General features: G+C 43.4%; 1 protein-coding gene across 2 annotated transcripts; it reads right to left on the reverse strand.

Moving 5' to 3' along the window:
- Positions 1-357: 357 nt before the first annotated feature.
- Positions 358-48397, reverse strand: ACER3 (alkaline ceramidase 3). Of its 2 annotated transcripts, none has more exons than XM_072993463.2 (11): positions 48032-48397; positions 25818-25928; positions 22979-23031; positions 22012-22064; positions 21026-21107; positions 19550-19585; positions 13570-13628; positions 8040-8141; positions 7303-7407; positions 6282-6327; positions 358-3206 (listed from the first exon to the last, which is right to left on the reverse strand). In XM_072993463.2, exons 1-11 carry the CDS (start codon positions 48132-48134, stop codon positions 3153-3155), a joined length of 804 nt encoding a protein of 267 aa, XP_072849564.1. In that variant the 5' UTR covers positions 48135-48397; the 3' UTR covers positions 358-3152. The 2 variants fall into 2 exon arrangements, with proteins under 2 accessions (XP_072849564.1, XP_072849565.1); XM_072993464.2 differs by lacking the exon at positions 358-3206 and adding an exon at positions 5942-6141 and having other exon boundaries at positions 48032-48275.
- Between the last annotated feature and the right edge of the window lie 23692 nt (positions 48398-72089).

Consider the following 72089-nt stretch of genomic DNA (forward strand, 5'->3'; position numbering starts at 1 on the left):
CTTGTCACATTCCCGCGCAATTTCATCACATGGCGTGTTCAACATGGAAACATAATGTGCAACTACAACAACCACAACAAAGGTATTGCAGCACCTTTAAGACTGACATGTTTACTCCAGCGATGGAAAAAGTGCCCTGTTTCTGCGAAGCTCAAGGAGAAACAAATTTAAAAGGGCTGCAATACTTTTTGTTGCTGCTAAAAAATGGACTAACCCAGCGATCTCTCTGGAAAGTGGGCTGCCAATTAAAGCAACCCGTGGTTCCGGTAATTAAGTGGGGTGTGGAGTGGGGTGTAGGATTACATGTACAATTACACATAGTGTGTGAACAGCCCGTCCTTTGCATAGAGTCGACTGTTGAATTTCATTTATTTATTATTTATTTATTTGTTATATTTATATCCCGCCCATCTAGTCACCAATTTCCTGGCACGGCCGGGGAGGACTGGAAAGGCTTTCTAGCTGAAATCCCAAAGAGTTTGCTATCAGTTCCTGCAGTTCCTGCTCAACAGTATCCGGTACGAAACTACAGAGGCAGCTTTCTAAGTTCCCAGTGCTGCAAAACAAAGTTTCTGAGGGCCGCAAGAGGTGGATTTGGGGGTTGGAGAATCTGGGGCTCAACCTGAAACAGGATATTTGGTGACTGGTGATTGCAGGGGCCACTGTTTTATTTCGATTTGCCACCCAATGCAGGCAGACATGGGACAAGAAAATAAAGATTCCAGCATCAGTCTGTTTTGTTTTTTTCATCAGGAGAAAACTGCCGGGCAGAATCGAAGGTACGACATGACTTCTAACTTGACCACGTGAGCACTGTTCACGTACGGCATAAACTGCCGGGAAATAAGAGCTATACATTGTGTGACTCTTCCCCTCTGAAACAGTGACATGAACTGAGATATCAAGGACTGAAATAAATAAGAATTTCTGAGGGAAAATGGGAGGGAGGACATATTGGCATGATTTCAGTATTACACACAGGTTGTGTGTGTTTTCTGTCAAGTCAAAACCAAATCAGAGTCATCCTAATAGGGCTTTCAAGGTAAATGAGATATTTAAGGAGTAGTTTTACCAGCCCCCCTCCCACTGTAAATTCCCATGGATGAGTGGGGATTTGAACCCAGGTCCACTGAGGCCTTTGTCTGCCACTTTACCCAAAACACCACACTATCTTCAACCACGGGTCCTGGAGATCTACTTCCATGCTGTGTAGCATATCAGACAGCTCAACATAGATTAGGTAATATCATTTGAAACGGGCTCCACAGCTTTGCTTGAGGGAGCCGTCCAGAGGGGCCGAACTCCAACTAGAAAGGACGGACTCTGAAATCCAACAAAATCGGAGGCCCACAAGTTAAGGAAGGCTGCTTTGAGGGGTAGGGGAGCTGGGGTTACGAATGGAATTCACTCACTTCAGCATGAGGATTCCAAAGGACAGGGGCGGCTGGTTAGCTCTAGAAAACCACAGTGACGCAGCCTGGAGATGGAAGGCCTGTAGGAAAGCCCAAACAGCACATTTCCAGGTCACTTACAAGGAGAGTCATCTTGCATCCCAGAGAATTCACATCCGCCTTGGCCCCTCACCAGCATGCAGTGCAGCTATCGTCACAAACAAGTCTACAAAAGAGAGCCTCTACAGAGACAGACAGGATGAAGTCAAACTACCGGCTATCTTTGTTTGGTTTGACCTTCCAGAGAAAGGCATGGGAGTCCCTGGTAATAGCTTTCCCTTGCCTGCCTGCCAATGAGCTCAAGGCTTGCGATGCCTCTCTAGGCTCACCACAACCCTGCAAGATGATACGGGGCGCCCTGCTGGAGCAGATCAAAAGATTTACAGGTCCAGCACCCAGCTTCCCAAAGTCGCCGGAGAGATGCCTCCAGGGGAGTCCACAACAAGGACGGGGCGCAACAGCTCCCTCCCCGTTTTGCTCCCCAGAAATGGGTACTGGGAGGCAGGCTGCCTTTGAGAATGGAAGAGCATACACAGGTATCATGATGGGTAGCCACCGACAGCCTGGCTCTCTGTGAATCTGAGGTAGGTTAGACTGAGACACGGCAACTGCCCAAGGTCACCGTTGTGCATTGCACACACCTGACAGGACATGTGCGCCTTTTGCACTTAGGAGGCACACAAGAGATGCCGCATTTTGCAAACGGAGAACTGGTCCTCGATGACTTCCACATAATTATTCAGGCTGGAAGGAAAGGTTGCATCCAAGGGCAGAACCCCAAATCGCTCTCACTTAAGGACTGCATCTATTTTCGGGAAGAGATGCTTCAGAATTTTCCTACTAACCCAGACACCAGGCGGACCCAACACAGAGAGCAGCCCCAACAGCCTGTACATATTCAAGAATTCCATTTCTCGAGCAAATAATGGTTTTCTTCAGTGTCCAAGTAACTAATTGGGCATCTTATGCTAGCCAACCGATTTCCCATTCAAGGTGAGACCATCTTAGAGGCAACTGTACGTTTTTCTTTAAAACTGAGGGTACGATTCTTAACATAGGGAGAAGACCCATAATTAATTGTCTTACATTCTGAACAGAAAATGGGTTGTGTAACCAATTGTAAGGACAGCACTTCTACCACTAGTGCCCCTTAATCTGCACCAGTCCCTCGGGAAAACAATTTGAGAAAATGACAGAAGCCTGAGACACAGAAATGTACAAACAGACACACAGAATGCACTTTAGACCATCAAGTCCTCATAAATCAACCGGATGGTCCCTCCTTATTTGGCTCCGACATTTCTCACCGTTCCCTTGCAAACATTTAAGTTCTGATCCCAGCTGAAAAAGTTTGATCTGCCAAACCAAAACTGCAGTCACCCGCTTTCAAAAGGAAAGCATATCGGTTTTCTGTGGCTGGCACAATCGACCAGCCCCTCTCCAAGCTATACAAGGTATACATTAAAAAAAACTTGCACTCTCCTTTTGATGCCCCCAAAATGAGGAAAAATCCTCTAAATCATGGTTTCCGTGGAAACGTTGGCTCTTGGTTCTACATGATTTCTCCACGGTTGCAGGAATAGTGAGAGGGGACGGAAGCCCCTTTGCAGTGCCAAGTCCAACGCATCAGTCAAAATGGTTGCAGAATCTCCTTATGCATCCGGGGTGGGGCGCCTCTTCAGTTACAGCCAGAGGTCCGTGTCATTGCTTCTTGGTCGATTCTACTAAGAGAATGGGCCAAATCCCAAAGAGAAACTATTGAAAGGAAGGGAGAAAAGAAAGGTTTTCTTAGACCGTGGGGCCAGAATACAGAAACAGAGACCACTTTGAAGATCCTCCTCTAACTGCTGGCGACAAAATGATTTATTTCTCAATATTCTCCACAGAAGCGACGTCACGCTTGTACACTAGTTAAGACAGGGAGTCCCCAGCTGAATAGCAGAAAACCTGGCTTGCTCGTATGAATTTAAAAGCAACTTCATCTACTAGTGCTACTCTTGGTTGCTGCTAATAACGACAAAGTTGCTGCTAAACACGGAGGAGCTAGCTGGGAAAGAAAAGAAGACTGACATCAATAATAAAGGACTCACATTTATTGAGTGTTTATACTCTAGATCAGATTGCTATCCAGAGAATTACTGTTCTTGCATCTCTGCATTTTAAAAAGAGCTTTACAGATAAAGCGATAAATACAGAATGGCAAAAAAGATACACATGCCCTCCCCAGTTTCACACTGTGTAAACCACACTGCCTGGGATTTGTCGAAAGAAAGGAAATGTACAAGGAACCTGGCCTCCTCAGGTTTGGCTGCTGGGGGTTGTGATCTGGTGACTTAGGGCTCACGTGCCTGCAGAGAGGGCTCTGAGGGCCAGCTGTGGCCCACGGGCCGTAGGTTTGCCATTGCTGACCTATGTTGATGTTGTGAACACCAGGAACACAAATGATTGACATTCAGGAGGACGGTGATGCCAGAGGGAAGGCCGGCCTGGTTCAAAATCCAACCATCAAGCAGAGGAAGAGCAGTGGCCGGACACTTGCTTCCACACACACCCCAACAGAAAGAACATTTGACATCAATGGCCACTCACACTGAGGAGCCGAAGGGAGACAGACTCATTTAACAGCCAAGGGTCTAAAGGTTTCTAAGTTATTTATAATTTTTGTGATTAGTTGTAATCAATTTTGAAAACTATTCAATCAAATGTGGGGTGTAAATAGACAATTAAATCTAAAATGGAGCATGTCTTGGTTTGCTGTTTTAAAACCCTAGCCCATCAGGGAGTCTTTCTCTGCTCCCTCCGTACAAGGAAACCAAACGTGGACTCTGAACAAATGCTGCCTCATCTGACTTTCAGCAGCAGCTCAACAGAGTCACTTCCTACCTATTTTTCTTTTAAATCAGAGAAGCCAGTCATTAAAACTGGGACCTCCTCTATGCAAAACACGTGTTCGATCATTTAGGAATGATTTCTGGGCCTGCTTCACCAAGTTAGAGTGGGACTACAATTCCCAGAATTCTTGAGCCTTCAGGGCCCAGAGTAATGCAAAGTAAAATGTCCAAACTCAGGAACAGTCCTTGCTGGGAACAGTTCAAGGGATCTGCCTTGTTCTGCCTTCTACCTCCCAAGAGTAGCAAATCAGAAGTTTCTGGACAGGCCATCGACATGACTAACTCGCTGTCCGGCAACTGCATTCCAGCCACTGATATCAGGAGGAAAATGTTCTGCTTCTGAATCTGAACAGAGAAAAGCTGTACAGTGGTGCCTCGATTGACGATTACCTCGTTAGATGAGGAAATCGCTTAACAATGTTTTAAATGGGAAAAACTGCTTCACAATGATCGGTTCCCTGCTTCAGGAACCGATTTTTCGCTTTATGACTATCAGAAAACAGCTGATTGTCGGGATTCAAAATGGCCAACCGCTGTTTAAAATGGCTCCCCGCTGTGCTTAGGACGGATTCCTCGCATTACGGGCACCGGAAAATGGCCGCCCTATGGAGGATCTTTACTGGACGCTGAGGTATTTCGCCCATTGGAACACACTGAGCTGTTTTCAATGCGTTTCAATTGGCTTTTTCATTTCGCTTGACGAGGATTTCGGTTAACAGCGATTTGAACGGAACGGATTATCCTCGTCAAGCAAGGCACCATTGTATATCTTAACAGGTCTGTGTTATAACAACACTCGTGTTATTAGTGCTCAACGGATGTGCGGTTATTTGGACAAACTGCTGCAGCTGATTCACTCCAAGTGCGCTGCAAATTAATAATTATAAGATCTCTCTTGACTCTGTCATTCAAGACACACAGCATGTGGCCCCCCCATCCCCATTATGATTATGTCCACTAACCCAAGATTTCTAGGGAGTGTTTCAGGATGCCAATAAACTGGAGCAAGTTCAGAAGAGGGCACCAAGGATGAAACCAGGCCCTATGAGGAAACACTGAAAGAACTGGGTATGTTTAGCCTTGAGAAAAGACTGAGGGTAGATATGATAGCACTCTTCATATACAGTACTTGAAAGGCTGTCACACAGAGGAGGAGCAGGATGTGTTCTTGATCATCCCAAAGTGCAGAATAATGAGCTCAAGCTACAGATAATTCAGATTTAGGCTGAATATCAGGAAAAATGTCTCAACTGGTGGAGCAGTACAACAATGGAACCACCTACTTCGGGAAGTGCTAGAGGCATTCAAAGGAAAATTGAACAACCATATGTCAGATCTGTTTTAATTTGGATTCCTGTATTGAGCAGGAGGTTAGACTCAACAGCCCTTCCAATTCAATTCTGAATTTTCCAGTCCTACATCAGTAGATTCATGAATTAATCCCATTTAGAACTTGTAACAAACCTTGTGCTATACACATGCATCCCAATTGGGCAAAACTGACAGCTCTCTAACATTTTTTGAGAGTCCATTTTAAGATCTGGAATATCGTGCTGGTAAAAGGAAATGAACTTGCTACAAAAGAATTCAAGCACGCTGTACAGCTCAAAAAATTTATTGGGAAAATAGACATTGTATATTCTGTTCTGGAATAATAAATATAAATAGGAAATGATATTTTAAAAACTTTGAATAAAATATAGTAAAAAGATTTGAGGAGATGGTGCACCCTTATTTCTTCTTCTCAAGGGTTATATGGACATTGCAGATTTTACATATTTCGCACCTTTTGGTTTCTTCTATAACAGGAAAAAAATCAAAGAACAAAAAATAATAATAATCACTATTGCATGGTTTATTCTAGGAAGCCCTGGCCATAAGGTGGGCAACTGTCTCTGCCCTTTGAAGGGCATATTATCTAGAAAAGCTGATTGCTTACCTTGACCTTTGGTCTGTACTTCAGGAAAAGTGTCCTTGAATATAAGCTAGAAGGAGCAGGGATGAAAAACAAGGACACCAAAATCAAAATCATCATTTGCTTCAGTTCACTACGGTCCAGCAGTTGACCATGCACCCAACTATCCCCGCTAAAGCTCCCTGAAACATCAACTTGCCAAGACTAACAGAACAGGAGGGTGTCCAGAATGTTTCAGGCCACCATTTAGAGATAGCGGGGTCATGAAGCAGAAACAGCTTCTCGCCAGCTGCTAGGGGAGAGCCGGTTTTGGCTTACCTTTCTACAAGGTGTTGTTTATCGGCAACTCCCCTTTCAACATTTACCAAACATTTTTTTACTTCCTTCCTCTGCAAGTTATGTTTCTTTCCTGCCATTACCCCAGCCGGCTCACAGGGATATAAATGGCCCTCCCAATCTCCACTTTACTCTCACAGCAACCCTCGATGGTCAGCCAGGTTGAGAGAGAATGATCTGTTCAAGGACACACAATGATCCTGGCTCTCCCAAGACCCAATCCATTCGAACCAGAAGACCCACACTTTTGTGCTGTTTTTTTTTTAAATCTCGTAGACCACTTTCTACCCTTAGAGGCAGGCCAATTTTCTTTCTTTTCTTTCTTCTTCTAAAAATAAATAAAACTGACTGCTGGCTAGTTCTGGGCCTCCCAGCAATGAAGAGGTGGAGGGATGGGCATACAGCTTCTGCTCAGTCAGATCACACTCTAGACTGAGCCTGGAGGACGAGGGTGGGGGCAAGAAGCAGCACCCACTGTTCCCTCCTGCTACCTCCTCACACACTCAGATGCTGCTCCTAGAAGCGGGAAGAGGAACACAGTCCAGGTGGCAGCTTTGAATCATTAACAGGAATAGTTTTTTGGTGTTTTTTTTAACCAAGCAAACCCTCTCAGTCTTCTCAAAATAAAACAGTTTACAAGTTACAGCTGGCATAGGGTACGGGCAAGAATGTCCTCATGCAGAGACCACAGAAGAGAGGGCTACAATACCTGAACAAGATATGAAGGTAGGAGCCGAGGCCGGTGAAAATGTGCCACCAAGCGTGAAATTGTGTCACAACGCTCACAAGAGGCGGCAGCTTCTCACGTAATCCCCTGTAGAAGGAAGAAGTGACAAAGTCATCCACACCTACTTGCCTCTAAGACCGCCTTCACCAGCTAGGCATTTCCCTCTTGTGTTGACTACAATTCCCACAACCCCCAGCTATGATGCAAGATTATGGGTTCTGAAGTCCCAAAACATCTGGAGAGCATTAGGTTGGGAACAGCTGCTCTAAACCAGCCAGCTATATGCTCTTTCCATTTTCCTGGGCTTCTGTACCAACTTTCTAGAAACACTAGCAATATTTTCCTCTCCCAACAGCTTGCCAACTATGAATTTTTGAATCTGACCCTGAAGAGCTGAAGCGCCCCATCATCGATACCCAACATTCCACAATCTGCAGACATTGAGACCGGTCAGTATGCCCACGTGCATAGTTAAACGGCCCATTTAAGACCAATTATATGGGAAAAGAAGTACAGGAAGGGGAAGCACTGGGTGGCTGAAAAACCGTGGAGACAGGCTCGGATGCAACACAACGCTGTACCACTATTCAGAGGTGTTGTATCCAACCTTGGAGAGAGCAGCTCAAGGCTTATCCTTCTGACCAACATGGCCTGAAGTTAAGACTCTCAGAACTGCAGGGCAGGGAGGCTACAGAGTCAACTCCTTTCACTTCACTTACCTCAGTTTATCACAAAAAATGTTGTCTACATTCCAAAGGAAAAATCCCAGCAAAAAAACGGTCAGGGATGTATAACCCAGCCCCCTAAGCCATGGGTATACCCTACAGAGAGAGAGAGAGAGAGAGAGAGAGAGAGAGAGAGAGAGAGAGAGAGAGATGAATATCTTAAATATATCCTTCAGTTTTAGATTATAATACATCACTGCAGACAGTTTCAGAAAAATCTGCTGAAAAAACTTCTGTCTCTACGACCCAGTGGGGGTTGCGCTTACCACTGGAAAAATGCAAACATAAGGAAAAACCAAAACTGAAGTGAACTACTATCCATTTGATTTCAGTCTGGAGGTCCTGGATTCATTTAAAAAACAACAACAACACGGATGCTCCTAGAGATCTCCAGAAATCGAAAGGGGATTTGTTCTCAATTAGGGTCCCTGTTCCTAAACAAGCTTGGGGGCTGCTTGCACTGTGCAGACTTCCCTCCTCTGTTGTTTGTATTCATTACGCTCTTAATACCAGGGCAAAAGAAAGGACAATGAGCTGATGCCATGTCACACAGTGGTTGGACCATCTTCACGCAACCACGCACAACTCAGCTTCTTTGCCCTGCTGAAGATGATGTTGGCATGTTTACTTTGCAGATGGCAATTTGTATTGCACGTGGCTGAGTAAGTGCCAGCCGTACCAAGAGCCAAGAAATCCTACGGGTCTGCACTGCTCCATAAAAACTGTCAGGCAGAGTCCATGTCGAAAGCAAGAGGACTCTGGCCACAAAGGCTTTATATGATGATAAGAGAGATAGAGAGAGAAGGGTGTGTGTATATGCCATTTTAGACATGCAATGGGGCCATAAAATCAAGGAAGAGATTTTCATAAATTACAGGATACATATCCAAACCCAAATTGCATTTCTTGCAGAAAACTAATCACAGGTTAGTAAAAACCCAGTGAAATTTCCTTCCCTTCTCCCAGTTTCATCCTTCTAATATTAGGGAAGTTCCTCTCACACCACTGAGAGTCTTTGAGTGTTGTGCTGGATTCCTTTAAAAAAATTAACCCAAGAACTCTGTAAAAATCTATGGGACTAGAAATGCTTTGAAGTTGTAAAGAATTAAATATTTTTATTTGAAATTACAAAGCAATAGACTGGATCAAACCAAAACACCTGTCTGGTCTGACAATCAGTTCACACAGGGCGAGCGAGCTGTCTTTTGAGAAGGCCACTGGTGGGAAGATGACTGCAATGGGACCCTGGGCCCGATATTTTGGATGCTGTGAACATGAAACAGCTGGCATCTGTCTTTCCTGGGAGCTGAGATGCTGGTTCACAGCTCCCAGGAGGGATGTCCGCAGATGTACGTGACAGAATTTTTAAAAAATTCCAGATGTATTTTACAGTATGACAGGATGCTCCTTTCAGTTGCAAATAACTATACAGTGGTGCCTCGCATAACGAGCGCACTGTTTAACGACGAATCCGCATAGCGATCTATTTTTTTAGATCGCTAATGCGATCGCATTGCGATGTTTTAATGGGCAAAACATTGCATTGCGATGATCAGTAAGCGTTTCACTTACCGATCTTCGCATTGCAATGTTTTTTAAACAGCTGATCAGTAGTCCCAAAATGGCCGCCGGGTGCCCAAAATGGCCACCACAACCATTTTCACGCGGTTTCCTCGCTTACCAAGGGCGCGAAAATGGCGGCGCTATGGAGGATCTTCGCTGAACTGTGAGTTTGGGCCCCATAGAAACGCATTAAACAAAGTTTAACGCATTCCTATGGGTTTTCCCGTTCCGTTTAGCGATGTTTTCACATAGCGACGATTACTCCGGAACGGATTAACGTCGCTATGCGGGGCACCACTGTAGTTTGAAAATAGGGCAGCACCTACATTACCTTACATGGGAATAACCTGATTACAAATACTGAAAAGACAGCTTTTCTGAGTTGCCCGGATTTCCATAATACATAGGGTACAGGGGGGAAAAATTAAAAATATTTTGTACTAGCATAAGTGTATTTTATGATTTCCTTTGTTGTTTTGGGCTGCCCTCACACAGCCTATGTGAAAATGCTGGTTGACACCCTGTTGAATACGTTATGCCACGTAACGCTGATGCTGTCATCATCATCTGTGATTTTTTTGGACATTAAATGTTTCTGACTCCTCTTCTGAAGGTCTCAAGATTCCTGCATAAACCCCTTTAATCCCCAGGAAACTACTTGGGGCTCCAAGATGGAGGAGAAAGTCTTTACAGTAATTATCAGAATTGTTGCGAGCAAAATTTTAAATTTAAGACATGTTGATAAAGCCATGTCAGCGGGTTGACTTTACTTCGGGGTGGCGCTGGCGTGGGGTGAGGAATATTTAATTTCTGAACAACTGCCCTTGTTGATGATGTCACTACCCTAATAAGGCATAACTTAAGGCAGCAGGACTTCAGCCAATGTCTAATACAGGATCTTTGGGCACTTTCTGTAAGCCAGCAGAAGAGGTCCCAACCAAGATGCTTTTCTGAATTTATTTTCATTTTATGACTGCAGAGACCTTGTAATGGGTCTTACCACTGATATTTGAGAGAGGCTGCTACACTTCATAGCAATAATAAACTTTGCTATATATAAATTTGTTACTGAAAGAGAGCCTGAAATTAAAAAGAAGAGTTTGAAGAAAAAGACTAACATCTTGCTCTATCTCAAACAGAATAGAATCATATTTGACTGGAGGAACACAGAGATTGATCAGGATAAACAAAAGTTTGATGATGTTACCTAAAGCAAATGTGTTTGTATATTTTTGCTTCAGACAAGGGATAGTAACTTGGGTTGGATTTTTTTTGGTGTTCCTAATTTTGTCTTAACTGCAACTTGATTTCCTGAAACTTTGAATACTTTCTTTAAAAAACCTATTTTCTGATACACATTTATAATTTTTTTATCTTAGATTTTTTTCTCCAGGGAAATTATTTCTGAACTTTTCCTGGGACTTTTTGCTGAGAGCATCTAAGAATTCTGGACTTCGGAGTGATAAGATACGCATTTATTTGAAAACAGGGAATTCACAATGTCTACATTAGTTGGACTGAAGGTTGAGTTGGTATTCAACCAAGCTAATGTTTAATACTAAACCTTTGACATTTCATTTGTTATCTACTGTGCTTTACTTAATGCAGTTAACATATATTTCATCACCATTTCTGGCTGTCACACTCTATGCATCATTAGGTATGCTTTAGAATATATCTGTTACTATTATTTTTAATACAATATATTTCTGTCTTCACTATTTTTATGGACCTCTCCAGCTTGTGGTTGCGTCTGTTGAAATAAATTTTAAGTTAATTGCAGCACAGTCCTGGCTCAATGGATATTCTCCATTAACTCACTGGAGCGAACTAAAACAGTATGAATAAATAATCCCCTTTTCACACCTGGGCCTGCAGGGATACAAGCAAGCTAAAGTACAATCTTACCACATCTAAAATATCTACTGAAAGAAAAGGAGAAATTGATTCACCTTGTTAGTGACCTGTGTCTATTCCCCTGTATCTGGAAGGCTCCTTTGAAACTCATTTATACTACCATTCTCTATCCAGAGTGTTTAAAATTTAATCTGCTAGCTGGATTTGTTGCTGAATTTTAGTGATGCAATTTACTTTGGTCTATAGCAGACACTCTCGGGCAGTGGAATTGTTCTCTAAACTGGCTGACGTTGCTCACAAATGTTCTACATGAGAGACAGGGTTCTTCATCTTCCTCCAAGATTTTTTTCAACTACAATATCCATAATCCCTAACTACCAGCGAGGCTAGGTACAGTTTGGGGACACTGCAGAGAAAAATATGCAGGCAGCTGAAGTTCTCCCACGTCAAGCACATTCACTTGTAGCCAAGCTCAAGCCAAACTCAGGGTTCGACGTATATTAGAGCTAATGTGTACAGAACTGGTTTAGAAATCTGTCATGGTTTTTATCACCAATGCCCAAAAAATATGCCATCAAGGTAGCAATACGATGTGGTCACAGACTACAGAAACATGCAATGCTAGGTTCACTGGCTGACCAAATGGGACCAAGCTCTTAATATGGATGGACCCACAGCACAATGGAAAAAAGGATCCCAAGGTAAACTGCGCCCTGACAGGAACTAGCCACTGATATCAGTAAAATGTAGACATGGGCTACTTGTATTCGTATCCCTGGGGATACAAATACGAATTGGGAGGCACATTCCCCCTCCCCCAAACTGTCCGGTCCACTCACTGGTCACCATGCAGCATCATCAGCGTCGCACCAATTGTCAAAGGAGCCCAGTCGGGTCTTCCCAGCCTCCCTGCAGAGCTGACTACTCTGGTGAGATGGGCCGGAGAATCGCCCCACTCAGCTGATGAATAGCTGGCTGAGTAGGGAGGTGGGGAAGTGCCATCCGGGCTCCTTTCTGGATTGGCACTATTCATTCATTCATTCATTTTCATTCATTCATTCATTTATTGGATTTCTATCCCGCCCATCTAGACCAAAGGTCTACTCTGGGCAGTTTACAAATTTAAAAACAATAAAACCAAAGACATATATTATAGATCCAAGGTGGCGAAGTATAAGAAATTAAGATACGGCAGGGAGGAAAGCCTGCCCAAATAGCCAGGTTTTAAGTTTATTCCTGAAAACAGGAATAGAGAGGGAGCCAGGTGGATCTCAACGGGCAAGTTGTTCCAGAGGCGAGGGGCCACTGCCGAGAACGCCCTGTTCCTCATTCTTTCCTTCCGGACCCCGCTCGTCGTTAGGCCCCTCAGCCGCCTGGCCTGCCTGGAACGAGTAACTCTGGAAGAACTGGGTGGGAGAAGGCGCTCTGCCAGATGTCGAGGTCCTAAACCGTTTAGGGCTTTATATGTCATCGTAAGAACTTTGAAATCAACGCGTAAGCGAATGGGCAGCCCATGCAAGGCGGCCAGTGTGGAGGAAATATGGTGGTACCTTTTCACCCCTGGCCACCAGATTTTGTACCATCTAAAGTTTCTGTGTCAGTTTCAAAGGCAACCCCATACAGAGCACATTACAGTGGTCTAATCTTGAGACTACGAGTGCATGGACCAAAGTGGTGAGCGCCCCCACATCAAGACAGGGATGCAGCTAGGCAATCTGCCAAATTACAACAATGAAGGACCCAAGCACTACGCAGCGACCACTGAGTGGACCGGCCAGTTCTGGGGTGAGGGAATGGGCCCCAGTGGCACCTGTGGTGCTCCGATTCATATTCATATCCCCAGGGATATGAATACGAATAGCCCATGTCTAATAAAATGCTTTTTTTGTGAAGCACAATTGTGATTGCTGCTTAAACAAACAATGGTGCATGGCCACATAGCCACTGCTCTCTGAAGTCAACAGCACTGGAGGGAAAGACTGCAACAGTTTAATGACTGCCAGAAAAGCTGAGAAGCTACATCAGCCATTCCAGTTTCTCACAGGAAGCTCGTCCTTGATTAGATAAAGTATGGCCTCCATTTGAGACTTAACTCGTTACTTACCATAACACTATATATACAGAGCGCAGTACTAAAACAGCCACCAGTGTTCCATACATAACCTGGGGAGCAGAGGAAAAAAGAAAGAAGTGTTAACATGCTCTCTGGCACAAGAACAGCCAAGAGCCATACGGCACCTGAAGGATCAATACTTTTTATTTTGCACAAGTTTTCACAAACTATAGGCCACTTCTTTAGATCCCTGGTAGAACTTGCAAGGCACTGTGTTCTTCTCGAGCAGGATGAGTCCATGCTACATTTCCTTGTAGAAAAGGGGTTTCACACCAGGATAACATATACTGTACCTGGAAGTTTTAGGATTGGCTTAATATTGACTAAAACTTTGGTTTTGGACATGAATAAGTAATTAGAGGCAGGCTGAGGGAGAAGCCCACAGGCTTACAAAAGGAGAAAAAGGTAAATGAAAATACATTGAATGGTTCCTCTGTGGCTGACTCCGAAAACAGGCACACCTAAAACGTCCGAAGTCCCGTACATGCATTGGCTATAAGCAAAGAAGCCCTAATTGTCCACGTCTGCTCTAAAGCAAAAGTAGAACCCCTCTGGCTCTCTCCAAGATATCTGAACCACAACGCCCACCATCCCTTTCAAAAAATGTTGCCTACAGTTGTTCACAATGTAATAATCCTAAAAGTCTCAGAGTTTCTGTAGAACCTACAAAATGCACACTGTACTCATTTACTACCACTGTTTGATGCATTGAGTCCTTTTTAGGCAACATTAAGTTAATGAGTTCTTCTAGGACTCATATACATAATTGTCTAATATTTCATCTCCTGCCACACCACCAGATAAAACATTTTCTACAAGTCCTCTTTCCCTTTCAATGTTCTATTCACTGCAAAATAGTTACCTTTAGTTCATTGCACCTACTGAGTTATTATCTCCCGATACTCTGCATTTCTTCCCTTTTAGTTCCCCAATATTACAAAACCAAGAAGCAAAACAAAGTTGCTGCTTATATACTACCCCATAGCATTTTAAGCACTCTCTGGGTTGTTTACAATTTAATGATGCAGGCTACACACTGCACCTCCCTCCCAGCAAGCAAGGTACTCAACTTCACAACCTCGGAAGGATGGAAGGCTGAGTGAACCTCGAGCTGGCTACCTGGCAGTGAACCCAGGTCATGAGCAGAGTTTTGGCTGAAGTACTGTAGTTCAACTACTACATCACAAAGTGCCACAAGAATGTAGTATCAAAGCTGATAAACCCACTTTGGGACCTCCAACTTCACAACAATACATGGTGTTCTGTGTAACCAGAAGTTCTGATGCATCCATGTTAGCCCATGGCTGCAAGTTATCAAGAAGTACCATACCGGTTGGTTCTATTACAGTACCCTTCCTCAACTTTCTACTCTCAAGATGTACTGGATCACAACTCTCATGAACTCAAGGGGCTATGCTTGATTCGAACTATGCGCTGTGCAGCTCAACATACCAGGATGCTGACCACTTGGGGGAGGCTATCATCTCTATCAGTATCAGAAGCACATTATTCCATGACTAACCTTCTGGAGCTGCAAGTCTACAAGGAGTGAGGCCAAAGCAAAAGCATGCATCTCTCTTTACATGCATTAATGTACGTACATTAACACACCCATACCCACAAACAACGATCCTAGTGCCATCTCCCTGGTGGCAATTTTGACAAAGATTATGTCACTTCCTCCCATGCAACCAGGCAGGGAAGTGCCTTGCACAAGGAGGTTCTTTCATTAGGGCCAACTGCAGGTGAGGGATTTTTTTCCCTGAGAAGGCAAGAGTGCACCCTTCGATGTATTCGCAAAGGCTTTCACGGCCGGGATCTAATGGTTGTTGTGCGTTTTTCAGGCTCTTGGCCGTGTTCTGAAGGTTGTTCAGAGCACGGTCACAAGAGAGCCCGAAAAACCCACAACAACCAATGCATCCTTCCCTCCTCACCTGGAATAAGGGAGGGGTAGAAAAATGGGGAACGTCATGGAAAAATGAGATAGCCATGGAAGCCAATAGAAAGCAACCAACAGATCAAAGGTCTATCTGGAAGTTTCAGAGAAGTTTCCTTATCTACATGTGTTGTCAAAAGCCTGATCAGCAGAAAAGCCATACTGAATCTGTGAACTCCCAACAGGGATTCAAGGAAGACTTACATCTTCTAATCAGGATAAACGTGGTCTTCTACATATTTTTGAGCTGCAACACCCTCCTTCCTTCCGCTTTGACTATACCAGCTGGTCTGATGGGAGTGGTAGGTCAGAAGTATCTGGAAGGCCACAAGTATCTGGGAGGCCACAGCAGACCACTCTCTGTCACATTAAATCCATCTTTCATCCAGCTGGTACAGATCCCCCTCTCCAGTGTGCCAGACTAAAATTCCCATTGTTCCCAGATAACATGGCCATTATTGCATCAACCAGAGATTATGAGAGTTTCATTCCACCATAAAACTCAATGATGCAAGGCCAGGGGTTTTACAACTGCTTAATTAGGCAATTATCTCTACATGTCCTGCACCTTCTTATTTGGCTAGCAAATAGAGGCAAGAACACCAGCAGCTTGTCAATGTAAGCACGATACTGCTTGACATGAATCCAGTTTTAATTCTTCCAAAAGAAACAGGCTGCCATAGGAGGTGGCAGGCTCTCTTTCGCGGGAGTTATTTACTGCAGAGGTTGGATGGTCACCTCCCGGGGACACTGTAGACACATCTACTTCCGCAAAGCCTGTGCTGAGTAAGGTGTTGGACTGAATGAAACTCCATCATCCCTTCGAAGCCTAGGATTTCATGAAAATGTACAGTTGTGTTCAAAATTATTCAACCCCCAATGCTGTAAAGGGGTTTAGGGACTATAGTGTACATTTGGAATTGTATTCAGAATGAAATCCTACAAGGACGTTTTAAAGAACCAAATGCAACTAAAATAACAACAATTGTTTATGTAATACAGTAGTAAATGTTTCTTTTGTGGTTTCTTCATTGCCACAATTATTCAACCCCTTAAAGACTACCACTCTGAAGAAGAGAGGTTCATTCAGGTGTTTTCGAACAGGTATTGAAAACACCTGTGGATGTCACCGAGCACCAATCAAGCATAATAAGCACCAATTAGGCAGCTTTAAAATGACTGTGATACTCAGCTCCTTCTAGACATTTACTGGTGTGGTTACAAACATGGTGAAGTCAAGAGAATGGTCCAGGAAGACAAGAGAAGAGGTGATTTGTCTTCACAGGAAGGGTAATGGCTATAAGAAGATTGCAAAGAAGTTAAACATACCAAGAGACACCATAGGAAGCATCATTCGCAAATTCAAGGCAAAGGGCACTGTTGAAATGCTACCTGGTCGTGGAAGAAAGAAGATGCTGACTTCGACTGCTGTGCGCTACCTAAAGCGTAGAGTGGTGAAAAGTCCCCGTGTGACTGCTGAGGAACTGAAAAAAGATTTGTCAGATGTGGGTATAGAAGTTTCAGCTCAGACAATAAGGCGCACACTGCGTAATGAAGGTCTCCATGCCAGAACCCCCAGGCGCACCCCCTTGCTGTCTCCCAAGAATAAGAAGAGTCGACTGCAGTATGCCAAAAGTCATGTGGGCAAACCACAAAAGTTGTGGGATAGTGTTCTGTGGACTGATGAAATAAAATTAGAACTGTTTGGGCCCATGGATCAACGCTATGTTTGGAGGAGGAAGAACAAGGCATATGACGAAAAGAACACCTTGCCTACTGTGAAGCATGGCGGAGGGTCAATAATGCTTTGGGGCTGTTTTGCTTCTGCAGGTGCAGGGAAGCTTCAGCGTGTACAAGGTACCATGAATTCTCTTCAGTACCAGGAGATATTGGATGAAAATGTGATGCAGTCCGTCACACACCTGAGGCTTGGGAGATGTTGGACCTTTCAACAGGACAATGATCCCAAGCATACCTCCAAGTCCACTAGAGCATGGTTGCAGAGGAAAGGCTGGAACATTTTGGAGTGGCCATCGCAGTCACCAGACTTAAATCCGATTGAGAACCTCTGGTGGGACTTAAAGAAAGCAGTTGCAGTGCGCAAGCCTAAGAATTTGACTGAACTGGAGGCTTTTGCCCATGAAGAATGGGCGAAGATACCCGTAGATCGCTGCAAGACACTTGTGTCAAGCTATGCTTCACGTTTAAAAGCTGTTATAACTGTAAAAGGATGTTGTACTAAGTACTAAGATTGAATGTCACTTGGGGGTTGAATAAAAACTAATAATGATGTAAGCACAGAAAAGACATTTGTGGTTATTTCATTATAAACTTAAGGTTATATTTCTCTGACCTACAAGTGCCTCTTTCATGTAAGTGTAAGCAAGATGACTGAATGATCAAAATCAATGTCAAAATGGCCAAAACATTCAATTTCAGTGGGGGTTGAATAATTTTGAACACAACTGTACTTCATCTCCACTGCCCAGAAGATTCAGGATGAATTGCTGGGCTGATGGGTGAGAACTGGAGAGAAGAGGGACCCCATTTATTTATTTATTTATTTATTTATTTATTTATTTATTTATTTATTTATTTATTTATTTATTTATTTATTGCTGCAAGGAGGGATGGAAAAATATCCAGCCACTACACTGCTTCTGTGTTTAGAAACCTAAAAACAGGCACCTAAGAAATCTACTTATTTTCTCACAGCACAAGCAACTGTCTGTCACATTTACTACCATCTGGTTTTCACTACATCCATTGGAACTGATTCCCTTTGTAAAAGGGCTGAAGATTGCAACTTCATTCTGGCGCCGAAGAAATGGGTTGCTTGTTTTGCACCTGCATTCATCTCAAAGTCTAAAAATGTGGAACATTGCAACATTTACCATAAATATTAGCATGAGCACATTTTTGTTGCTGCTCCATGCATGCACACATGGAGGTGGGTAAACATTAACCACATTAACCATGAAAACTGCTGGAAGAAAATTTCTTCCAGTCCGTTCGTAAAGCTAGACTTGAGTAGCTTCAGCAGTATATCTACTTCATAGCTGTTGTTCTACTTTCTAGTAAGGTCTTAGGGTTGGGGGTGCTAGAAAAAAAGGGTGGCTGCCATCTGTGAGAAGTGGAGCAAATAGATGGATGGGAGAGTTCCGCTTTAAGTTTTAGCCATGCCAGGTTTCCTGAGTGCCAAATCATTAACTGCATTCAACAGAACTGCTTCAAAACAGGAATGACCAATGGGTGACCAGAGGTTGGACTCTTTTTACCCACTACATTTTACTCAGTGTACAATAAATTACTTGGCCAAATATTTGCAAAGAAAAGTAAAGTATTGCTAAAAAAAAATAATAATATAAGAATAATTTATGACTGAGATCCATGCAGTCAAGAGACAAACAGATTAAGACTCAGGAGTCCCAGAGTTAAGTCCTTGCTTGGCCATGGAAACTCGAGGTGAGGGGAGGAAGGGGTAAAACCACCCCTTAAACATCTCGTACATCTTGAAAACTTGATTAGGGTTGCTATTAGTTGAATGTGACTTAGAATCGTGGAGTTGGAAGGGGTCTAATAAGGCCATTGAGTCCAACCTGCCACTCAAGGCAGGAATCCAGATCAAAGCAGATCTGACAGAGGGTGGTCCAACTGCCTCTTGAATGTCTCCTGATTTTACCCTTTTCACCAAAACCAAGGCACTGTGGATGGGGGGAAACTGTCTGGGCGAGTTTAACCACTCGATGATACCGTGCTCCTCACAAGGGTCAAAGTACAGTTTAGACATTCTCCTAGACTTGCCAACAGCTGGTGACTTGATAGTACATGACATAATGTGTATAGAATAAATTAACATATATATCTGTGTGTAAAACTTTGTTTGGCACATGTGGTGGTCCACAATTGCAAAATCCACTTTAGCATGCCTGTAAGGAAGGATGGTATAATAAAATTGACTAGCATGATACTTCTTGGTAAGTTATATCACCCACCCAATAAAATGCAAGTAAAAAATTGTCTAACAATAGTTACCTGATGAAACACGGGCTGTTTCCAATTCAGGTATACCTAAAGGATAGAAGCAGAGAACAGTACATATAGAGCAGTGGAAAAAAAGAGGTTGCCCATTCTTAATGCTGAATAAGAATATGACTCCACCTTTATTCATAGAACTGATCATAAATGGCTCTCCAGAGCAATTCTCCCTAACCTCAGTTGGAGATAGCGGGGATTGAACCAGGACCTTCTACAAGGAAATATGGTGCTCTACCACTGAAGAATGACTCCTTTGCAGATCTTTCAGGTTTGTACCATAGGCAGACAGTATGGGAAATTTAGGTGGTTGGTTGTCACCTCCTGGCCCAGGTGACCTATGTCTGGCACAGGAAGGGATAGCTAGTGACCTGAAAATAGGCTTATGGTGTTGCTGCTGACTAGTTCGGTGGTTTAGGTCTCTGGCTGCAGAGCCAGAGGTTGGACTGCGCCTCCTTGACAAGGGCTGGACTCAATGACATGCAGGGTCCCTTCCACCTCTACAGTTCTAAGATGAGGATGATTGCTGCCTGCTCTCCTAACTAAAGGTAAAATCGTCTTTAAGTCTATGGAACTGGGGTATCTTTGTATCTACCCCAGAAAGTATCAGTAAAATGTTGCCGTATATTCTTAAAGAGAGCTGTGGCACGTTCACATAACCAGATGCGACACCTCTAGTGCTAAAACATTTATTACCAACAATAGCATGAAGTACTTTTGAAACAACTGGCACATTATAGGGAAAAAGTAGGTCAATGTATGCTTCCCAATTTCCTTCCATGATCCTTTCCACCAAAACAAGAGGCACTGTGGATGGGGAAACTGACTGGGCAAGTTTTATTTTTCAACCACTTGTGGACAAGAGTGGAAGCACACAGTCTAGACCGGCTGCTCCCAACTTTGGGTCCCCAGATGTTCTTGGACTACAACTCCCAGAAGCCTTTTCACCACTAGCTATGTTGGCAAGGATTTCTGAGAGTTGTAGCCCAAGAACATCTGAGGCGACCCAAGGTTGGGAACCTCCGGTCTAGACATTCTCCTGAACTTGCTAACTGGGAAAGCTCAGCTGGTGACAGTGATCAGGAATGCTTTTCACATATTTAGGCTGGTATGCCAAGTGCAGGCCTAATCTGGAGAGGAAGGATCTTGCATCAGTTACTCAGAAAGTGCAGCTGATGGGACATTAAGGCATGCACTATTAATATGAGCAGTAGCACCTCTTCTGTTCTTCTTCCATGCCATTTTTTATGTTTCAGGAGGCCAGGAGGAACATTTTCTGCTATCTGTGGTTGCAGCCCTCTTTAACTCATCAGGAACTGTATGCCTGGGGAGCAACTGTGTATGTACTGTAAACTGACGGGAAAGGGAAGCAGTGGGTGGAGGAAAAAGCACTCTTCAAAAGGCTGGTTGTATGTAGACGGGAATCTGCCCCACTTCTCTAAACAAAACAAAACAAAACAGCACAACACTCCTTACTATGGTGACGCCGATGCTGTAGGCTATAAGTAGAAACAGGAGAGGGTAATTGATGGTTTTCTTGTACTTGAAGCATTCGTACCTGGAACAAACACAAACGAGAGGAGGCAGAGGAGCTATAAAGGTAAACTCAAAAGCTTTGATCAGCCTTTTCAGGCTTGTAAAGAGGGCTGGAGGGTGAGTGGGACGGGTGCTCCTTGGACCTGCAGCTGGTCAATGGAACACAGAGCTGGCCGGGGCCCAACAAAATCACAGGGCTTGGCAAGGAGCTCACTGAATCATAATGTTGGCAGGAGTTTGCTCCTTTTGAAAAAGAAGGCAGGGATTCTCAGCAAGATGAATTCTCAGCCAATGCCACAGGCTCTGGTCTGGCAAAATTACACGGCACACACCGTTCTGATGAAAGCCAGGCAAACACAACCTGCTCTTCTACATATACCGTATTTTTCGCACCATAAGACACACTTTTTCCCCACAAAACAGGGGAGTGGAAAGTCTGTGCGTCTTATGGAGCAAAGAAAACAGATTATATTTTCCTGTTTTCTTCTCCTAAAAAATTGGTGCATCTTATAGAAAGGTGCGTCTTATGGAGCGAAAAATACAGGTAAGTGGGGTTTCTGAATCTCTGTCTCATATTCTTCTATACAGTAACTTTTGCGTAATGTAAGAATCACCCCCTTTTGAATAATATCTGGGGGCTTCCATGAGAAGTGGCTCACCAGAGACTGCTTATGGGACTGCAAACTCCTATGTTACTATACATATTGCTGACTCCTTCTTTGCTGCAATGCAAATGCAGGCTCAGTTAGGAGGAGTTCCCGTCACGATGATCCTGCACAATTTACATTCTTCAGCATAAATTCTATGTGCTAATGTGTCTAAATAGTTCGTTGTACGCTTTCAGTGGGTTAGATGTGCAATAAAAACATTTAAATTTGAGTAAAGTGGTTTTAGATGCTAAGGAGACACCAACGACAAATACTTACAGGCAGTAGACAAACATACAACAGCTGTAGATCATAGGCAGCTCATCCAACAGCTTCAAAAAAAAAAAAAAAGGAAAACAACCTTTACAGTTTCTGATATAGAAGAAGTGGTAAGCAAGTTGACACAGGGGTTCCATTTTTGGTGGAAATGGTGGGTCAAAAATCACAGACAGGTGGATGAGAAGTGACTGGTGAGGTCAAAGACAGTCTGGGACAGGACTACCTCCCAGCAGGACACATCCTGTCAAGCTATTCTTAGGTCTCACAAGAGGTAAAACACCACCAAAATGGATGGCAATCATTACTTAACCATTAGTTAGATAGAAGTACTGATAGCAGCTATCTACTGCACTGGTTCTTAACCTTGGGTTACTCAGGAGTTTTGGACTGCAACTCCCAGAAGCCTTCACCACCAACTGTGCTGGCTGGGGCTTCTGTGAGTTGCAGTTCAAAAACATCCGAGTAACAAAGGTTAAGAACCACTGATCTACTGTATCCATTTAACAGAATAAAATAACAGATTTCAGCCTACCTAGGATAACTGGATGATACAAGCCTGACTACCACCTTATTGCCCTTCAGTGTGCAATTATAAGGGTCTGCTGCAAATGTTGTAACAGTAAAAATGCAATACAGTAGGACCCCTTTATCCACGGGATCAGTATCTGCTGATTCACTCATCCAGAGTCTGAAAATATTTAAAGTCTTAAAAGAAAAATCCCCCCACAATATTTTTAATTATGAAGTTACTAGAACTTGCCACTAGATGTAACTAGAGACCATTGGATGTATGTCATTTGCTATTAAAATGGCATTATGTGTTTTTCAGCATCCATGGTGAGGGCTTAGAACCAATCCCGTCCCCACCCCCCATGGATAGAAATTACATGAACACCTAACCAAGAAGCATTTCAGAACAAAACATATAGGAACACCCATAAAAATTGTGTCCATTCATGCTACTAACCTGCATTTCATACTTTAGGGTCATGTGAAAGCACCACGAGCCCAAACCCACAGCTGGAATCCAAGAAAGCGAGTATTAGAGGAGGAAGATGTGTTATTGGACAAGAAGAAACTAAACCCTTTCCCCTGCCAACAAAACAGTCCCATGTTTCCCCAAAGCTCCTCCCTCGCAAAAAAAAAAAAACCACCCCTTGATGCTCATGTATCAGTTAGATACCTGTATCAGCATGGCACACACGCACATTATGTATTTCTGACTCATAAAGTCTCTTGTGCTCTCTAGATCATGTTGGGGGGGGTGATCTTCATTTTACATTTGGCCACTAAAGACCTCTCCTAGTAAGTTTACTTCAATTCTTCTAGGGAAGCAACCCTCCAAGGTCCAGAGATGGGCACACGCAACACCCAGACGTCTGGGGACTGCCCACCCCTGCCTTGTAAGTGAATATTCCAGTTCCCAGTGTCAAGCTTCAACATTTCTAGATAAAAAGGAGATCTGTGTAATGTGCTACTCGGGAATTCTTACTCTGCTTAAATCAATTTCACACGTTCTTACACATTAGGGCTGACAAGACAGGCAGCACTCCTCATAAACCTGATCAGAAGAGGGACAGCATGGCCTCCTCTCCCCTGACTAGTTAAGAGCCATATGACCTGTACTACAAAGCGACTGCATGGGTTTTGAATTATGTTCACCTTTGACAAGAAGGCCTATTCAATTATTCCCTCGAGGATTTTTTTCAGGAACTAAATACTTAGCTGGACTATCTTGCACAGAGCAATTTATATAGGGAGGGCAATGGTCTGATGATGATGATGTGTTGTCAAGTCAATTCTCACTGATGACAATTTTTAAGGTTTTCCAGGGACAGGATACTCAGAAGTGGCTCAGCATTCCCCTATTCTGGGGGTATCCTGGGACTGAGCAGCTTGCCCAAGGCCACACAGGTTGGCTCTACTCACAGGAGGGAACTGAACTCCCAACCTCTAGCTTCACAGGCAGAGACCAAAACTACTGAGCTGTACAGCCAGCTAATGGCCTGAAGGTGCACAGAAAGGCTTTGCTACTGAAGCCAAGCAGCTTCCTGGACCTTGGCTTCAGCAGCAATTTTTTTTTCAATCAAGCTGCTTTGGTTCAAGAAGCTGCTGGATTAAAAAGCTGCCTAAAAATCCAGGTTCTCCAGGTTATTTTGGGAAGCCACAAAGCACATAAGTACATATGGAGCAGAGATGAGCAAGACGACAGAGATGTGGTCAGTCTTCCAAAATTTCACTTGCTATGGCAAGGATGGCTGCAACCTCTGCCATGTACGATGAGAGCCTGTCTTTCTCAACTTGAAAAGACATGGGCAGGTCTCATGGGGATCCTTGCCAAACCACTGGCTCCAAAGTTTGGAGGGAGGCCAGGGATTGTTTGGCAGATACACAACGAGGACACAGTGGTGCCCGAGCTGCCATCTACCCCTTGAAAATATGCACATACTGTATATCAGATTGCTTTATCTCAGGGAGGGAACAGATTATCTGGGAACACACACAATTCTACAGCTTTGATCTAGAGAACAACTAATTCTTCTTTAAAGATATGAAACTCTTTTTCTAAAATTTCCCTGCAATAACTGAAAAGCAGCATGAAAAGTGGGCATGTTGAAATTTGTCATTTATTTCTTTGTTTATATTTTTGTCTTGATCCCAAGGTGGCATACACGAGTCCTCTCTTTTCCATTTTACCCTTACAACAACCTGCAGTTTTTAAAGGAGGGAACCGTGTTAGTCTGTTTCAGCATGTCTAATAAATAGACATGGAGGTATTCGTATTCATATACTCTCCCAAAGGTGGAGATAACAAGGGTCCATTGTCCACTCACCCTTTCGTTGCTGCTGTGGACTCCGTGCTCCCTTCTTATCGCTCCAGAGCTCACGGTCGGCTAGCCACCCCTGGCAGGAGGCGAGATAGCGAGCCTCCCTGCCAGGCCGAAGAGTGGCCCACAAACCGGGTGATCCGGAACGATTGAAAGGGAGTGCAGAGCCCGCAGCAGCAGCGGAAAGGTGAGTGGACAGTACAGCCCCAGGGAAGCCTGCTCTCATTATTTCCACCTATGCAGGAAAAAGATACTCTGAAACTGTTTGGTGATAATAGAGTTAAAATTTCTCTTGGTTTGAGTTACATTCCCCATCTCTAATAATAAACATAAAAATAAAAAATACTGTGGCACTTTAAAGATGAATAGATTTATCAGAGTGTGTGCCTTCATGAATTATAAAACCTACAAATCGTCATTGTAATCCACAAACATAGTGGAAAACTTTGCCAGTATTTAAGGAGCCACAATGCTTTTGTTTGCTTGTTTGATTTATTTTTATAAGCACGTACACATATTTTGAGCAATGGACGCTTTTATAGATCAATGATGGTTGACAGTTACAGTTTCTTTTCCAACAGGCACCCATAACAAGAACAGGAAGCTAAACAGGCCTAGCTAAACCTCAAAGTTTACCCAGTTTAGGACCTCTCCCCCACGTGAGACACGTTTAGGAGGGTCTTATGTCAAGCAGAACTCCTAGAATAGGGAATTATGGGATTTGTAGTTCAATAAATCCAAAGATCCCACCTGTAGTCACAGGAATTTTTTCTTTGGAACCTGTTGCACGTGTGTGTGCATACATTATCTTCCATGGGGCAAACACAACTCTTTCAGTCACTGAAAATCCCACTGAACTACAACAAATGCAACTTGACTTGTCTTTCTTATATGGCCTCAGTGTCTGGAAGGGCAAGCCCTGAATTTTAAAATCTTGATAATCAAAAGGTCAGGTGAGCTGCCAACAAAATCACTTACCTGCAACGCACAAATAAGCAATTATATACCGTTTTTCAAGGCCATCTTTGTAACTCTGAATGGCACCATAGATTGGAGGTAGAATGAAAATCAGGTTACTAACAGTGTTCCCTATAGAAAAGAAGAAGAAGAAGGGGATTAGCAATAATTCAACAAATTGTGTATGATTTAGAACTTGCTCATGAAACCAGAAAGCACTCCTGAAGGGAAAACAACTGAACTTAGTCCATGCTGCTAAGTTCTCTCTAAGAAAAAAAAAATTACGTGAATACTCTTCTGTTTCAATGAATTAGCACAGTAGTTGAAAGGAAAGGTTGTTCTAGGTTGTCCTTCCAAAAAAAAAAAAAAAAAGAGTAATTTCCACTTAAGTCAAAGGGCAAAAAATGTTGTTCTTACCCTTCCCTGACTAAAGGATGAGACTTGCGTAGGGACTTTTTAGAAAGATATGTGCTTGTCAGACAAGGACAACTAGCAATGACTAACCCCTCCACCCCCCAGCCTTCTGTATCCATGGGCACTGAAAGGGCTCTATGGTGCTATGGAACGTCAACGGAACCCAGTACTGCTACTTTTTGCTGTTGATGATTATTTAACTACGGTCCTGTTCTCCAGTCCTGTTTAAGATGTTCAAGCAGAAGGTAACCACCATCTTTTTTGAGGGAGTGACCCTGCCTGCCAAGGACGGGGTTCGCAGCTTGGCGATCCACCTGGACTCAGCACTCACCATGGAATCACAGGTGGCGTCGGTAGTCCACTCCGCCTTTTTTCACCTTAGGCGGATAGCCCAGCTGCGGCCCTACCATGATTTGGGGGCGCTCACCATCTTGGTACATGCGCTCGTAATCTCAAGATTAGACCACTGTAATGCACTCTACGTGGGGCTTCCTTTGAGGCTGCTGCAGAAACTACAGGTGGTGCAGAATGCGGCGGCCAGATTACTTAGTGGAGTGAGGAAATTCCAACATATCTCACCCAATCTGGCCGCATTGCATTGGCTGCCCATACGATTCCGCATCGACTTCAAAGTGCTGTCGCTTACGTACAAAGCCCTAAACGGTTTAGGGCCTCGATATCTGGCGGAATGCCTACTCCCACCAACTTCTACCCGTGTCACTCGCGCGAGTCAGGAGGTGAGGCTGAGGAGCCTAATGCCGAGGGAGGCCCGGAAGGAGAAGACAAGAAATCGGGCCTTCTCGGCGGTGGCTCCTCGCCTCTGGAACAATCTCCCTCCTGAGATTCGCAGGTCTCCCTCGCTGGGTATCTTTAAGAAACAATTGAAGACATGGATGTTTGGGCAGGCCTTTCCATCATATTCCTCTTGACCTCCTTCTTCCCTCTTTACTGTTTCTGTTTTGCACTCTATGTAATGTATTGTAGTGTTTTTACTAATTAGAATTGCTTATTTATATTGTTATTGTATTTTATTGTTGTCAGCCGCCTAGAGTGGTCCTCACCGACCAGCTAGGCGGGGTATAAATTAAATAAATAAATAAATAAATAAATAAATAAATAAATAAATAAATAAATAAATAAATAAATAAATAAATAAATAAATATCATGGGAGAAAGACTCCAAACCTAATACAAATTTTAGGTGACCAACTAGGCATCACCCTCCCCCCTCAATTATAACATTTTCAAAATTGTTTTTGAAGAAGTAGCCATGTTAGCTTGCCCAAGCATATCAGGCAAAAACAAACACACAAATCAAAATAAAAACAAACAAAAAGATCTATGAAAACTCACATTATAATATTGTAGTTACCTAGTCTTTAAGGTACTGTACCACAATATTTTTGCCTGTTGTGTTTGTTTTTTGTCTGATAAACATTTTTAGACACAATTAAACTCACAGAATCTAGCAACAGCCATCTCTTTACAGTTTATATAATGGAGGGAGAAGAAAAAGATACTCTGGAACTGTTTGGTGATAATAGAATAGAGTTAATTTTTTCTCTTGCTTTGAATACATCCCCCAAGAAAGCTCTGTCTAAGATAGAAGTAAAACATGATCTTCCAGATGTTATTGGCCAGGAACCCCCATCATCCCTAGCTGGCACAGACAGCAGTCCAACATCTGGAAGGCTGCACATTGTAGCCTACATCTGGTCCAAAAGGATGAAAACACGCTTTCTCCATATTCTGCCAGATAGCACCAAATTAATCATGTGTTCAAAGAAAAACCCCACTGGAAAATAGTGGTCATACACAGAAATCCATTTCACATCATTTTAGTTTACTAGGACATTCAACATAGATTTAAAAGTGACCATTCTAGAAAAAAACAAACTACAGAATCCAGAGAAAAATGGCTGAGATAAAATATATACACATGCTAGACAGACACATCAAAGGACTTAATATAGACCACGGCTTTTTAGGGTACTACCAAATAGAAACACTACAAATATTGTACTGTACTGCATTTACTAGGTATTTTCCTCCTTAGTAGATCCACCTTAGAAACTTCAAAGGTAAAACAGATTCTTTATTCTGCTCTTGTGGTCATCCAATGCCTAGGGGTAATTCACACACCTCTGCAACTATTGTAATTACAAAACATCCTATAAAGGAAAGTTCATTAGCAAGTGTAAAAAGCCAGTCTCCTCAGTATAATTAACATTCATGTTATTCTACCATTGTTATTTTATGACAGTTTCTCACACCTTTCGCAGCACAAATTTCAATGAAATACCTGCATATCAAAGATGCTTTCACCACAGTGTTAAGCATCCACTGACTTTCTTACCAACCAACCACAATTTCTGTACTTTGATCTCTATATTTTGATGCCATGTATAATCATTGGCCATTGGCCATGTCATATTTCTTTCTCTTACATCTGAGGAAGTGGACTTGTCCATGACAGTTCTCACATTTAAAAATATATAATAATTAGTCTTTAAGGTGCTACCACATATGTCTTTTTTAAATTTCTTTCTTTCTTTCTTTCTTTCTTTCTTTCTTTCTTTCTTTCTTTCTTTCTTTCATTCATTCATTCATTCATTCATTCATTCATTCATTTGCCTTCTATGCTGCCCATCTGACTGCTAAGGCCACTCTTACCTATAATAGGATCTAACATGTAACTTACTAACAGAAAAGAGAAGAAAAATCATCTAAATGACGTTATTGTGGACACTACAGGGAGACATCTCTAAGCACAGTGAAGTCCATAACTCTGACCACTGTTTATACTGGAGTAAACGACTGAATACATCATGGAGGGGAAAACAACTCTGTTTCAAGCTGTACATACAACTGCTCTGCTGGGACACTTTTATTTTCTCCCCGTGTTTCAATTTTTTACACTCAAGATAATAGTAGCACCATCACTTAAAACTACTTCTCCTCAAAGAAATCTGGAGATTTATTTATTTATTTGCAGTTGTAGGGGGTCAACCTTCGTGGACCACAATTCTTCATTGACTACAGTTCTCAGGATTCTCAGAGAAAGCTTAAATCCACAGAAACCTTACATATATTTGGCAAATTGCAAATGTTTCCCACTACTCTCACAGAGGGATAGAGAAGAGTCTCAAATGATTACTGAAATATCCTACACAGTTGATTTAGCCAGCTTTAACCTTTCCCCCCACTAAGTAGACGACTGCTGAGAAGAATTAATTTGCAATACTGTATTTACAATGATATATCTCAACATTTACAGACCTGCTGTCCACCTTTAAGTGAATCCTGAAACTAGGTTACACTTGATTTTCATTACACTTTCTCTCTTAACTATACTGCCAAACATGTGACAATCAGTGGGCCCTGAAATGTGGTACAAGCGTGTTTTCCATTTAGAAATGCTTGCACCTGTTGCAGTCAGTCTAACTATGGTGAAAATGAGTCACCACGTATACAAGCTATATTTGCTTCCTACATGGAAACTGATCATTGTGCAAAAAACTGTAACATCTGAAGTCGACTGCATTCACAAGATGCTGTTGCATTGTCAAGCCTTATGTGTGTTTCCACTGAGAAACCTAGCAATGACTTTTAGTGGGTCCCTCAATTGGGAGGAGGAACAGAAATGAATCAAATAAGATAAAATAACAGGTATTCATCCAATATTAATGTTTTGTGTTCTTAGAAATGCGATGTGTCCACTGCCTTCCCACTGCTGAATGGCCTGCATCCAAGGTTCTCTCTCAGGCGCATGCATGCCTGCGCGTGTGCAACTCAACCCCCTCCACACAGTCTTCCTCCTCCTCCATGAATTGACAGCAATTGTTTTCAGTCCCCTTTGATCCAGTCATGACGGAAACCCATGTGCAGGGAGAATTGTGTGTGCGAGGGTGAAACCACATGGGTGAGGGGTGGAGCACTGAAAATTAGAGGGACAGTTGCCTGCATCACAAGAAAAAGGCTCTTTTAACAGCCCACGATTGTAATTATTCACCTTTCTATAAAACTCTAAATGTTCACTGTGGCTTTTCAGGCCCCAGAATGCAACCACCACAAGCTGCTTGCTTATCATTAAAAAGCTATTCCCCCCTCAATAGGGGGCAAAGGGCATGCTACAGAGACACTGTTCCTGGCCAAAAAAGAGTCTTTTTCTGGAAAACAATGTTATCATCTATCTACTAACGAGGGCGCAGAATTAGGGCAATCAAACTCCACACAACTTAGCTGAAGTAGAATTAGCCCGTACAGAATTCCAGGAGCTCTTCCAGAAAACACAGTATTCCCTACCCACAATCAACTAAACCTTTTACCTCTGCTCTAGTCTAGCATACCTTCCTTTGGGTACTGATGGAGGTAAGTTTACCTGTTTTTAAACTTTGGTAAATGAAAAAAAACTTGTCTCCAAATCAATACATCTAACACGGAGAAGCAACTCTGGAATGTACAGGACAATGTTAAAAATTGAAGTCTTTCTCTTATTATTACCTAAACCCCCTTCCCTTTTTTAAAAATAATTCACAGTAGCTGGCTCTTACATCATCTTAACGTACTAAAGACAGAACAATTCACCTTAGCGTATTAAAGAGGGGACTACTCATTATAAGCATCCTCCTCTTCTTTTACACTTCCTCTTATTTCATCTGTTCTATCCCTCTTGCCCTCCCAGCCAATATTAGCAGCTCTTCTTGTACATAGATAGCTTTACTTTATTTTATAACTCATTTTATGTAAGTTATTTTATTTACATTTTGCGTTATGTATTGTATTTCGATGCCACCTTGCTCCCAATTACAGGACCCAAGCGAAGTCCATGGTTTAAGGACACAAGAGACCGCAACCAGTTACAATCTGTGGTCAAGGACCCATCTACCTAGCCCACCCTGAGTGAGGGTTCTGCTTTCCAGGGAGCAATCTTCCCTGCTCTGGAGATCTCTAGAATTCCTTCGCATTAAAGCAGGCCTGGGCCAGCTTAACTTTCCAAAATTACACAAGAACAGGTGTGCTCAGAGTAGTATGGTGGCACAACGTTAATCCTTGCTCCAGAGCACAATTGTGTCTGAACACCTTTCAAAGTCTTTCGAAACCATGCGCGCCTCTGCCCCATCAAGCAGCGCAGGAAGAAGGCAGAACGGAAAGAACTTACTGCTGGATAGCTCAGTGATTTAGCTCTCTGGCCCCCACTCCCATGTGTTACTAAGACATAAATGAAAGTTCACACTGGTACTTAAGGAGATTTTCTTCCCCTAAACCTCCTCCCACATGCTGTTGCCATATACAACAGGAATTTATAACCAGAATTGACCACTCCCATGCCAAGAAACTTGTAGGGTCATGCCAACATTCTCTTACAACAGTAAAATCAGGATTTCCACAGTCATTTGAATAATTGACTTATTACTTAAGCCATTCACAGGCCCGCCCAGTTCATAAAATAAATGCACTCACAACTCACAAGCAAGCTAAAGATTACAACTGTTACTGTGGAAATACGTTTAAGCTTTTGAACTACACATATGGTAGCTTATAAAATGAGAGGGAAAGAGACATGATGATAACCGGATGCACACCAACAAGCTGCCAATTTTGGCCGAAATCCAGTAATACGTTTCGCAACTAGAGTAGGCCCACTGAATCAATGGAACTTATGAAAGAGATGACCCAGCAAATCTCCACTGGTTCAACGGGCCTGCTCTAGTTACAGCTTACTACTAGATTGCAAACTTTGGCACTGAATCTGATGTCGCTGTATGAAGCCTGCCACCCTCGCCTCTGGCAGAACCATTTGCCCCCGGAGTCTCCCACCAGTAAATCCATCAGCTCCAGGTTGCTGCAACAGGGAGCTCTTTACTAGACCAGGTGCTTTCCACAGTGGTTCTCCATCACGGCCCTCCCAGACCCCAGGGGACTGAGTTGTCAACACTACTGCCCTGGATACAGCTAGTTCGGTCCTAACCTCAGTTCCTGCCACTGAAGCCAGGGACATCTTTCCAAGAAACAAGCCCAGTTCTGGACCATGTTTGGTGCCTTTCCAGGAGGGCTGGTAGAAGCTGCTCGGAAGTGCTGGTAGTCCTGATCTTCTGTGAGCAGACTCCTCCTCCTCCTCCTCTCGTGCTGGCATTTATGTCACCAGCTTCTTAGTTGAGTGTGGGGGGTGAGATCTGAATTCAAGGGGCTTAATTTTAAATCTCCCTGCCAAAACATGCACCTACCTCAGTCCAGCCCCCCAAGCAGGCTGGCATTAGCTTCAACAGGAGACACCACTGACCAACAGCAGATTAGACAGCAGGCCAAGAACCAAAAGTCATAGGAAAACTGAAGAAAACTGATAAAACAATCGTAAGGTCAAAAATGTAACTTAAATACCGTTCCAAACTTTTTGTTAAAAGGGAGTTGCGTGATGGTAAGGGAGAAGCAGGGAGGTTTTGAAACCACAAAGAGGCACATGACTGGTGGAAAGTAAGGGAGGAGCCCATGCCACCCTGCTGATAAAAAATGTCTAGCACCAAAAAGAATCAAAGAGGCAATGAGTAAACGAAAAGAGTCTTACTGAGTTGAGATGAAGGATCCAGCTACTCCTGAGTTCTGTTTCCCATCGATGGACTTCTTGATATACTAGGAAAGGGGTATTGCTCCCTATCATTCATTATTCAGAGATTCATCAAGTTATCATGATTAGCAACTGATCTATCTCCAAGAATCCTTTAAAGCAATTTAACTAACAGTTGTACAAGATAGAGCTAAAGTTACTGATATTTATGTATTACGTGACGAAATCCTTTCCAGTTGAATTGAGGATTGAGAAAACTGATACTGTAGTTGATCCAAACTTTTCCCACACCATGTATTTTCAGCAGAGAGATTAGAGACTGTTCAACAAGTTTTAATTCTATCTCCAGAAGCTTGAATTAGGACAAAGATTTTTTTTTTTTGTACTACACATGCCAGGATGTTTATTGTGATTGCCCATTATGCTTTGGGAATAGTCACACTTTGTCTCTCCATAATTTTTTTTTTTAAAAAAGAGCAGTAAGAAGCATGTTGGCACAAAATACAAAAAGTATTCACAGACACAAAAATACATAAGCTTTCAGAAGTATTTTGCCTTTATCAGTTAAGATGTTAAAGGTAAACAGCAGGACGGGGAGACGAGGACTGGAAAGCAACAAAGGGTTGTTTTAGGTCATGCAGCAGACAAAGAAAGGAATGGTTCTCAACAGTTGTTTAAACAGTTTTGATAGGTTTTACCCAGGATAGCCCACAGACCCACTGAAGACTGGACCAAAGATTAAACCTGAATTGGGATGACATCACATAATTATTAATTATGACAATCTGGCAATTTATCAAGGGATGGAGGGCTGTTACATGAACTGAAGGGAACTGAACTGGAGAGGTGGGAACAAGAACCTCTGTTGCAGACAGAAAGCTGTATTTCAGATGCCAGCTCTACTTACCTAAAGCATTCATCTAGTTTAAATGATACCCATCTGAAGTATGGGGTTCCCCTCCTTTTTTTTACAATGCTTTGCTGACATCAAGACTTGGCTCTCTTACTCTCCTGTTTAATCAAACAGCACTTGTCTCAATATAACCCTTGGGAGATCCCACTGCTTCCTTCCTTCCATTGCAAAAAAAGCCTGTTTATATTTATCCTCTGCCTTCTGTTCCTCCCCCTGCCGGCTCCCTTTATCAGTATGACTGTTATTTTGTTATATGGGAAACTTTTCAGTCTTCCTGTAGAGACTAACTAACTGGTTGCTTTTTAAGAAAAAATTGACAACTGTTTTATAGTATTTTAGTTTGTATTATATGACTTTCTTCAGTGCATGTTTTCATGCCAGTGATGGCCTAATTTGTCACTTAACCTTAAAACGTCTACCTCCACACTGACTTCTTCACATCCACTCAACAAAACTGCTGGAGAATGGTTGCATGTCCCACATTGTTTGCAACACAATTCAATGCAAATAATTAGTTTAGATTCTCTGCAATCTCGTGATTTCTTCAGTCATTTCCATGCTAGATAAGAGGAGAGGGCAACACAGCAGCAAGCAAACATCTCTTCTAGGGCGGAAAAAAATATCATTTTTTAAAAAAATAATCAAATTGATTTAAACAAATAATTAATTTTATCTAAATTGTCAAAATCCAATTTTTAAAACTGAAATCAATTTAATTTAATTGGGATTTAAATCAATTTAATTCAAATGCACCTTGCCTCACACTGACTACAGTATACTCCTCTCTCCTCCCCTCTGATGTTGTTATGTGCTATCAAGTTGCCTATGGGTACCCTATAAATGAGCGCTCTCCACAATGTCCTGCAACAGCCCTGCTCAACTCCTGCAGACTCAAGCCTGTGGCTTCCTTTAGGGAGCCAGCCCATCTCGTATCTGGTCTTCCTCTTTTCCTGCTGCTTGCAAACTTTCCCAGCATAATTGTCAATTACAGAGAATCCTGCCTTCTCATGATGTGCCCAAAGTAGGACAGCCTCAGGTTCAGCATTTTTGCTTCCAGAAGTACTTCAGGCTTGATTTGCTCTAGGACCAACTTGTTAATCTTTCTGGCAGTCCAGAGTAACCACAAAGATCTTCTCCAGCACCACATTTCAAACAAACCAATATTTTTCCTGTCAGCTTTCTTAAACTGTCCAGCTTTCACACCCATACACAGTGACTGGAAATACAGTACAAGAGTGTGGATGATCTTGGTCTTGGTCTCCAGGAATACATCCTTAAGCTTGATGATCGCTTCTAATTCCTTCATTGCTGCCTTTCCGATTTTCAGTCTAATTCTGATTTTTTGGATGTAGTCTCCATTTGGACTGATCAAGGTATAATCATGATTATAGAAGAATTAAGAACTAAGATCATGGCCACTGGTCCCATCACTTCCTGGGAAATAGAAGGGGAAGATATGGAGGCAGGGACAGATCACTGCAGATGGAGACAGCAGCCACGAAATTAAAAGATGTCTGCTTTTAGGGAGGAAAGCAGTGACAAACCTTGATAGCATCTTAAAAAGCAAAGACATCACCTTGCCAACAAAAGTCCACATAGTCAAAGCTATGATTTTCCCTGTAGTGATGTATGGAAGTGAGAGCTGGACCGTAAAGAAAGCTGACCGCCGAAGAACTGATGTTTTTTAATTGTGGTGCTGGAGGAGGCTCTTGAGAGTCCCCTGGACTGCAAGGAGAACTAACCTATCAATTCTAAAGGAAATCAACCCTGAGTGCTCACTGGAAGGACAGCTCCTGAAGCTGAGGCTGCAATGCTTTGGACCTCTCATGAGAAGAGAAGACTCCCTGGAAAAGACCCTGATGTTAGGAAAGTGTGAAGGCAAGAGGAGAAGGGGACGACAGAGGATGAGATGGTTGGACAGTGTCATCGAAGCAACCAACAAGACTTTGACCCAACTCCAAGAGGCAGTGGAAGATAGGGGGGCCTGGCGTGCTCTGGTTCATGGGGTCACGAAGAGTTGGACACGACTAAACGACGATAGAAGACACGACTAAACGACGATAGAAGAATGTCACCATACTTCACTGACAATGAAGAATTTTGTGTACCTTCATTCTGGACACCCCCACATAGCCACTGAAAACTGTGCCAATATTTTAGAGCAAATGTTGAATTTACTCAAGGCATCACCCTTCACCCATTTCTCTCAGTGAAAACTCTGTACTAGATTTCATTTAATCATTCCAATGGCCTCTCTCTGTGGAATCATTCCACAGCCTCTAAGGAAAACATAGGCTAGACAGTGGACATGCATAAATGAGGGTCATTAGGGGGAGATGTTCCGTCTTTTCCCATAAGACAAATGACGAATTTCCAAACAAATTGGAAGTCCAAGGGAAGGGGGACAGGATTGCAGCTGGAGATAGATAAACAAATAGTCAGGGAATACATTACCACCTTGAACGAGTTCAAAGCTCCAAGGCCGGATGAACTGCATCCGAGAATCCCCCCCCCCCAATTGGAATACATTGAACTGTAGGTTTGACAACCTACAGTTCAATGCATTCCAATGGGGGGGGGGAATTCACCAAAAATTAACGAAGACTCAGAACAAAGCCAAATTAAGTTTGCAAAGGTTTTACAAGGTGCACTAATGATCCCAAGCATTTAAAACAGTTTTTGAACATTTTAAGACACACTTAAAATAGTGAAAACGGACATCGCTAAGCAAAACAGGGAGACCTAAACTGTCATCGCTAAGCGAGGCAAAGACCTGGACAGCGCTATGCGAAATATCCCCATATGAAACATCGCTAAACGGAGCGCAAAATCGCTCCAAAAACATCATCGTTAAGCGAATACATCGTTAAACAAGGCAATCGCTAAGCGAGGCACCACTGTAGAACAATCTACGTTGATTCAAATACTGTAGTCATGTCAACTTCTTGCTGCACAGTGATGGAGGGCGGGGTTTCACTTCACTGGGGCTTATTTTTAGGGTGGGACTTATATTACAAGCATGCTGAAAAATCATAGTAGGGCTTATTTTCAGGTTAGGTCTTATTTTCGGGGAAACAGGGTAGTTAGTATGAACATCTCACAGGGAGTCTTACATGAAACCTGGAAAGTTTTAAATTAGGAGGTGTGCCAAGATAAACTCAAGTTGCCACAGCCTTCTGCCACATGAACTCTTCATGGGCTGACGAGCTTAAAACTGCATCATGCCAGAAGTATAACAACTACCGTATTTTTCGCACCATAAGACACACTTTTCCCCCACAAAACAGGGGGGTGGAAAGTCTGTGCGTCTTATGGAGCGAAGAAAACAGATTATATTTTCCTGTTTTCTTCTCCTAAAAAATTGGTGCGTCTTATGGAAAGGTGCGTTTTATGGAGCGAAAAATACAGTATATTAAATGTACACTTTTCACTCCAGCCTGCTGCATAAAGATACAAAAATAAAGTGATTTAGTCACAACACTAGCCACCACAGCCCATGCTAATATCAAAAATACAATCTAAATCTAACTTGTAAAAGTGTTCTAAGAAATGAACCCTTAAGTGTTCTACTGCCACAAATTCTGAAAACCTAGGAAATCAGCAGTGATTGGTTGCGGAAATGTTTTCCAGTAGTTCAGTTTTCTACTCACATTTTTCTATTTATAACAATTCATTTTAAATAACATGTACTAGTCACAACAAAAAGTCACATTCAAATATAATGTAATATGTATTATCAAAGGCTTTCACAGCCAGGATCCGATGGTTGTTGTAGGCTTTCCGGCTGTTTAGCCGTGTTCTGGAGGTTATTCTTCCTAACATTTCGCCAGTCTCTGTGGCCAGCATCTTCAGAGAACAGGAGCGTATTAGTTATAATATATGGGGAGAATCAGTTGCAGCATTTTTATAGCTATCCTTTGAACCACTATTCCCACACAGTACACCAGGACACAGAGTTCTAACTCCTGTCCTCTGAAGATACCGGCCACAGAGACTAGCGAAACGCTAGGAAGAAAAAATTCCAGAACACGGCCAAACAGTCCGAAAAACCTACAACAACCATATAATGTAAGAAGTCCTTAACTGGCTAAAGGCAGCACATTAATTTAAACAATGATGTGGAACAAGACGTTTTCTTGGGATGCAGCTTAAGCAACCGAATCTTAATAGAGTATGGCTGAAATCCCGTTGCTTTGTGACACTTGTTATGTGCCATCGAATTGGAACTGACTTACAGCGACCTTAAGAGGGCTTTCAAGGTAAGTGTGGTATTTAAGGAGTGGTTTTACTGGTTCTACTCTCCCAGTGAGCTTCCATGACTGAGCAGAGGGATTCAAATTCTGGTCTCCAGAGTTCTTGTTAATCACTCTAACCACTCCACCTCACCTAGTACTCCAAAGGCATACAATCCACACTTGTTACACTAAAGATATAAAATCCAGTTGTTCTTAGCTGGCAATTAAGAACACTTGCTGGCATTCTTAATATTGCACCAAGTCTACACACACACACTCCTGAAATTCTTGGTGGTGACTTATTAACCGGTTGCTAGGAAAAACTAAATTTTACACAATTTGTATAACAAAGCAACTACATTTCAGCCATTTTGGGGTATCCTCCCCTTTTCGGGTTTTGTTTACAAAATTTTATAATAATAAAAAGAGTAGACTATGTCAAGATGGGTGGCATATAAATGCAAGCAATAAATAAATAAATAAATAAATAAATAAATAAATAAATAAATAAATAAATAAATAAATAAATAAAATCAACAAGCACATAAGGGAACAACTTTTCACAAATGTTATTTACAGTAGCATCCCAGAGTATTGCTCAACCTGAGCATAGCTATTACAGTGGTGCCTCGCACAGCGAGGTTAATCCGTTCCGGATTAACCCTCGCTGTGTGAAACATCGCACTACGGAAAGTAAAAAGCCATTGGAATGCATTAAACATGGTTTAATGCGTTCCAATTTGGCCGAATACTCACCGTTGTGCGATGTTCCGGTATAGCCGGCAGCCATTTTCGCGCCCTCCCCTCGCTGAACGAGGGCGCGAAAACGCTGCGATCAGCTGTCCGGCGGGTCCAAAATGGCCGCCGGAACAGCCGAAATGGCGGGGCGCAGCGTTTTCGCGCCCTTGGTAAGCAAGGGGAGCGCGCGAAAACGCTGCCGGAAGCCCCGAAATGGTTGCGCGCAGCCATTTCGGGGCTTCCGCAGCGTTTTCACGCGCTCCCCTTGCTTACCAAGGGCGCGAAAACGCTGCACCCCGGCCCCTTTCGGCTGTTCCGGCGGCCATTTTGAAGCCGCGGAACAGCTGATCGGCGGGTCGCAAAGCGAAGGTCGGTAAGCGAACCGCTTACCGACCTTCGCTCTGTGAATTTTCCCCTATGTAGGTGCCGTTTTGCGATCGCATTTGCGATCGCAAAAACGGCATCGTTGCGCGGAAACAACTACAACATGTACGTATACCAGCAACGAAAAGAGTAACTGTATATTAGTTATGAAAAAGAATAACTACATAAAAGTAAACAGTATGTTATCACTGAAATTTATGCAATTAAGACTATCTGTCTATACAGGATGTTTAAACTGTAGAAAGAAGGCAATAAACCGCAGAAGCCTCTGTGCTGCAAAGTCAGAAGACCAGCCGTCATAAGATCAAATTCGCGCACCAGAGGGAGCTCCCGTCGCTTTGTCCGAGCTCCTGCCAACCTAGCAGTTCGAAAGCATGTAAAAATGCGAGTAGATAAGTAGGTACCACCACGGTGGGAAGGTAACAGCATTCCGTGTCTAGTTGCGCTGGCCACGTGATCACGGAAACAGTCTACAGACAAAACGCTGGCTCTACGGCTTGGAGACAGGGATGAGCACCCGGCCCTAGAGTCCGACAGGACTGGACTAAATGTCAAGGGGAACCTTTAACCTTTACTATATACATACAGACAAGGTTGTGGCACTAAGATAACAGGCTCTGTTTGTTTCACCAGAAGTGCCCTTATTGGGGTTTTTTTTTTTTAAAGAGGCATTGTAAATTTCAGCCATTGTTTGTGACAACGTTTAAAGAATACCAGAAAGTGATCATTGGCTGTTACCAAGTTTGACAAAAAGAGTTTTCCATGGGAAGGAATCCCTGTTATATGGTAACAGCAACCCAAAACTTAATGGAGGTATTGTTACTTTGTGGTGGTACACACCGGGTGGACTAAGGTAGGCGAATGCCACCCCTACCCTGACCCACTTCCTCTGGATGCTGCCTTTGAGTGGGCCGATGCTGGAGGGGGTGGGACACTGAACTGCAAGTTCGCACCCATCTCTAATTAGGTTGGATGGTTGTCTGCATCAGTGCCCCATTACAAAACATTCACTCCAGGTTCAGAATGGGACAACAGATATTACAGTATATGTTATTGGTGTTGTTGTTTAGTCATGTCCGACTCTTCGTGACCCCATGGACCAGAGCACGCCAGGCCCTCCTGTCTTCCACTGCCTCTTGGAGTTGGGTCAAGTTCATGTTGGTAGCTTTGATGACACTGTCCAACCATCTATCTCATCCTCTGTTGTCCCCTTCTACTCTTGCCCTCACATTTTCCCAACATCAGGGTCTTTTCCAGGGAGTCTTCTCCATAGTATAGTAGTATAGAGAGTATATACAACACAATAAAGACCTAAACTGTCCCACAATACTGTATATAGTATACAGTATAGCTGTGGGTCCGATGGCAATTTTAATTGTATTTTAATTATTTTATCTTTTACTGTATTGAATTTTAATTGTTGTAAGCCACCCAGAGACCTCTGGGTAGTGTGGGCAGCATATAAATTAAATAAATAAATATATTTTACAAAAACTTGTTCTTGATTTTTCATTTAAGGATACAAGTTACAAGGCTACATAGGTACAATGTCAAAAACTTCTCATGGGCCATTAATTTTTGCAGGCACAGATAATAACATTGGCATCTCATATTTCAGGTATAGCGCATCCAAAGCCTCAGATTCAATTCTGAAAACTATCAGTGAAAACAATTTTCAGGCTACCTGGCTCAAAAGGACGCTGGAAAGGGACCTCCCTTGAGATGGTGAACAGCTGCTGCCTATCAAAAGCGGCACTGGAATCTAGAATTAATTAAGAGAGCTTTATCTATTATTCACTGTTGAAAAGGACAGTCAAGCACTTGAGCCACCTGAAATTCCCAACATTTTATCGTTCCTGAACCTGTCAAGATTCCTGTAAGTACCAAGCGACACCACTGTAAAACACTCTGGGACAGACTTACATGGTTGAGGCGCAAATATGCAGTGCTTTCCTTCTGCCAGTGGAATGGCATCTCAGCACAGCATCACCAGAACAATAACACTCTGTCAAACAGGATAGGATCAGAAATTCCTAAGCTGTAAAAGGTCAGAAGCCACATACGTGCCAGCAGGAAGGAATTAGGCTACTTCAGTAGCACTGGATGAGGCTGTACCAAGCACGCACATTTCTACTGACTCTACTCTCAAAATCATACTAAATGCCAGTTTTGTATTATGTAGAATGAAACTGCAGCTGATGTCAAGATGCTTCAGCCTCCCCTGCTAAATTGCTGGACCTCCTCTCCTATAAATGAATACTGTATGCCTTTTCCAGTCCCTACATACTCCATTTCCTTCTCTTATGGACGTATAGATTGTTATTGTTAATGTTTAATGAATTCCAAATCAGGCTACCAATTCTCATGGTTGCTGGGTCACTCTATAGCACAGGAAAAACTGGAATTAGGGTTCAGAATCTTACCGCTCCGTTTTGTTTCATTGTGCAAGCAGCGGTACTTTTTCAGAGCTTGCTTCCAGTACATTTTTGTACAAGTTACACTCCACCATGCAGAAGAGGTCTCTGGCCATAATCTCATAATTTGAACTCAAAAGCTACCAGTGTAATTTCCAGGAGTCTGGGACCAGCCATCATAGCTAGTTGTTTGACAGTCTAGCAAAAAAGATCTGATTGCCCATAAGTAACTGTCTGCCATCAAGTCAATTCTGAATTGTGGCAACCCCTTTCAGAGTTTTTTAGGTACAGAGTCCTCAGAAGTTGTTTACTACCTTCTTCTGTGGGCATCCTGGGACTGTGTAGATTGCCATCTGAGACAGACAGCGGGGAACTGAGATCCCAACCTTTGGCTTCATAGCCAGATACCTAACTCATTGAGTTATTCAGCCAGTTGCTGATTACAGTGGTGCCTCGCTTAACGATTACCTCGTTAAACGACGAATCCGCTTTACCATGAGGTTTTTGCAATCGCAAAATGATGTTTAGATAGGGAAAATTCGCTTGATGATTATCGGTTCCCTGCTTCGGGAACCCATTTTTCACTAGACAATGATTCTAAAACAGCTGATCGGTGGCTCTAAAATGGCCACCCGTTGTGCAAAATGGCCCCCCGCTGTGCTTTAGGACGGATTCCTCGCTTTACAGGCACCGGAAAATGGCTGCCCTATGGAGGATCTTCGCAAAACGAGCAGGTATTTAACCCACTGGAACGCATTGAACAGTTTTCAATGCATTTCAATGGTTTTTTTAAATTCTCTTGACAACAATTTCGCTTAACAGCGATTTCAACGGAATGGATTATCGTCGTCAAGCGAGGAAACACTGTATCTATATGCACATGAAAAATAGAGGCATCATTTACACTGCTCATACTATCGCTTTCCAGAAAGACTGAACTGTAACAGGAACCTGTCAACCTTAAAGCCTAACTGAGTCTTGGTGATTAGAAAAAAGCTGTAGCTAGGTGGATCAAGCTTGAGAGTTCAATTCCCCATCATGCCTCCTGGAAGAAGAGCCAGCCTGCTGTAGGCCCTGACAAGGAGCACAACAAGGAGAACCCAGAGTGGTGGCAGAGTGCACTTGCTCCATGCAGCTTAAACAATTCAGCTTAAATCCACAGAAATTCTAGTTAAAAGGATCTGATAAGACTGCAGTTGCCAGCTTGAAGTCCCAGATGTTCTTGGACTAAACTCCCAGGAGTTTTCACCACTACTGGTAGTTGTGCTAGCTAGGACTTCTATTTAGCTGAAGTCCAAAAAAAATCTGTGGCCCCAAGGGAACCACTGTGTGGTAGGTGATGGGAGGGAAACTCTGACTGAAATCTTTAGGAGTTGCTCATTGTCTGAAAAAACAAAAATGGGTTAGAAGAACATAGTTTCATCACCTACAACACTGGTTCTTAACCTTGGGTTACTCAGGAGTTTTGGACTGCAACTCCCAGAAGCCTTCACCACCAACTGTGCTGGCTGGGGTTTCTGGGAGTTGCAGTTCAAAAACATCCGAGTAACAAAGGTTAAGAACCACTGTCGCGACTGCCACCTCCTCCTACGTCACCACAAGAGATGACAGGCCACGATCCCTCACACACACACACACAGTACTTCGCTGCCACCAACCACACATAAACCTGACACTTCAGACTATGTATGGATTTTAAAATAAAAATGATGTTTTATTGAATACATAAAATGTAAATCAATGAATGAAAGAATCACTTGTCAAACTATATTTCTCAGACCTTAATCCTGCACAGTTCTTGGTTACTTAACACACAGTCACCTAACCTATATCTAACCCTCTCACTCTCCCACTCATTCCCCTACAACAACCTCTTCCCTCCTTGTACACCCCCTTATATACACAAGCTCCACCCCTATAAGACCCACCTCCTGCCCTGCCATAGGCCAGGAAACTCCAGCCTTAGCCAAGACAGGCAGGTGACGTCATGGCACACGTCACAACCACTGACCTACAAGGCACTTGCACTTACATCGGTAAAGGTAAAGGTTCCCCTTGACAATTTTTGTCTAGTCGTGTTCGACTCTAGGGGGCGGTGCTCATCCCCGTTTCCAAGCCATAGAGCCAGCGTTTGTCCGAAGACAATCTTCCATGGTCACATGGCCAGTGCGACTTAGACACGGAACGCTGTTACCTTCCCACCAAGGTGGTCCCTATTTATCTACTTGCATTTCCACGCTTTTGAACCGCTACGTTGGCGGGAGCTGGGACAAAGCAACGGGAGCTCAATCCGTCGCGTGGATTAGATCTTACGACTGCTTGGTCTCCTGACCCTGCAGCACAGGCTTCTGCGGTTTAGCCCGCAGCGCCACCACGTCCCTTACATCGGTATATCCCTCAAAATAAGACCTAACCTTAAAATAAGCCCCAGTGAAGTGACACCTCGCCACCCGACCTTGTGCAGCAACCAGAAGAAGATGACATGACTGTATTTGAATAAACATAGATTGTTGTACATGAAACAAATAAATCATCCCCTGAAAATAAGCCCTAATGTGTTTTTTTGGAGCAAAAATTAATATAAGACCCTGTCTTATTTTCAGGGAAACACAGTATATGCATACTATATATAAACAGGTGTGACAGTAATTCATGTTTCTATACAGTGGTGCCTTGACTTACGGACGTCCCTACTTATGAAAATTTCAACTTGGGAAAAGCTCCGGATGCAAAATTTTGCTTGTGGCTGCAGCTTCCAAAAGCAGAGGAAAAGGGCAGGAAATACAAACTGTTGGTGGCAAAGAAGCTGCTTCTTTGTAGCTCTTTCGCCCCAACAGTTAGGAAAAGGGAGGCTCAGACACCTGGGCTTCCACAGCTGCTGCCACCGCCCCCGGGAGGCAAGTTGCCAGACCATCTCAGCTCGGCTCAGCTTCCCAGGCTTCCAGCGGCACCGCAACCGGCGCCACTGGAGGCTTCCTCGCCACCGTGACCACCGCCACCAGAGGTCTCCCGACCTTCCCCACCGCAGGCTTCCCGGGCTTACGTCGTTCTGGGTGGCTTTTGCAGGGTGGGATTGGGCTGGTGGGGTCATGTTTACATTTATTTTTAGATTATTTTTTTTGCAGGCCCAGGGGCTTGCAGTGTTATATTTTTATTTGGGAGGGATATTTTTTAATTCAGCCGGAACGGATTAATTGGTTTTCAATGCATTCCTATGGGAAATGGTGCTTCAACTTAACAAAAATTATGACTTACGGCCAACGTTCCAATATGGATTAATTTCGTAAGTTGAGGCACCACTGTAATTGCAAGACTGTTGCACACTGACAAGCACAAACAGATGGCACATGGTGGTATAAGAGTTGAAAACTTACAGTGGCTCAGCTTCTCAATGAAAATGGAAAATAATAACAGATGACAAAGAAAAGGCAGAAGTGCTCAATTACTACTTCAGCTCAGTCCTTTCCCAAAAGACAGTCTATGACCCTCCAGGGGAATGTTAAGAAAAAAGGGAGGGGAGAGGATCGCAGCTTGACACTGAGAAACAAATACTCAGAAAATACCTTACTACACTTCTCCCTTGAATTGCAAGGATTTGAACAGCAACATTTAGTTATCCATGCTTCCCCCCTCCCAATAAATAAATAAATGTTCTAGCACTCTCCCCAGCCATCACATGGAGCTGCCATGGCTGGAAAGGGGGCTGCTGTGCTGGCAACAATAGGGCCCTAGGTAAGCCCAAGACCTACCTTTCTCAGGCCCCTTCCCGGAGACAAATCGCAACACAGTATTTATTGAATATTTCTTTATTTATTGAAATATTGGGAAAGGGTATACAGTATAACCAAAACTGTGCTGCTCAAATCCATGTAATTCAAGGGAGTAGTACAGTAAAGTGCTATGGCATACAGTATTTCCAATAAAAGTCATTAACACTGAACAAGGTGGATGCTTGAAGCTGATAGCAAGTGATTCAGTTTGAGAAATTCATCCATTCATTCGTTCTATTGCATTTTATGCCACCTTTCTTTCAGTGAAGGCAGCAAGGCAGCTCACAAAATATTCAACAACTGAAAACACGACAGATTAGAAACAAGAAAAATATACAAGCTACACATTTCTGAAGCACATAGTATCACAGGTCTGCCTTTGAGTGAGTATTTAGGAAGTGGACTTGATGAATTTACCCTCACTGAAAAGCTCTCATTGCCAAATTTGGGATTTCCCAAGCTGCACTTTGTCCTAACCTTTTCAATAAACTTAAGTGACTAAGTTTAAATGCTGGAACAGCCAAAAGATGAACTTATTTGGTTATCAAGAATTCTCCCTGAGTTATATGCAGTCTCTTTTCTTCTGCTCCAGTTTTTCTTTAATCACAGTTCGTCCCGAGGGCTAAAGGGGAACATCCTGATTTCTGTTTTATACCTTCATGATTTGGAGGAAATGGCCACTGCTTATCCAATTTGGAAATCACAGCAAATAATAACTAGGACCAGGAAAAGAAGAAGATGATAAAGAAGAAAGAATAAAAAGAACAAAAACCAACAATCACACAGGACATGGAAATCCATGCACAGGAGGAGAAGAGCTGAAAAGTCCTTCAAAAAAACATAAATTTAGAAACCATTTGCATCAGGTCAATTACCTTCTTCAGGAAAAGCAAGGGATGTATCACACTAAGTTGGCACACATATGAAAAGTTTTTTTATATATTCATCTGCCTCCAATTTTCTTTTCCCAATGAAGGCCAGCGAGTTGCCCCTTGGCTTATACAGAGGAATTTCTTATACTTCCAAGTATAATTTCCTACTCCATACTCAAGAGGCAGGGCCTCCTCAAACACACAGTAGCCTTTGCTGCTGCAATATGTCCCCTGATACAGACAACTGGACTTCCGGATTGCTGCAATGCAAAGTATCACCCATGACCTTAAAACTGACTTGCCCATCACACAGTACCATCAACAAATAAGAGATAATAATAATAATAATAATAATTCCAGACTATGGAATGCCCTCCCGACTGAGATTCGTCTGGCGCCGACACTGATGACATTTCGGCGCCAGGTCAAAACCTTCCTGTTCCAGAAGGCTTTTAACTGAAATAATATTAGCTGTGGGTCCGATGGCAATTTTATATATATATTAATTGTATTTTAATTGTTACATATCTTTATTGTATTTTAAATGCTGTAAGCCGCCCAGAGACCTTTGGGTAGTGTGGGCGGCATATAAATTAAATAAATAAATAAATAAATAAATAAATAAATAAAATCTTGCATCAGTCTTGACCCATGACTGAATGCACAATAAAACTGTGCAAGCAATTTTGAGCCAGGAGTCTTGTGTCATAAGTAAAACGCCTGGCAGGATCAGAAGAGGGCCTCCAGATGCAACTTTCCTTGCAAGAATTTCATCTGGGCAATCCACAATAGATCAATGCCCCACTTCCTCTCCATCCTTGACCCATCCTAATCATGGGACTGTGACTAGCACAGGAAACTTTCTGTTGAGTTTTCGGATGTGGGTTGATCCATCTATTTTAGACTGCTGCACGTCACTGGGCAGACTGAGAGCTTTAACTGGAGTTTTAACACACTGTTTTAATTGCAGTTCAGCTGTTGTTGCTTTAAGCATGGAATTAAGCATGAGAAATAAACAAAGAAGATATGGCTTTAAAATACTCACTTTGGAAAATACAGTCTGTGGGATAGCACTTTATTCAATAGGCGGGAAAAGATGCTAGCAGAGAACACTTATTTAATTTATTTATTATTTTATGCATAATAGGCCTCCCTCCTCACATACCATGGTGGGGAGTGGAATCACCCCAAACTAACTCCCTGGAGCAGTAGATTTCAAAGCAGGAATGTCCCTCAAACATGCTCTCCAAGAACCTGCAGGATTTCACAGAAGCATCTCGATTTCTGACCCGCAGGTCTCTTTTACAATGTCCTGTTATATCTCACGGGGGTACAAGAGGGCATCATAAAAAAGAAACCTGGATCCCACTGGGGTCTTAAAGGTGGCACTGAAATTACTGTATAATTTTAACTGTGGTGAGCTGCCTTAGGTCTCCTATGGAGAGAAAGGCGGCATATAAATTAAATTTAGGGGGTGGGAAAAATGGGCACACACGTAAAGGATCGTTGTGAGGTCTCGCCACCCATTTTACTAGCAGGAGGAAAATATATCTCTTTTTAGAGAGCATTCTTTGCCATTCTCGCCCACCAGGAAAATATGGGGAAGAGTCCCACCCCCAAAATAACTGCAGATGATCTCCCTTCCCCGTTTCTTTAAGGGAATCTCATTCCGTGCCCGCATGGGGAAGGGGGTTCAAGGGACTCCACTTCTCACGACCTTAGTGACGACCCGTGTGGTCCGGGGTTAACCCCTGAATTAGCTGAAGGCACCCATCCTTTGACAAACCTCCACAACCCGGGGAGAGGTGGGCGGGGAGAAAGGGGGGAACTATTCCGGGTGTACTTGTGAACGCGCTGACACGCTTGTTTCATCTCACACACACTCACACACACACATTCCCCGTCCCTACCCCGCCGTGGCGTCACTCACAGAACTCGGCGATGTAATAAGAGACGACGTAATTTTCCTCGCACCAGTCGAGGGTGGACGTCGGCGGGCCCCAATAGCCCTCCCGGTCGCCGGCCGGGGCCATGGCGGGCGCTCTTTTTCCTTTCTCCTCCGGGGCGACCTCCGCTCTGGGACTCCCGGGAGCGAAGGCGGAAAGGAAGCCGGCCCCGGCCCCTGCTCTTCTTCTTCCTCCTCCCCCTCCTCCTCCCGCCGCCGCCGCCGCCGCCGCCGGATGGGCCCACAAGCGGAGCCGGCTCCGCCTTCCCGCCGGCTCGAGGCGGGGCGGCGGCGGAGTGAGGCCCGCCTGGCTAGGCCCGCCTGGCCTCAGGCCCGGCCCGTTACCATGGCGACCGGGCTGCGGCCTACGCGGGGAAAGCCGAGGCGGGAATCTCCCTCAGCCCGGGAGGAGGAAGGGGAGCGCCAAGGGCTTCAAAGAAAACGCCGCATCACCATCATCATCATCATCTCCTTTCGCACTAGCCATTTTCCTAGGCGCCCCTGACAGGAACCCGAAACCTTGCGCTTCCTGAGGAAAAGGAAAAGTTACTTTCCTTTACACAGGCAACAGCTCCCCCAGAATCCCACAACCAGCTGTAGTTCTGAAAAGTAACGTTTTGCCCCTCAGCGTTCCTGAGGGACAGTAGCCAGGAAAGTCCTGCACAAGTACCTGTCCCCCAAGTTTTTCACAGAAATGTAATAAAGAACGACATCACTATTCCCTGTCTTTGTTTTTTTTTTTTTTTAGTAATAACAGAATTTTGGCATAGACTATGTCTAGATGGGCGGCATATAAATGGAATAAACAAACAAACAAACAAACAAACAAATAAATAAATACATAAATAAGACAATCCCCCCATATTTCTCTGCCTAATGGTAAAGCCGGCCCAATTCACTATGGCGACAATAGACAAAGGGGCCGTACCACTTCGGACTTCAGGGGGGTGGGGGTTGATTTTAGCATTTGTTTCCCACTTTAGTTTTGCATTTGGATACTTCCAAGGTGGTTTACCAACTCGCACTACAAACAGTTTGTTTTTTTGCGCCATCAAGTTGCCTCCGGCTCACGGCAACCCCATGAATGGGCACGCTCCAAAAAAACCCCTAGCTTCAGCATCCCTGCTCAGCTCTTGTGAACAATCTGTGGCTTCCTCTAGGAAGTCAGTCCATCACATATTGGGTCTTCCTCTTTTCCTGACGCCTTCCATCTTTCCTAGAATTCTTGTCTTTTCCAGAGAGTCTTGCCTTTTCATGATGTGCCCAAAGTAGGCCAGCCTCCATTTTTATATTTTTGCCTCCAGAGACAAGTTTGTATTTCTGGCAGCCACAAAGCTTTCCTGCAGCACTACATTGCAAATGAGTCAATTTTTTTAAACTCTCAGCTTTCCTTAAACCATCCAACTTTCACATCCCTAGAGGGTGATTGGAAATACAGTACAGGACTGTAGCTGCTCTCAGCTTTGGTCTCCATTGACACAGCCTTACACTTGGTGATTTTTCTAATGCCTTCTTGACACAGCCTCCTTCTGATTTCTTGTTTGCAGTCTGCCTTTAAATTTATGACTGAACCAAGGTATACAGAAGCTATATTTCCAATAGTTACCCCTTATCGAGGACATCTCAGAAGCTTTTCAAGCTTTATATCAAGCTCTTCCTGACCCTAAGCCTCTCCACCCCCAAAGCAACCGAAAATACGGTAAAAGCAAAGCCCAGTGCACCGGTCCCATATCACATTGTTTTGCCTTGCTGAGAAAATTCTGTTATATTTATTCCTCTTGCAAGAACGCCTTCGGATGTATAGTACCTCAAAAGCTGGTGTTACCATGTTTCCCTCAAAATAAGATAGGAGCTTATACTGTATTAATTTTTGCTCCAAAAACACATTATGGCTTATTTTCAGGGCATGTTTTGCTTTTTTAATGTGCAACACTCTTGTTGTTTAGTCGTTATGTCTGACTCTTCGTGACCCCATGGACCAGAGCACGCCGGACCCTTCTGTCTTCCACTGCCTCCCGGAATTGGGTCAGATTCATGTTGGTTGCTTCGATGACCCTGTCCAGCCATCTCGTCCTCTGTCGTCCCCCTTCTCCTCTTGCCTTCACACTTTCCCAACATCAGGGTCTTTTCCAGGACGTCTTCTCTTCTCATGAGATGGCCAAAGGATTGGAGCCTCAGCTTCAGGATCTGTCCTTCCAGTGAGCACTCAGGGTTGATTTCCTTTAGAATGGATAGGTTTGTTCTCCTTGCAGTCCAGGGGACTTTCAAGAGTCTCCTCCAGCACCACAGTTCAAAAGCATCAGTCCTTCGGCAATCAGCCTTCTTTATGGCCCAGTTCTCACTTCCATGTTCCACACTCTGCATTGATTCAAATACAGTCCTGTCATCTTCTTCTGGTTGCTGCACAAGCGTGGAAGGTGTTGTGTCACTTAACTGGGGCTTATTTTTTGGGTAGGGCTTATAATACGAGTATCCAAAAAAATCATATTAGAGCTTATTTTCAGGTTACGTCTTATTTTCAGAGAAACAGGGTAGCAACCCATCCTCCCAGCCCAGACCAATGGAGGATCTACATTTTTTCCTGCATTCTTCTCAAGAGGTTTCTCAACATTCTCCTCAAATTCCTCCGCAGTTTCAGAGCAAGTCCTGCACAGACACTTGAGGTCAAGTGAACTAATAATGCCCAGCCCACAAATACTTCTCAAGGCTTCTGGGGAGTGCTTGCTTTACATACCAGAAAGCTTGTCTTGCTTTGTGGTATGGAAAGTCAAAATAGCAGGGAGACGTGGAGGTGCAACCTGCTCGGTCTCTTTGCTATGACTCGGATCCCACTGGGATCCTGACGTTCTCTCCTCCCCCCCCCCCCCGACTGAGTTTAGGCAAGGGGTCTGAAGACTCATCCTGTGGGGCTGGGACACTAGCTGAGAAATCTTGTCAGATCGACGGTATAGGGTTGTGCTGGAGGGGAAAAGATGTGCACCCATGTGATCTATGCCCAAAATTGAGAACCAGGATTGACAAATCTTTACGGGCTTCACTAAACAATCATTGAAAGGTCAGACATTCGAGTTCTGCAGGATTCTTCCTCGGGCTTGGCCTGACAGAGTTTAGGAAGGAGAGAGAAATAGAAAAATCATCCTAGCTAGTGGTGGATGTTGCCGTCCCCTTCCAGAAGAAGGGAAGGGGAAATCCCCTTCTGAGTATTCTCTACCTGGAAATCCTGGAAAAGGTTGCCATCAGTCAGAATTCATTTGAGAACACATGATTATTATTACAGTGGTGCCTCGCTAGACAGTTACCCCGCATGACAAGTTTTTCGCTAGACGTTGACTTTTTGTGATCGCTATAGCAATTCGCAAAACAGTGATTCCTATGGGGGAATTTCACTGGACAATGTTTGGTCCCTGCTTCGCAAACCAATTTTCCCTAGACAACGATTTTGACAGCTCCCTCCACGCTCGCAAACAGGTGTTTTCGGGACCTAAGCTTTGCAAGACAGCGATTTAAACAGCTGATTGGCGGTTAGCAAAGCGGCTTTCCTATGGCCAATCTTCGCTAGGCAACAACGATTCTTCCCCATTGGAACACATTAAACAGGTTTCAATGCATTCCGATGGGGAAATGTTTTTCGCTAGACAATGATTTCGCTAAACAGCGATTTCAGTGGAATAGATTATCATCGTCTAGCGAGGCACCACTGTATTATTAATGGAAATATAACATTTACATTTTACTTGTTAAGGTGCTTTTGAAACGTAAGTTTCTTAGGGCTTTATTGCCTTAAAAACTAGCTAATTCCAGGTAATTCATAATTACAATGTTTCTGGTAACTTGTTACTTCTAAGCTGTAAGTGGTATAATAAGGGATCATATGCTGAAACACATTCAGTTTCTGAGCTTGAAAGTAACATAGTTAAACATGACGAGGTAACTTTGTCACAAGGATGTAATAAAGTTACATCTCTGTATACTGTAATGAGTAGGAATTAAGTTACTTCATAAAAAGTTAATATTTTTCTAGTTACTTTTAAAAGTTTTATTCTAGAAACATGTTCAGAAACACATTGAGTGGAGTGTTTTTCAAGTTTTACAGCAGTTATCAGTCGATCTTTTTTTGAAATAACAAAAGCAATGGGGAAATAATCTGACATTTCGAAACACTGCAATAATTATCAACAAATACCTTTGCAACTGCTATTGTCTTCCATGTTGAAAAAAAAAATATTCAAAAGTCCCTTTGTGCCCTTTAAAGAAGGTGTCTGTGTGTGTGGGGGGGGACATTTAAAAATTAGTTGCAATATATCGGTCTTTTAGCCCCCTCCCCCCAAAAAATAGCCCGAGGAACCAGCAATAGCAACACAGGATGTCCAGCACTCCAAAACATCCAAGGATTCAGAAACCTTGAATGATGGAAGCCCTCAAGCAGCAGTTCCTCTGGTGTGGGGCAAGGAGGTGAAAGGGGGAAATTGCTTAGAGTAGAAATTCAATTAGATCATCCGCCTAGAGTGGTCTAGATAATTGACTAGATAGGCAGGATATAAAATAAATAAATAAATAAATAGCTATGAATGCAAGAACAGATGATTCTAGAGATGGACACGAAGTGCTTCGCCATACTTTGTTGAACTTTGTCAAAATTCGTCAACATTTCTTAAAATTCATATACGCAGTACCACAGGTCCTCCTTCTTGGGCAGCTGTCCAGCCCCGACAGCAGCTCAGGCTTCCGTTCTGTGCCTCCTCCAGCATTCCACCACTCAGACGAGGAAGCGGGCTGGGGATTCTTGCTGGACAGCCATTAAGTGGTTGGTTGCCAGAGGAGGCAGGGAAGGGAACCCTGAGCCCCTGCCCAGACTGTACACCTACTCAAGAAGGAGGACCTGGATGGTGCACACTGGGGCAGCTGGCCAGAGGGTGGAGGGGAGGGAATTGTGATGAAGTGCATCAGGATCTTTTCCAGGGAGTCTTCTCTTCTCATGAGATGGCCAAAGTATTGGAGCCTCAGCTTCAGGATCTGTCCTTCCAGTGAGCACTCAGGGTTGATTTCCTTTAGAATTGATAGATTTGTTCTCCTTGCAGTCCAGGGGACTCTCAAGAGCCTCCTCCAGCACCACAATTCAAAGGCATCAATTCTTCAGCGGTCAGCCTTTTTTATGGTCCAGCTCTCATTTCCATATATCGCTACTGGAAAAACCATAGCTTTGATTATGCAGACCTTTGTTGGCAAGGTGATGTCTCTGCTTTTTAAGATGCTGTCTAGGTTTGCCATCGCTTTCCTCCCAAGAAGCAGGCGTCTTTTAATTTCATGGCTGCTGTCACCATCTGCGGTGATCGTGGAGCCCAAGGAAATAAATTCTGTCACTGCCACCATATCTTCCCCTTCTATTTGCCAGGAGGTGATGGGACCAGTGGCCATGATCTTAGTTTTTTATGTTGAGCTTCAGACCACTTTTTGTGTTCTCCTCTTTCACCCTCATTAAGAGGTTCTTTAATTCCTCCTCACTTTCTGCCATCAGAGTGATATCACCTGCATAAGCCGCCCAGAGACCTTTGGATAGAGTGGGTGGCATATGAGTTAAATAAATAAATGAAATGAAATAAATAAACATCTGAGGTTGTTGATATTTCTTCCAGCAATCTTAATTCCGACTTTGGATTCATCCAGTTCAGCCTTTTGCATGATGTATTCTGTATATAAGTTAAATAAGCAAGGAGACAATATACAGCCTTGTCGTACTCCTTTCCCAATTTTGAACCAATCAGTTGTTTCATATCCAGTTCTACCTGTTGCTTCCTAATAGCAGCTTACTACACTAATTAAGTCGTAACCAGACTAGGCCCTTTTGAGTCAACAATAGTGTTGAATAAGGGAGGATCTCCCTCCCTTATTACAGTGGACCCTCTACTTACGGAATTAATCCATATTGGAATGGTGGCTGTAAATCGAAAAGTCTGTAGGTCGAATCTCCATTGACCTACAATGCATTGAAAACTGATTAATCCCACAACTGGCAGTTTTTATTCTATTTTTGTTACATTTTGGTTTTTTTCTGGTCTGTAGGTCGATTCTCCGGCTGCAAGTCGAATCTAAATTTTGCAGCCAGAGAAGTCTGTAACTCGAAAAGTCTGTAAGTTGAGCCGTCTGTAAGTCGAGGGTCCACTGTATATAGCTTAGCATAAAAAGTACAAACACAGCTGTAGCACAGATAAAAACATGACGGGAGGATAGCAAAACTATCTCAGTCTTTCTATTGTAGATGACAATGTTGGCACACATGCACTAATAAGAGTGACAGGTTCTGCTGATGAGTGGAGCTGCAGAAACAGGATTCTTTCACTTCCTGCAGTATGTGGCACAATGGATCTCAGTATTTCTAACCGCAAAGCCAGCCCCTGATCTTCCCTGTTAGAAGAATGAGATTTTTTTTCTTTGACAGATCCCGAGTCTGGCAATCTCGTCTCTTGCAGGGCAACAATGTCCATCTGCAGACTGCTCACTTCCACGTCTATGACAGCTGTCTTGTGCGCATCATCTATTTCCTGCAGATCGGCAGAGAAGCCAGGCATCATTGTCCGAACATTCCAGGTGCCCAGCATAACAAGAAGCTGACGGCATATACCTTTTAGTAGGCATCCTTCAGTCTCGAAAGACTATGGTAGCGTGTTCTGTATGGAGGACTTGGAACAGCGTCTAGTGTGGCTGAGGAGGCCAATTCGAGAGTTACAATCTCTTCCACACTGAAGACAAATCCAATCTGTCCTCTGTCCAGCTCCCTGGTTTTGCTTCCTTTGTGACTTCCTCTTTGCCTCAGCCTGCTGGACAAGGGTCTCTTCAAATTGGGAGAGGCCGTGATGTACCACCTGCCTCCAGGCTGAACGATCAGATATCAGAGTTTCCCATCTGTTGAGGTCTATTCCTAAGGCCTTCAGATCCCGCTTGCAGATATCCTTGTATCGCAGCTGTGGTCTCCCTCTGGGGCGATTTCCCTGCACTAATTCTCCATATAGGAGATCCTTTGGAATCCGACCATCAGCCATTCTCATGACATGCCCAAGCCAGTATAGACGTCGCTGTTTCAGTAATGTATGCATGCTGAAAATTCCAGCTCGTTCTAGGACTACTCTATTAGGAACTTTGTCCTGCCAGGTGATACCAAAAATCCGTCGGAGGCAACGCATATGGAAGGTGTTCAGCTTCCTCTCCTGCCGGGCACAAAGTGTCCAGGACTCACTGCAGTACAGGAGTGTGCTCAGGACACAGGCTCTATAGACCTGGATCTTGGTATGTGCTGTCAGTTTCTTATTGAGCCATACTCTCTTTGTGAGTCTAGAGAACATGGTAGCTGCTTTCCCAATGCGTTTATCCAGCTCGACATCTACAGAGAGGGTGTCAGAGATGGTTGAGCCAAGGTACACAAAGTCATGAACAACCTCCAATTCTTGTGTGGAGATGGTAATAGAGGGAGGTGAGTCCACACCCTGGCCCATGACTTGTGTTTTCTTCAGGCTGATTGTTAGTCCAAAGTCTTGGCAGGCCTTGCTGAAATGATTCATGAGTTGTTGGAGGTCTTCAGCAGAGTGGGCAACAATGGCTGCATTGTCTGCAAAGAGGAAGTCCCGCATGCATTTCAGTTGGACTTTGGTCTTCGCTCTCAATCTAGAGAGATTAAAGAGCTTTCCATCTGATCTAGTCCGGAGATAGACACCTTCTGTTGCAGTTCCAAAGGCATGCTTCAGCATGACAGCAAAAAACATCCCAAAAAGTGTTGGTGCGAGGACACAGCCCTGTTTCACTCCGCTTCGGATGTCAAAGGGATCCGATGTTGAGCCGTCAAAAACTACAGTGCCTTTCATTCCATCGTGGAAGGACCTGATGATGTTAAGGAGACGAGGTGGACATCCAATCTTGGGAAGTATTTTGAAAAGGCCATCCCTGATAAACCAAGTCAAATGCTTTTGTAAGGTCTATGAAGGCCACTAAGAGTGGCTGTTGTTGTTCCCTGCATTTCTCCTGCAACTGTCGGAGGGAGAATACCATGTCAGTGGTGGATCTATTAGCTATAAATCCACACTGTGATTCTGGATAGACTCTGTCGGCAAGCACCTGGAGCCTCTTCAGCACAACACGGGCAAGTGGCTTCCCTACAACGCTAAGAAGAGAGATACCACGGTAATTATTGCAGTCACCCCTGTCACCTTTGTTCTTGTACAATGTGACAATGTTTGCATCCTTCATGTCCTGTGGTACTCCACATTCCCTCCAGCAGAGACAAAAGATTTCATACAGTTTGGTGATGATGATCTCCTTACCGCATTTCAGCACTTCAACAGGGATGTTGTCCCTTCCAGGTGCCTTTCCAGAGGTGAGGGAATCCAAGGCCGCATTTATTTCTGCGAGGGTTGGTTCGCTGTCCAGCTCTTCCAAGACAGACAGGCACTCAATGTTATTTAATGCTTCTTTGGTTACTACATATAAATATAGCTCGGAGTAGTGCTGCACCCAGCGTTCCATCTGCTGTGCTCAGTCCTGGATGATCACACCTGTAGCAGACTTCAAGGGAGCAGATTTCTTCTGTAATGGACCTAAGGCCTGCTTGATACCATCATACATTCCTTTGATGTTACCTGTGTCCGCTGCTATCTGTATCTGAGAGCAGGGCTGAAGCCAATAGTCATTGGAGCATCTCCTGGCAGCCTGTTGGACTTGGCTACGAGCGGCTCGAAGAGCTTGCAGGCTGTACTCGCTAGGACAGGTTTTGTATGCTGTTAGAGCTCTTCTCTTATCCTCAATGGCTGGCATTAACTCCTCCGAATGGGCTTCGAACCAGTCAGCCATCTTTCTGGTCTTCTTGCCAAAGGTGGACAAGGCGGTGTTGTAGACAGTGTTCTTGAAGTGTTCCCATCGTTCAGGTGCATTTACATTAGCTGGACCTGGAAGGGTTTCCTCGAGTGCTTGGGCAAATTCCTTCACTTTTCTTTGATCGCGAGTCTTGTTGATGTCAATACGTGGTTTTCCTTCCTTTTTCGTGTGATACAATTTCTTTGTTCGCAGTTTTACTCTACTGCACACCAGGGAGTGATCAGTATCGCAATCAGCACTCTGGTAGCTGCGTGTGATCGTAACACTAGGAAGGCTAGAACGTCTAGTGAGGATCAAATCGAGCTGATGCCAATGCTTGGATCTTGGATGTCTCCAGGAAACTCTGTGTTGCAGCTTCGTATTAAAGAATGTGTTGCTGACACAGAGACCATAATAACAGCAAAACTCCAGTAAGCGTTGGCCATTTTCGTTCAGCTTTCCAATGCCAAAACAGCCTAGACAAGTGGGCCAAGAATTGTGATCAGCATCAACTCTAGCATTAAAGTCTCCAAGAATGAACAGTGACTCTTTCAGGGACTTTTTTTATAGTAGCTGCCAGATCGTCGTAGAATTTGTCTTTCACTTCTGTAGTGGATGACAGTGTTGGTGCATATGCACTAATGAGGGTCCTGATGATGAGTGGAGCTGCAGAGACAGGATTCTTTCATTCCCCACAGTGGGTGGAACAATGCATCTTAGAAGGGTGTTTCTGACTGCAAAGCCAACACCATACTCCCTGGTCTCATTTGATGGTTTTCCCTGCCAGAAGAATGAGAAGTTTTTTTCTTTGACAGATCCCGAGTCTGGCAGTCTTGTCTCTTGCAGGGCAACAATGTCCATCTGCAGTCTACTCAGTTCCATGTCAATGACAGCTGTCTTGCGCACATCATCTATTTCTTGCAGGTCGTTAGGAAAGCCGTAGTCAGGAAAGCCAGGGGTCATTGTCCGTACATTCCAGGTGCCCAGCTTTAGGGCAGAAGTTTTCTTATGATTGTTGCATGGTGCACGGTTGTCGATCTGCTTGTCGGGTTTCACCCTAAACCCCACGCACCCCGTGAGGTTAACAGACTGTGGCGAGGTAGCCACAGTATCTACCTAGTGAGGTGCAATGACCTCTCCCACCGTCAGAAGTAGCCCCTGGCGTCCTGCTCTACGCCAATTGAGCAGACTCTTATAACCGGTAACTGCTACTTCCCGTGTTGTTTCGACGCTGTATGAGAAGCTGGAGTGTCCTCTCCAGAGCACAAAGCCTGGGTAAAATAATATGGAGGATAGGCTGTTACCCAAGCAGCAAATCCCCCCTCTCCACGTTGCTGAAATGGTCCAGTGGAAAGGCAAGAGCCAATACAACTGGTTCCAGCAACGTCGCAGGAGTTGGCAGAATGAAAGAAAATGCCTCCGGGACTCCAGCTCCGGATTTTGCCTCGAGGTTATCTCCTGAAGCCCTTTCCATAAGTGGATATAGCCACAAGGCAGTGGAGGTTTAAATTTGGAGTTTTCCTTCTCCTAGATGGGCTGCCTTCCAGGGCTGAGGAGCCCCACCTACCCGGCCTGCTCTCTTTTACCAAATGAAGTAAGAGATAGGATTAGGGAATTCCATGTGACACACTCTCCTCCTCATTCTCTTTTTCAAGCTGAAATTCTGCCCTCCTTCAGGTCATCCATATTCAGCATATTGGGGTTGGAGATAGAGTTAGAGTATTTCGCGCGCCGTTAGACGCGCGGTCCAGTAAAATCAGGATTCAAACTACTAGGCCCTCCCACTAGGCCATGTGATGAGCCAGAACAGAGAGAGAGAAAAAAGCAGACTCCTCCACAAAATGCCTACCTTCCTCTTCCTTCCCAGCCAGAAACTCTTAGGGAGAATGAACACAGGCTCCAGTAAAATCAGGATTCAAACTACTAGGCCCTCCCACTAGGCCATGTGATGAGCCAGAACAGAGAGAGAGAAAAAAACAGACTCCTCCACAAAATGCCTACCTTCCTCTTCCTTCCCAGCCAGAAACTCTTAGGAAGAATGAACACAGGCTCCAGTAAAATCAGGATTCAAACTACTAGGCCCTCCCACTAGGCCATGTGATGAGCCAGAACAGAGAGAGAGAAAAAAGCAGACTCCTCCACAAAATGCCTACCTTCCTCTTCCTTCCCAGCCAGAAACTCTTAGGGAGAATGAACACAGGCTCCAGTAAAATCAGGATTCAAACTACTAGGCCCTCCCACTAGGCCATGTGATGAGCCAGAACAGAGAGAGAGAAAAAAGCAGACTCCTCCACAAAATGCCTACCTTCCTCTTCCTTCCCAGCCAGAAACTCTTAGGGAGAATGAACACAGGCTCCAGTAAAATCAGGATTCAAACTACTAGGCCCTCACACTAGGCCATGTGATGAGCCAGAACAGAGAGAGAGAAAAAAGCAGACTCCTCCACAAAATGCCTACCTTCCTCTTCCTTCCCAGCCAGAAACTATTAGGGAGAATGAACACAGGCTCCAGTAAAATCAGGATTCAAACTACTAGGCCCTCCCACTAGGCCATGTGATGAGCCAGAACAGAGAGAGAGAAAAAAACAGACTCCTCCACAAAATGCCTACCTTCCTCTTCCTTCCCAGCCAGAAACTCTTAGGAAGAATGAACACAGGCTCCAGTAAAATCAGGATTCAAACTACTAGGCCCTCCCACTAGGCCATGTGATGAGCCAGAACAGAGAGAGAGAAAAAAGCAGACTCCTCCACAAAATGCCTACCTTCCTCTTCCTTCCCAGCCAGAAACTATTAGGGAGAATGAACACAGGCTCCAGTAAAATCAGGATTCAAACTACTAGGCATATACCAACCTATTGAATTTAAACTTGAAGTGATGACTGGTGATTTGAATGAAGGAACTGGGTTGGAAACTGGAGAAAGATTGCAAAATCGTCACACCAAGATCAACTCATTTTTCTGACCAGCAATTTATTTCCAGTTCATTTTGATGGTTTTAAATTGTACCAATCATGTAACAATTCATTCCTTACCTGTATGGTATGTGTGCATATTCCTATTAATTCTTTTCCCATCCTCAGTCCCTAGGGAAGGCAGATGCCATGACTGCCATGCAGTGGCACTGTGATTAATTTTTAAATTTTGTAGCTGGTGCTATATTGATAGATCGATAAACCGAGGCCTACAGATTTACAAAGACAAACTCAATGTGGTTTGACTTCTGTGTGCCATTTTTCTTCTTTACTGCTTGATGTGTCACCTACTTTATGCCAAGCGGCACAGCCGTACAGGTGATGGTCAGGACCATGGTGGGCAATGCATTACTTCCAGAGATGCAGACACCACAGATAAAATATTCTCAAATGAAAATCCCTTTCCGCCATATTGATGTATCAGTTAGGGATTTTTTAAAAAATTAATTAAGGGCAGCAGGAAATATCAGAGAAAATATATCAATTCCATGGTGTAGCCAGCAATAGAGTTACAAAAAGGAAGAAATGAATCAATATTGTTAAAAGCAATGAGAACATTCCTGCCAATATTTATAGCACATGACTGTGCAAATGAATGCTTTGGTACAACAGAGGTATGGAAAGAATGAGTATAACTGGGGTTCTTTTGGCAGGTGTGATTAGGCTCCTCGGTAGAAGAGAAAAACATCTTTACTTACAGTTGATCTTCAGTTACAATCATAAGAATATGAGAAAAATATTTTGTAGCCTCAACCACAATCATAAGAATATGAGAAAAATATTTTGTAGCCTCAACCCATTGCAGCCACATGGCAGAGGTCAGGAGCAGAGAGAAAGAAATTAGAGAAATAATTGGATATAATATTCAAATATCACCAGTTATGGCCCTATTACTCGTAAATATAATTAAGAACAACCACATTTTAAAAAGAACAGAAAGAGTTAATTGTTATAATGGTCACAGCAGCAAGACTAATGTTTGCAAAGAATTGGAAAAGCGATAAATTAATCTTGAAGATTGGTACAGAGAAATGTAGAGTTCAGCGATTAATGAGAAACTAACATGTGACATGAAAGTAAGAAGGGAAATGACAAAATATAATGATTTTAAAGAAGTATGGAATTTATATTTGAAGTATGTCGCACATTACACATGATTCTTCTGCTGGCTTATGACCTTTCCTTTCACAAAGACGTACTTAAAATATATGGAATCTATGTTCTTGTGTGTTTTATCATTATGTGTACTGGAGATGGCATTAATTTCGTTGTACGGAAGTACAATGACAATAAAGTAAATTCAAATTCAAATTCAAATTCAATGTATTTTTGGAGTGGAATGTGGTGAAAAGGGATTAAAACGATATTTATGTTCACTTAGTCCCGAGGGTGTGGGTGGCACAGGAAGGAAATTAGAGGTGTATTGTATGTATACACATTTTATGTTCGTGTTGTCATGATTAACTGTCTTTAATAAAATTATTAAAACAAGTAAAAATAAAAAATAAAAAAGGAGCAGAGAGAAATCATATCTGCTCTCAGTGATGATTAGAGAAGAAGAGAGCAAAGAAAGAGGGGAGAGGCAAGCCTCAAGCTCGGGAAATACAGTGGTGCCTCGCTAGACAGTTACCCCACATGACAGATTTTTTGCTAGACATTAGCTTTTTGTGATGGCTATAGCGATTCGCAAAACAGTGATTCCTAGGGGGGAATTTCGCTGGATAACGTTTGGTCCCTGCTTTGCAAACCGATTTTCGCTAGACGATGATTTTGACAGCTTCATCCGCGCTCGCAAACAGGTGTTTTCGGGACCTAAGCTTCGCAAGACAGTGATTTAAACAGCTGATCGGCGGTTCACAAAGCGGCTTTCCTATGGCCGATCTTCGCTAGACAACGGCGATTCTTCCCCATTGGAACCCATTAAACAGGTTTCAATGCATTCCAATGGGGAAATGCTTTTCGCTAGATGATGATTTCGCTAAACAGCAATTTCAGTGGAATGGATTATCATCGTCTAGCAAGGCACCACTGTAGAAGGCTTTATTAATTGGTTAGTTGGAAAAGAGACAAGTCATCGTAGCCCAACCAGCAGCATGCAAGGTTGTTAAAAACACCACCAAATAGAATTTACAGAGGGGCTGATTGATTCGCCAGATTCCCACTGACTGAATGGGTTTACTCTAGTGCAACCTCTTATGCTAAGCAACAGAATGTGGTGGTTTGGAGGCTTTTCCGGAGGGGGGGATGTCTCCTCTTCAGTAACAAAAGTGAGAAGGGAAGAAAGGAAAGCAAGGTGCTTATCTTGTGCACAGAAATCAAGGATTTGTAGGAGAAAGAATAGCCAAGGCAGGGAAATTATCTACCGTCACAGCAGGAGAACCGCCTCGTTGGACTTATCCACAGGGACAAAACGGGTGCCCTTACTGAACCCATTCTTGGCCAGCAGGGGGCAGGAGGCCAATGCAGATCAGAGCATCTTCACAATTGCCATGCCAGATTAGAAGAGGAAAAAATATACTGTACCTGGTTCCCCTAGAGATCCTACACCCTGGGTGTTCCATTCTGTCATTTATTTTAGCACACTGATGACTCCAGAGGGGGAATGAGACTGGAAACCTAAATTAGGATCTTGATTTGTAAATCATGCTCTGGAAGGAATCATTGCACCCTAACTCTATTTGGAAGCAAGGATGACCTGGAAGAAAGGGGCACATCACCCCAAATTTTTTTTAACCATCAGTTGGTCACAACAGACCTATGCTTGGTCTGAGTGCATGCTTCAACTTCACAGAGATATAACTTTAAGAATAAGAAACCAAACACAGAAGTTCACCTTCTTCCAGCTTTTGCCCTTTAAAAATCAGACATCGACAACTGTGGGTCAATCCCAATTCGAAGCAGCAGTCTGGCGGCTCATCTTGCCCCCCCCCGGGCGTCACACTGTGTCTGTCTTTTAGAAGCAACACATCTCATGCATGTTATTCCTTTAAACCCTAGTGCAAAATTCCCACTTAGGATGAAAAGCGCAATCCCTAAACAAAGAGTCACAAAATTTCTTCAACAATGATAGAGGGGGAAGTTGCTTTGAGATGCACATGCACTAGCCAATCAGTGCTGTGCGAAACCAACTTTTGTTGCAACGAATCAGTTTTTCAGAGACAAGGGAGTGTCCATTTGGACAAAACATATATGTGTATGTTTGTGGTAGAATTCACACATAACACACACCAGTGATCCTGATGCAACCAAGACTGCAGTTCCATGCTGCTAATAAAGACGCACACCTGACTAGGGAATCCTGAGCCTTTTATAAATGATCACAGGTCCTCCACCCCACCTACCCCACTTGGTATGTCATAAGCTTGCTGATTTCCCATCAATTCATTCCCATTCTGCTTTCTCTGTATGTGGGCGTTGTGACAATTACTTCCCCCACCATGCCATGTGTTTGACTAGTGACGAATCCATTGATAATTGCTAATCTATAGCAGGATTCACTGTGTAAATACACCATTCATACTGAAGAAATGCTGGAGTGGATGAGAATGGGACTTTTCCGAGGCATAGCTTCCTGGGGTCAAATTAGACAATACAACTAACATATCCTTAAGACATAGTAAATATGTGTTTATCAGCCATAGACTTGATTAAATCTGCAGGTTGCTAATTAACTTGCTTTTCATTTGTGATTGGTCATGACTGGAGGTAGACAGGGGCCTAATTTGGAAGTCTAATGACTCAAGCATGTTGCTTTGAAGGAATGGCGTGCTTGGAGAGGAGACACTATGATAGCAGGAAATACATATTTTCCTTAATGTGTGATTTGACCCTTGGAGGTTCTCCTGCAAAGGGATAGTTTCCTTCCTCATTTATGCTATGTCATAGCTTGGATAAAGTCTGCAGTAAAGGGTAAGAAGAAACGAGTAACCAGGAGCTACGGTGGTGCCACAATACATGCACACTGTAAAAGAGCGTGATGTGCATTTTGTCCTCAGACTGGAGAAATATACTTGGACCATCTTGCCCAGAGTGGCATCTATAGATGCTGGTGTGTAGCAGCTGGAATTCCTGGGCTGGACCATGAAATAATATGCAAAGTCTTCCTGCAATTTCCTCTGTTTTCCAGAGATGCTATTTTTGGTGCTACAATACCAAGAATCCCCCAATCAGCAGGGCCAGTGGATATCCTGGTCTTTACAACCTTGCATGCTACCTGAAGATTGTTTGGCTGGGAGGGACCTTTCTGAGCTGGGGTGACCGTCAATCTATCCCGCAATAACCAATCATTCCTTCCCTGCCTCTGAATTCAAAGAGAGCTTCACCCCTCTGTTCAGTGTTCTCCTTTCCACCTCTTTTAGTCTGTTGGAAGCAGTTTGTTCATTTGCTGTTGACCTGTTCACAACTGGAAGTAATGAAATATTTTCATTCTTTCTCCTACGCATGTCTTAGAGTGAGACTTTGAGTACCAGTTAATAAGAAATTGGTGATTTGAGAGAGTTGCAGGTACAGTGGTGCCCCGCTTAACAATTACCCTGCTTGATGATGAATCCGCTTCACGATGATCTTTTTATTTATTTATTTATTTATTTATTGGACTTATATACCGCCCCATAGCGCTACAAGCACTCTCCGGGCGGTTTACAATTTTTAATTATACAGGCTACACATTGCCCCCCCAGCAAGCTGGGTACTCATTTTACCGACCTCGGAAGGATGGAAGGCTGAGTCAACCTTGAGCCGGCTACTTGGGATTTGAACCCCAGGTCGTGAGCACAGTTTTAGCTGCAGTACAGCATTTTAACCACTGCGCCACGAGGCTCATTTTTGCGATTGCAATCGCAAAACGATGATTTAATGGGCTTTTTTGCTTCCCGACGATCGGTTCCCTGCTTCAGGAACCAATTCTTCGCATTATGACGATCAAAACAGCTGATCGTCGGGTTTTCAAAATGGCCACAGGCTGCTCAAAATGGCTCCCCGCTGTTTTTAGGAGGCATTTTTCGCTGCACAGGGACCTGAAAATGGCCACCGTATGGAGGATCTTCACTGGACGAGCAGGTATTTTGCCCATTGGAACACATTGAACAGTTTTCAATGCGTTTCAATTGGCTTTTTTATTTCGCTTGACGAGGATTTTGTTCTACAGCGATTTCGCTGGAATGGATTATCGTCATCAAGCAAGGCACCACTGTATTCTCTTCTGTGTGTCTTTGTACCTCAACTGCATAGCACAAGGGATTTTACCAAAAATTCAAAACCCTGCAACAGGCTATAAAGCCTTCTGGAAGCAGTCGTTCCCCAAACCAGCATTTCCAAGTTCTGCCACCTTCATTTCACATAAAGACAACCCTCAAAGTTATACATGAACCGCTCTTCCATATCGTGGATATTTCTTGTCCCTTCACGTTGGAGGCCATGCAGCTCTTTCATCTCTGACTTCATAATCTGCTCATTATAATGACTATAATTACTGTTTTTCTTTGGTCGTCCTATTTCAAAAGCCAAATGAGTTTGATTGCTCCCAGAACATATCCAATGGGCGGAGCAAGTCGAAATCTTTGAAGGAATCAAAGAAACAGAAATAATCAGCACAGCTATTTTCTCATGGAACAGTGAAAGCAAAGCAAAGGACACAAACTGGCAGAGAATCACAGAATCATGGCGTTGGAAGGGGCCTACAAGGCCATCAAGTCCAACCCCCTTTTAAAGGCAAGAATCCAAATCCCTGCACTCTGGGAGGATTGAGAACAGATCCTGCACCTCCTCTGAAGGGCAACCTTTCAAATATTTGAAAAGTGCTGTTGTATCTCCCCACGGTCTTCTTATCTCAAGACTAAACATGCCCAGTTCTTTCCCCCTTCCCTCCTAGGACCTGTTGCCGTCCTCCGAACTTGCTCCAGTTTTCTGACATCCTTCTTAAACTGCCGTTTGCTGGCATCCTTCTTAACAAAATGTTCTAACAACGGCGGAGTTCCAATGGGTGAAATACCTCACCATCCAGTGAAGATCCTCCTTAGGGCGGCCATTTTCTGATGCCTGTAAAGTGAAGAATCTGTCCTGAACACAGCGGGGAGCCATTTTGAAAACCCGATGATCAGCTGCTTTTGATTGTCATTAAGCAAAAAATCAGTTCCTGAAGCAGGGAACCAATCATCGTCAAGCGAAAAAAGCCCTTTGAAACATCGTTTTGCGATCGCTATAGCGATTGCAAAAACATCATCGTCAAGCGATTTCATCGTCTACCAATGTAATTGTCAAGCAGGGCACCACTGTATTTCTGAGTTTTTTATTTAGTATTTTCAGACAGTGGATAAATGAATCAGCAGATACTGATTGTGGTGCTCATGCCTCTCCCTAAGGAGCGCTTAGCACTCAGTCAGAGAGTCTGACAGGCCACTTACCGACCACCTTTGTGCTGGGGCAAGTCCTAGGACCCCACCAGTGTGTAGCGTAAGCCCTTTGAACAAGTCTGACCTTAAAAGAACACTTTACTTTTACCCAGTATGTTGCAAGTTCTTAGAACTCACAACAGCTCAGTTAGGTAGGACTCTTAAAGATAGCTAGGTTGTGGCCGTCTCCACTCCCTGGATTTAGCCAGACCCTGCTGTTCAAGAGACCAGTCCTTTGTAAGAATTTTTATAATTATTTTTTATTATAAAAATAGAATTTCATAAAATCAGTTTATATTGCTCAAGCTTTAGCATAAAAAAAACATATTCAGTGATTATTACAGTTAAATAAAATAACTAATCCCCATTAAAAAAAAACTATTCTGGGCTAAGGTAGGCTAGCCCCGCCTCCTTCTTTCTCTTTACCTACATTCTTTCTTCTTCAAGCTACATGCTCAAACCATCAAGTTTTTTTTCACTCCCCTCATCATGGAATTAATCTTCTCCCACATAACCCATCGTCCATTTTCTACATCCTCTAACTCCTCCCTTCTTCTTGACACTCCATGGCTCTTAACCAATTAGCCTCAAGGGGCTGTGACACCTTCCTCCGCCCTCCATTCCCTTGAAGATCCAGGTGTTTTATCTCTTCTCCAATTAGCTCGGAATGTTGAGTCTTCCATGGGCCTCTTGGTCCGACCTTCAGCTTTATCTCGAACGATGCTGTACCGGTCTTCAGAAAAAACACTCTCATAGCACTTAGAAAAACACATTCCAATGTCTCTCAAATCATCTCCACACAGAACCTGTCTGACTCCATCTTACATTTCTCTGACTACATATCCCACACTACTTCAACTCCATCACATTGATCCTGTGGATAGCGGGGTCTACTGTATTCTTAAACATACAGGTAGATTTCCACTTAGGTCCTGCTTAGCAAGGGGAACAGAATTTGTCAGTAGCTAGAGCTACTTTGTAATGAACTAGCATGCTGCATAAATTTGGCAAAGTCACAATGCTCATCCGTACCGTATTACAAATCAAATGCCATTTCCCCCCAGACATTCTTTCCTGGCTTGGAACGCTCAAGCAAAATGCTGTGCATGTGCGTTCAGTGTTTAACAGATTAGATCAGCTGCTCTTCAGGGATTTTCAGAGGGGCAGCCGTGTGGATCCATTCTGGCAAGACAAGAGTAGAATCCGAGGAACGTAGTGTTAGAATAAGCGCAGTGACATATTTGAAGTAGCTGGTAAGCTTGGACAGACGGCGCATGTTTTCAATGTTCTGGAATTGTTTTTAGTCTTGGTTTTTCATTTTAATACAGGGTTAAGTGTTTTTAAATAGGGTATTTATATCGTAATTTTAAACTGCTGTTTGTTTGATGGTTTTAGTTGTTGTGAGCTGACTTAGGTCTCCTATGGGGAGAAAGGTAGCATATAAATGAATGAATGAATGAATGAATGAATGAATGAATGAATGAATGAATGAATGAAGGAAGGAAGGAAGGAAGGAAGGAAGGAAGGAAGGAAGGAAGGAAGGAAGGAAGGAAGGAAGGAAGGAAGGAAGGAAGGAATTCCTTAATTGCATGAAGCACAATATTATGGCTTCAAGTACATATGCATATTGGTCTTTGTAAAAGTTGGGAGTAGAGGCTTCTTAGTATTCTTTATGTATTACTCGGCTTTAATCGCTTTACATAGGACCACAAATTCATGTCTATAAGAAAAACCTTTGAAGAATGCAATTGGACAGGCTAGTCTGATTCTCAGCACATGAGCACCACAAAAGAAACATTTTCCCCACGGTTTTACTGCTTCAGAGGGAATAAAATGGTGAGCAGGTTAGATGTGATAACTGAACCTTTTCATATGTTTGTCAGAATGTTTATATTAACGCTTTACAGCCAGTGTTAATAAACTAATCATCATTTTTTTGTACTGAGTTTCATTCTAATCCTGCCTTCCACCATGTACCATGTCTGAAACCCAAATTCTGTACTCCGTACATTTAAGGAGGTGGATTCTGCTGCAAAGTTTCCAATTTCTGATAAAATTCCGCTGTGGGCTAAACCGCAGAAGCCTGTGCTGCAGGGTAAGAAGACCAGCAGTCATAAGATCGAATCCACGCGACGGAGTGAGCTCCCGTAACTTGTCCCAGCTCCTCACCAACTTAGCAGTTCGAAAGCATGTAAATGCGAGTAGATAAATAGGTACCACCTCAGTGGGAAGGTAAAACGGCGCTCCCTAGTCACACTGGCCACGTGACAATGGAAACTGTCTCCAGACAAACGCTGGCTCTACGGCTTGAAAAACGGGATGAGCACCACCCCCTAGAGTCGGACACGACTGGACTAAAAATGTCAAGGGGAACCTTTACCTTTACCTAGAAGTACAGAGATCCACAGAGAAGGATAGCTACAAGTTCCCCAGAGAGTCCACCCCTTTCTCATTAACTGGCACTTACAGTCTCCGGGTTGGTGGGGCTCATTAGCCTGGGAAGGCAGCCCATCTAGAAGGAAAACTCTTGCCTTTCCATTGGACTATTTCAGCAATGTGGAGATGACTTTACCCAGGCTTCGTCCCTTGGAGAGGACACTCCAGTTTCGCATACAGTGTCGAAGGCCTCCATACAGAGCACGTTACCATAGTCTCTCAAGACTGAAGGATGCCTATGATGAGTCTCAATAACTCACTCTGAGATATTTGTAATAGAAAAGTTTTTTAAAAAACATTTATTTACTTACAGTTGTTGGAAATTACAGACTTGTGCATGCTGCTTTCTTTACTGCACACAGACGTAGCAACCAACCAACCTGCTCCTCCTCTGTATAACAGCATTTCAAATATTTGAAAAGTGCTATCCTATCACCCCTCGGTCTTCTTTTCTCAAGGCTAAACATGCCCTGTTGTTTCAGCCTTTCCTCATCAGGTTTGGTTTCCAGCCCCCTGATCATCATCCTTGTCACCCTCCTCTGAACTTGTTCCAATTTGCTAGCATCTTTCCTGAAATGTAGTGTCCAGAACTGGACACAAGACTCAAGGTGAGGCCTAACCAGTGCTGAATAGAGGGGGACTCGCACCTTGCGAGATTTGGAAACTATACTTCTATTAATGCAGCCTAAAATAGCATTAGCCTTTTTTGTAGCCACATCACACTGCTGGCTCATAATTAGCTTGTGATCTACGACAATTCCAAGATCCTTCTCACTTGTAGTTTTGCTGAGCCAGGCATAATAAAGGCATCCTCTGCCGTGCCATTTACTGCATCACACTGTTGCAGCAGTACGATGCCACATGATTTGGGATGGCTCCACCTTACAGTATCCCAGGATTTATAGCCAAGTGAGGTATTTAGGATAGCAGAGATTGCCAGAATGGCGAGCAGGCAGGGGCCTAAATCAAATGAAGCCGAAACTAAGACAAGAAGGAAAGAAAAATGACAAAACTGACGGTCCTGTATTTTGGCATCTCAAGAAAAGACAAGTTGCGCCAGAAAATATGACAACGTTAAGGAACGTTGAAGGCCATGTGAGGTGGATTGACTCATTAAAAGAAACCATGCTTCCAATACTTGCGCAGGGCTGTTACCTGTGTAGACTGCTGTTCTCTTTTGGAGAACAGAAATCTGTACGATTGCCATAAATCCATAAGTGATTTGATGGCCCATAAGAAAAATGAAGTACTTCTATTTTCTGCTGCAGCGCTCAGTATTAGTGCTCCTGAGCAGAGGGCTTCAAGTACCTCACCAGACTACAAAGCCCACACTCCATCGTGCAATTTAAACAGTATGAAACTGATTTAAATTTGTAATGCAAACAGGCCTTAAATCAGGAAATTCCACCATCAAAAGTTGGTGCCAGCCAGCGGAAGAACAGAACAAGGCTTCATTGGAGTTTTTACAATCTTGCATGCTCACTTTAGTAGGTGTGGCTGGGAGGGACCTTTCAGTCTATCCACCACTAATCAATTGTTCCTTCTCTGCCTCTGAATTCTTTGAATTCTGCCTTTCTGGTCAGTACTTTCTCTCTCTCTCTGTTGTCTCTTGAAAGCAGCCAGAGTCTGCTGCTGGCAGCGATCATGCTTGTCAGCTTGCTGTTGATCTGCTCAATTTTAAGTAATGACACCTTTTTATTCTTTCTCCTACCAATGACTCATAATGAGTTACTGAGTTGCAAGAGCCAGTTGGTGAGAGAAAAAAAGTGGTGGACTAATCTGGAGAACATGAAGCTATTCTGCTGGGCGTATCCCCGCACTTCTGCTGCTCAGCTAGAAGAATTTGTCCAGAATTCAAAACTCTGCAACACACTTTTCCTTGAAGGACTTGATGGATGACATGGGATTTGGCTGATGTCAAGAGCTGTCGCCCACTTTCCTTGAATGGTAGAGTCTTAAAGAGGTGGAACATCTAGACCGCTACAGAGGCCTTCATTTAACAAGCAATACTCTAACCTCCCCCCAACAAGCACCAGCAATTTGAAAATACAAGAAAATAGAAACTCAGGGAAACGCTAATCTTCCTTAAAATGGGAATCCCTGGAGACCATTTGCACACACTCTTGGACAGCTGGCGGAGAAGCGGGTGGGAGTTTATCACCAGTAAATTGCCTTTCCAGTATTTGTCTTCGAACAGAAATAGCACCAAAAGGAAATCCAGGGGGATCCGGAAGTCACAAGTGGGTGAAAAATTCTAATTTCAGGGAGAGAAGGGTTTCAAATGGCCTCCAGGAGGCACTTTTTAGGGAAAGCAGCATGAAAACAAAAGATTCTAAGTTCACGGGAATCTTTGGGGGGGGGGGGGAGCTCCTGCTAAAAGGTGGTGGTGGGGAAATTCTTGCTGTCTTGTGTTAAGGACACAGCCTTTCATGATCTCCTTGCTTAGATTCAATATCCTGTTAACGGAATAAACAGATGGCCTCAATTTACAGGAAATTTAGGTGGCTTCCAGGAGCAATTTTCTTTACATGGGGGAGGGGAGGGCTGTGAGCTTTCCCAACGTCAAAATGTCCTGCCATTTGTCATTTCTTCCTCCTTCCCTCAGTCCTTCCCTGATGTCCTTTGGGCCATTTTTGGGCACGGTGCAACCCAAGGAGTGCTATTGGCAAAAATCTGGGCTGCAGAATTGTGAAATATGCCCAGCCCACCTCTGAGCTAGCTACAAAGTCTAGTGCCATCTAGTGACTAAACTGTATAATGACATAGTCCACCTCTATCTCCTTTTTATTAAAAAAAAAAAAAGGCCAGGTAGATTCATGTTGTTGAATTAACTTGTATTTTCAGCCATCCAGCACTCATCTCTACATTTCAAAAGCCTATGAATAACTCAACAGGAGAGTTTGGATGTCCATGTTTCGATTCCACAACTGGAAAGCGGTTCAATCCAACTCCTGTCCTCTCAGGTTTCAATTCAGAAATTGACTTGAAACATGTCTTCTTATTGCTGTAGCAATAAGACACCACTTACCAGGGTGGCCGAAAGCTCTTTAGTTTAAACATCAGGCCTGGTTGAAGATGAACCCAGAGCTCATACAGGGCTTTGGAAATAGATGAATAAGAAGTGCGTAGAGTTTGCCTTAAAATCGGCTTACCTCTCTGAGCACGATTCACACAGACAGTGAAAAGGTTAACGATCCATTTAAAATGCAGGCTAGAATTCGTACTGTGTTAAAATGCAATTACCAGGATTATCTAAACTCTTCTTTCCTAAAAAGGAAGCAACATGTATGTGTTTTCTATTCTTATAGTAGCAAATGTCTGTGGCTCCATCTGGATTAGGAACCAATTAGTTCTACCACCACTCCACCCGAGGGTCCTTTCCCCAACTAACATACCGTGTTTCCCCGAA

Source organism: Pogona vitticeps, chromosome 3 (assembly GCF_051106095.1).
Source record: "Pogona vitticeps strain Pit_001003342236 chromosome 3, PviZW2.1, whole genome shotgun sequence".
Classification (NCBI taxonomy): Eukaryota; Metazoa; Chordata; class Lepidosauria; order Squamata; family Agamidae; genus Pogona; species Pogona vitticeps.

What these genes read in the sequence shown, in the direction of transcription:
- ACER3 (XM_072993463.2), bottom strand. Translation starts at nt 48,134, where the DNA reads ATGGCCCCGGCCGGCGACCGGGAGGGCTATTGGGGCCCGCCGACGTCC. An exon ending in TTATTACATCGCCGAGTTCT is followed by an intron (nt 25,929 to 48,031) that starts GTGAGTGACGCC and finishes TCTTTTCTATAG; the next exon opens with GGAACACTGTTAGTAACCTG. An exon ending in AGTACAGACCAAAGGTCAAG is followed by an intron (nt 3,207 to 6,281) that starts GTAAGCAATCAG and finishes TCCTTTCAATAG; the next exon opens with TTTCTCTTTGGGATTTGGCC.